General features: G+C 44.9%; 1 protein-coding gene across 1 annotated transcript; it reads right to left on the bottom strand.

Annotated features, from left to right (window-relative positions):
* Positions 1-2,646: 2,646 nt before the first annotated feature.
* On the bottom strand, positions 2,647-31,746 carry LOC104279715 (REST corepressor 1; the record flags this gene model as incomplete). The annotated part of the gene is made up of 5 exons (XM_009877091.1): positions 31,668-31,746; positions 13,062-13,114; positions 8,906-9,067; positions 6,207-6,325; positions 2,647-2,725 (listed from the first exon to the last, which is right to left on the bottom strand). Coding segments are annotated over exons 1-5 (456 nt in total), but the record flags the coding sequence as incomplete, so codon positions are not given.
* Positions 31,747-63,127: the final 31,381 nt, after the last annotated feature.

The raw sequence follows: 63,127 nt of genomic DNA, 5'->3' as shown, positions 1-63,127 counted from the left end.
CCCTTCCAACCCCTGAGATTCTGTGATTCTGTGAAGTAGAAGACATTTCCAGGAAGAGGGAAGATGTGGAGAAATCAGCTCTACTCATGACCTCAGTATTATGGAGTCACTATCTGAGGAAACCTGAACAGTTGCACTAACACTGAAAGTACTAAAAAATAAAAAAAAAATTACAAAAAAAAGGAAGATTGCCCCCTCAAGTGATCCCCAAAAGAGGAAACAAAAAAGAGATTTTGGATACTCTGAAAATCCCAGTATTAGACGGCAAGTCATACAGTTACCTGTGTGTCTCAGAGCTGGAAAAACCATCCCTGCAGTGTTATGCCAGGGAGGTTCTTTACAGTAAGAGTCCCAGGCTAGTGGTACATCACCACCCCTGCACTTCTGACCACATCATTAAAAGAAACATAATGGTCAAGAAAGAACATATTCCCGCCCTCTGGTTACCTGCTCTCTCTCAAGGCATTTTCAATAAGTCTCATGATCAGGTATCACAAAAACAAATCAAAATGGCTCTGTACAGGCTACGCAGGTTTGTCACCTTCATTTCACCCACCAATACAATCCCTGTGCAGGAGAGACCCCCCAAGGCTGCCCGTCATTGCACACACAGCCAGACTGGACATGCTTCGTGAGTTCTGGTGATCTCCCTCGGATTGGTTAGAGTGCCATGGCACTCTACAGGGACACTCGTGACAGGGAGGGCAGACAGCCTCCACCCATACAAGATGTTCTACAAAAACACCTTGACAGCAACTTATAGGCCATCTTCTCTGGTTTGGCCTTACAACAGAGGTAGCCAAAGTGGTGTAGAACTACCTTTCCCTCTTCTGCACCAGGTTCAGAACATGGCAGCACTGGTAGGGAAGGAAGCAATAATTAAGAAGACTGGTGGGAGATCTCTTACAGATGCAAGCTTTCAAGGAGTTTATGGAGAAATCTAAATATGAAAATGTATTAAAAATATGGGAAATGAGATGACAGCATTAACTATTTACAAGACTTACAAGATACACTGGAGAGTTGCAGTATGCCTCTGTAACTGAGCCGAGTCAGAACCCTTCCAACTGGGATGTTCCTGAACCTTTTGAGAACTCAGCTTCTTGTAGGGGTGAATACAAGTGGCTTCACATCCACTCTGCTCCTAGGAAGTCACCAGGGATGCCAGTTCCCTGGTGGAAGCAAAAGCTAGGCTTTTCTGGAAAGTCTAGAGAGCACCCTGGCACAGATGAAGAACAGACTAGAATATTTTGATTCTTCTGTTATTTCTATTCAAAATAATTTATCAGAGGAATTAATCTCACTGACAATGACTAACAAAACAACTGCTCTAGGACTTTGTTTTCATCTGTGTGCCATCATGCTCTAAAATATTTCTAGTGTGGTTTTTTTCCCTAAATATACTCTCTTAAGAGATAATTTAAGAAAAAGTAAGAGAATGACTGTGTGAGAAAAAATTGGCTACAAGAAAGGGAGCTACTTCAAGGAGAGAAGGCCTTAGGGTAAACATCTTCCTGTTGCACTCACTCACATGTAGAACTTACACTGCTGCTGAATGGCAAGGCTGCTTTATTTAGTAATGGACAATCAGCAGGTTATACATATAGAAATAAAGTATAAACTTTCTTGTTAAGCATCACAAACTAGGTTTCCAAAATGGTCTGTTATATCTGTGTGACTATTTTCATCCAGAACTCGATGCCTGCTTGGAAGTCACAGAATCATATAGAATTACTGAGGCTGGAAAAGACCTCTGAGATCACCAAGTTCAGCCTATGACTCAAAACCATCACATCGGCTAGACCATGGCACTAAGTGCCACATCCAGCCTCTCCTTAAACACTTCCTGGGTAGTGCATTCCAGTGCCTGATCACCCTCTCCGTGAGGAAGGGCTTCCTGAGATCCAACCTAAACCTTTCCTAACACAGTTTCAGGCCGTGCCCTCTTGTCCTGTCACTGGTTGCCCAGGAGAAGAGCCTGACCCCCACCTGACTACAACTTCCCTTCAGGTAGTTGTAGAGAGTGATAAGGTCCCCCCGAGTCTCCTCTTCTCCAGGCTAATAAAGTATTTCAAGTGAGGTGCAGAGTACAATGTTTTAAGTAGACAAAATATTCTGTGCCTAACAACAGATTAAGACCCCTCTGCCAGAGAGAAAGTGTTCACATTCTTTACTGTTCACCACTGCAGCTGCAATCCTGGTGCCACCAGAATTTACCTCAGAGTCAAAGGCCTAAACACGCTCTTACAAGCCTGCCTAGATCAGATTAAAGGACATATTTCCCCCTCACCAAGCAATCTCAGTGGGGACATAAGTGCTTCTACTCCATCTCCACATCATTAAGTGGACTTAAACCAATACTGAAGGTGGTTCAAGCTAACAAAAGCAAAGAGAGAATCAAAGAACCTAGAAACATTCCCAGAGAACATTATCACAGCATGATAAAGTCTTAAATTTTCCCATCTACATCCATAATAATGTATTTGTCTATACTTGTCTTGATCTAAGAATAATTCTGAAGACAATTCTTTTTTTGTATGACAACTACACAAAGCATGAAAAGAAAATTAGATACTGTCAGCTTCTATATGAAGTATCTAGTAAGTAAACACCTCCATATGTACAGTAGTAAGAAAAGAATTATACCTCCTTTTTGCTCTCTTTGTTTTGTTCAACTTCAATATCAATTGGGTTATTTCCATTTGCTTCCTCCATTTCATCCTCACTGGAAAACAAAAATCAAACAGTACTCTATTAGTTTGTGGGGCCCTCTTTTTAAATAGCATGCTAAAAGAAAGACAGGGATGCAATAACAAGTCCAGCAGCTCTCCTCAGTTTTATTCTCAGAGTGTGGGGTTGTTTTTTTAGGGGGTCAGTGTTCCTTTTTTTTTTGTTTTGGCTTTTTGGTTATTTGTTTTTTGTTTAAGTCAATAAATTCTTAATTGTAAAGATACTATGGACCATGCCCTGTAAAGCAAGACTTCTCAGTGGTGTATGTAGGCAAAAAGAGCCTCAGATGAAGGGAAGATACATGAAATTGATTACACAAGTTATCTTTGGAGAACATGGGACACTGAGCATTATAACTTTAGGAAAACCAAGACAGAAACAAAAACTTAGAATTACAGCAATTAGTTAAAACATGGATTTCATACAACTCCTTAACATTTAGCTAAGTAGACATGCACAAGATGAACTCCCTCAAGAACAAGCATAAAACATGTTTGAGTTTTATTTTTCAGTGACTGCATCACATTTCATTCTCCTCTGGAAAAGGAAAAGAGGTTACAGTTACAGAATAATAATAGGCATGAAACTGGGGCCATATCAAAAGTGACCTTGGCACACCTGGCCAGTTGGGCTTCATTGGAATTTTAACCAGACATTAAATCAAATATATTTTTGCCATTCAGAATTTTTGTACTATACACAACTAAAGTTAATTGCACCATTTGGGATGATGTCCAGAAGCAAAGAAACAAGCAGGTCTAATCAAAGCTTCTTTTTTTCTTAAAAGAATAAACCTGTTTCGTCATATCAAACTTTATAGCCTGGGACAAGGAACTTGGGCTGGCAGGGGTATGTCACAACACCGGCGCCCAGTAGGCCGGGGAGCTGGAGCCAGCCTGGGTGCGTGCCCGCAGGAAGGGGGCACGGCGCGTGCTGGTGAGGTGAGCGGGGCTGTGGTAACGGCACCAGCTCCGGGCTGTCTCCCTGCTGCAGCGATGTCCGCTGCAGATGTCGGCTGAGGAGGAACGTGCTGCCAGGTGGCTTGAGCTGGCATCCATCTCCACAACAGCAGTCGCTTGTACAAGGCCTTGCTACTCTCCTAAGTCACCTGGCTCCTGAGCTGATTCACAAGATATTGACTTCGTGCTATCACGATTCCAGGGAATAAACTCACAAGCACCCCTTCCCAGAGCCGCATACACAAAGCCCCTTGCAGACAACTAAGAACAGCTACTGAAAATCGGGTGCCAAATGCACTGGGAGCTATTTTAGTGACAATCTGAGAGGTTGGGGAATTTCCCTGCTTAGCCACAGAAGAGATACAGCAGTGTTTGAGTGATCTCTCAGACTGCCTCTTAACCCTATCTTCAAAAAAGCTTCCCTGTGTTCTCACCTAAGGTCAGATCTCAGCCTTCCTACAAAGGCCAAACCCCTACGGGCTTCGCCGTGCTCGTAGCTTGCCCTTCTATTCCAGCAAATACCCTAGACATGAGCTAAATCAAAACCCACCTACTCATTTCTGCAGGTTTAGACATTGATCACTTAACTGAAGAATATTTCTGAAGTTTTGCCAACGCCCAATGGCCCAGTACAGCCTCAAAATCTGGGCACCCAAACTCACCCAGCTTTGCTTCCACGCCCCGCATGGATGCAGTGACGAACCCTTTGGGGATGCAAGGGTTTGACTATTTTACATAACGGAGGTAAAGAAGGGAAATCTAACACGAAGCTAACGGCTTGGTGCTTAGCTTGCTGCAGATGTCTCTTCCAGTCCAGCTGCCTTCCTCACAGGTAACAAAATCACAGCACATGGCAGCCCGCACAGTTCTCTCCCAATCACCAGATGGTCTGAGGTGCTGCTTTTCCCCCAACAGGCATAGGTACCAGCGAAGCGTATTTCCAAACTGCAGTAATTTCATTCATGAGCACAGAACAAAAATAGAGAGGTAGTATTAAAAGACCCTAAACTACATAGAATGAGACAAACATATACTCCTTACAAGAGATTCCCCCCATCTCATAAATTAGGAGGAAAATTATAAGAAAGAAGCAGGACAGCGAGAAGAAAAATCAAGACAGCTTTTGCAGAGGAGGGAAAAGAACAGAACGGAAAAAGAGTCTCAGGTCAGAAAAAGCCAACCAAATGCTGGACAAGTTGGCTGGCAGTGTTCTCCCTGGTCCTGCCTGTTAAGCAACCACTGATGATCTAGTGGAGAGATGGGAGAGGCTGAGTGAGTCACTGGTGTAGTACAGATCAACCCTGGAAACACATTTCTTTCCCCTTCCCAAACAGGGCTCACTTATACATGCTGGAGCCAGCAAATAGCTCCCTGGGAAGTGCTAGAGCAGCAACTCCTTTGAAGGAAAATTTTTTCCAGAATTTTGGCCAGTTACATTAGGAGTCTTCCAAAGCCAGGCACCTCAAGTTTTGTCTGCAAAGATATCAACTGCATTTTAAAGCATGTTGAGAAGGCACCTGCTTCAAGCAGATGGAGTTGTTGCTGTTCAGAGGGGTTTTTCTTCCCCACAGACACCTGAGATCACCACATTTCTGAGGCCAGAAGCTCCAGAACCAGGCAAAGTCCCTGAGTGGCAGTTCTACACTGTAGAGATACTTGTAGCAATACGCGCAAGGCCACTGGCTGACTCACCTGCAAGGGACTGCAACAGGTACCCCGGGGGGTGAACTTTCAGACAAAGCTGCACAAGCAGGAGTCAAGCTTGGCTGCTGAAGCTCAGTGGCTGGCAACCAGCCCGAAAACACCACCTCCTCACCCAAATCCTAACGCACTCACTGCTCCTTGAGACACCTCTGCCCAAGAACTCGTCCCAAGTTCCCCTGTGCTACTCTTTTCTCAGTCACTCAGAACCACAGCCTTAATTTCATCCTTCTCAGGGTACAGAGCTTGGCCTGACAGCCTTTTACAGGCAACAGTCTTTGAAGTCGAGGGCAGGGGAAGGGTCTGTGTGTGCACACGCCCAGGCGGAGGAGTGCTGCACTGGATGCAGGTGCATGTTCTACTCTAGTGAGTATCACACCGAGAAAACAAAAGGCAGACTTCTAGCTCTTTCATTACTTCCTTGAAACTGTCCTGCTTATCAGCTTTTCCGGCTCTGCTGTCGGCAGTGTCCATCAGCTTGTCAACAGTTTTAATTTCATTTTCTCCACCCTGAAGCAGTATCAGAGAAAAAGCTTCTAGAGTGATGGGACAGTGACCACCGCACACCAGAGGGCAATCAGGAATCGCACAGTGTTGAAAAAGGGAGCACAGCCAGTTGCTGACAGGTTCCTTTTGGCTTTAAGCAAAGCAAAACATGCACAGCAGGGAACAGGGGTGGGGAAAGAAGGTGTGGCACCAGGTAACATTTTGGGAAAAATCCTACATCTGTTTTCTTACAAGCTAACAGGAATCTCTGAGATAGTCACTCAGAAATTAGTGTGCGTCAATACACAGCCTTTCTGCTTGCAAACCTACCTTTCCTCACGTTCCCTTTTTTGTTTACGAGCATGACGGTCCATCACGCTAGTTTTAGTCCTTGTCTTCTTCCAGGAGTAGTAAAATTTCACCAGGCTGGCTATTGATTTGTCAGGAAGCTGTAAATTAAACATGTATCCTTTTATATGTTTATATGTAAAGTATCCCCAGGAGTTCACATACATTTGGTCTGGTTTTGTCAAGGAACATCTGATCTCTCTACTTCTGATTCTCTCAAAGGCTCAAGCAAATCAGTTCTGCAGCTTTTCAAAAAAAAAAAATAAATAAAAATCTATGGGGGACAGTTTTAGGTTACTGACTACTGTTTAGGACATCAAAATCTCTAAAGAGCATCTCAGCAAGCCTCCACTCACCAGCCAGGTAGTTGGTTCCCGTCAGAATAGAGGAACATAGCAAGAGTGAATCCAAAATGGGGCCTTGAAACTGAGATAACAGTTTTGAAAGCCAACACAGGCATGTGTAAGCAGCCACAGGAACTGCTGAATTGCAGGCTACAACCCCAGTATATCTTTGATGTTTGGTTAAAGTGTCTTATTCACACCATTCACATGATGAAGTCTATTCAAAGGTCTCCACAAAAGATGTTTTCAAAAGGTGAAACATTATTGTACGGTGAACTGAGGATATAGGAAAACGCCAAGTCTCGGAATTATTTTTTTTTCGTCCTCTCACACCAGTGTCACTGCCCTGCAGCTGTGAATGAAAACTCTGCCTCCAAAAACTGTATAACTACACATTAGGACTAATTCTCTACTTCTGAGGTACACCGCATGAATGTTCTTAAACAGGACTTCCACAAGGTAAGAGTCTGAATGAAACATGTTTTAGGTAAAGGTCTGATTCAGCTTGGAGGGCAGGACAGGTGGAGAGGAAAACAAAACTGCGACCAAGAGCCAGATCTCTCTTATTCAGATACTGCAGTTGAAGTCTTGACTTGAGATAAGCCTGGTTCTCAGCCTGCAGGCTGCCTTTAGGTCCTAAAAATGGATCACACCAGAGCTACCACCCTGGCCCACAGCTGCACACAGGCATAAATCCACAGGTGCTATGTCGAGGTTGTGTTGCCAGTAGCCATGCTGCTGGTGTGCTGGAACAAGAGAGTTCCACAGAACAAACCCAGGGAACAAGGCTGCTCGTGACAAACATCCACCTGGCTACAAACACACACTAAGCGTGCCAAAATATCAGAACCAGCTCCGGTAAATAACCTAACTCACTTTTCATTCTCTGGCTTTGATTCTTCCCCTCAGTTCCAAGCCACACTGGTGTTAATGGGGCAGCATATATAAACTAACATGCTCCCGAGCCATTGATTCCTGTCCCCTGCTAAACGCAAAGCTTCTTGCCATTTAATTCCTTTCATGCAGGATAGCTTTTCTGGGAGCAACTGTAAAAAAATATCACTACCTAGGGAGCAGTGCGTGAGCTTGGCATCCCTGTGCCAGAATGCACTTCACTTGGGGACACAGTCATGCTTCTGCACATAAACTGAATTGAGAATTTCTTGCTTTGGCATTTAACTAAGCAACATAATAGGCTTTATGTTCTCTTATTTTCCCTTGGACTTTCACCTCCCCTTTTTCTTCCCCTTTGTAAGAACAGAGGAATAAAGAAAAGAACTTCACCCTTCAGGAGCCCACAACTCTCTCTATCAGCTGTCCATAGAATATGCAAGCCTCATCAACTGACCCAAGGGAGTGGGAGGCCCTAGGACTCCGAGGACATTTGAAAGCAAACACTACTGAAAGAACATTCAAGGAGGACACGAGGAAAGTGAGCCTCTTCCTTCCACCCTTTTTGAAAAGGGACCTGGCAGTTTTCCTCCATACTTGAGAGGCAAGTTGACTCTTGCTTTTCAGCAGGATCAGCAAGACAGACCTTCACATGTGCATTAAAGAGGCTGAACAGACTGCAACAGCCTCGGCTCACTTCAAAGGGTTGCAACCAACATAACTGAGTCCTGCTGGCATGCTCAAGAGGCACTTTACTGAAGGAGAGAGCAAAGAACAAAGTCTAGTTCCCACTCAGGTGATGAACCACTTGAAGAAACGCTCAAGATAAAATTAATAAAAAAAATTTTACATCCCATCCTCTCCCTTTTTTGAAAGAAAATTGCACACACCCCAGCAGTTACCTTTCAGGCAGAAACTTACCCTTAAAGTTTTTAATCGCAGTTGAAAAAAAACATCACTACCAACTGAAAGCAAGGGACTGAATGCTTGCAATAATGTATCAACCTCCACCACATCCACTGACAGTCCCAAATCACACTGAGCATAGACTTCACAGTCAAACAAAACAAATTCCTAAAAAGCAAGCTGTAAGAAAGGAAATCAGCTTTGCACTGAGATGATCTTTACTCTGAGTGTGGGTGGGCATGTGTGTACAGACCATGCCTGAACTCCAGCTGAGACAAACACTACCATAGCACACAGGGGACTGAAAACTGTAATTTCCAAGCAAAAAAACTGCACAAAGTTTATCCTGAACCAGTAAAGCACTTCAGGAAAACACTTCTACAGGGAGTCCGTAAACAATGTTGCTTCTTCCTTGGTAATACTCTTCCTCTAACGTCCCCTTTAATCTGTTCTCTCCCAAGAGCATTAGACAGGAGTTCAGCACTATCAGCACCAAAGACGACGGTCCAACGGCTTTTCTATTCTTGTGACACCACTTACCATTTGCTGGATCCTGTGAAAGGTTTTCCCATGGAAACTGAAGGCTTGTTCAAACAAGACCTTGTCTTCCACTGTCCACTCATCTGGGAACGGAGTAAAGTTTGGCAGATCTGCCAAAGACTTCTCAATGTTGTGCTTGTGCCAAAACAGCATCCCAAGGGCCTAGGAATAACAAGGACACCAAGGGGACAACTGTAATCACAAGAAACATTACTACATGCATCTAAAGGGCGACCTACAGTATTTTTTCTCAGGCAATATGTTACAAAATTTTAATTCTCAGCTACATTTGACACCACTCTGTGTACAAGAAACCTGGAATCTGACTCCCATTCTGCTATGTTGTGAAGACCAACTTGAAGTTTATCCAAACCACACAGGCAGTAACGTAATAAAAGTACAAAAACAGAAAGGTGGGAGAAGAAATTGAAGACTTCATTCCAACTTTACTGATCATGGTATGCACAGGCAAGCTAAGCAAAGACTTAAAAAGACTACGTAAAAAACCAGGTTGGACTAAAGGAAGCTTCTTGCCAGTGCTAAACTCCATTTTCTGTGCAATTAGGAAGGCGGTTTAGTTGACTGGAGGTTTTTATAGTTGTTTAGGGGGCTCTTTCTGAGGGAGAGGGGGAAAATGGGAAGAGAACGAAGGAAGAACTGGAAGAAGGAAAGGGAGAGAACATGCGCAATCTTGACTTGCTGCTAAGACATCCCTGATCCAAAGGAGGAGCAAATCTCACTCATTTTGGGGGCTGCTCATTTGTTCCCTTGAGAGATGCCTCGTTTCACTGTTGCAGTCTCTGGTTCTCAGTTCCAAAGAAGAAGTGCATGTGCTGAGCTTCACCACTTGCAAACCATCCTCCTCCCACCACCTTCAAGATGCTCACTCGCAGCCAGCTCTCTCCCAGGGGTGCACAGCCGCTGTGTGTTATGACACAGTGCTGCACCTCGCATGCCAGTGACCACCACAAGCCTGGGGGAGGCCTGACTCTGCAGAGCTAGAAACCAGCCTTTTGCAACAGCTCTAAAGTGAAAACAAACCCTAACATGCTGAGTAAAACATCAGGGTAACCTGCTCGTCATATGCAAACTTGGCTCGGGTTTCACAACCAGTTACCCCTCACATCTAGTAGTTTCCCCTTGGCTGCTCAGAGCTACAAAATCCCTTCAAATGTGGGGTTTCCCCATTATGCTTTGCTATGCAAAAAGCAGTTCCTTTATGGGATCTTGCTCCCCTGAGATTCTGTAGAGAGTATGTGTATAAATATGTGTTACACAAGATCTTGTCCTGACCCTATTGGCCTTTCGGTGCTGCCCAGGCACCCTCTCCTCCTTTTTGCCACCTTGCAGAACAAGAAGTAGTAGTCTTGGTTGCCGCACAGTCACCTGAGATGTCACAGGAGCTGCACAGCCACTCTAGCAAGAACGGGGCCAAAGAAACTATTTTGCAGTCACAAAGGACTGAGTTTCTCTTCCCTGCCATCCCTTTCAGCTTCAGATATGAGCTATACCAAACATCCTTGTGAGAAAGCAAAGGAAAAACAAGGATGGAGACATTCTGGGAGGGCAAAACAGTGCTAAATACCCCTACGGCACTAGCAAGAGTTGAGATAAATAACAAGGTTTTCCTTGTTTAGCAGGAGAGCAGTGGTCCTCCTCCACCCTGTGCTGTCCTAGGAGAGCTCCGTACTCCTACACAGGTAAGTACACGGCTTTTCCAGCCTACAATGTAGCAGGTTGTAGCTCATGGCCAGACTTGCTGTAGTGCTCCCAAAAGCCTGTGACTGCTCAGCACAACCACCTACGGCTGCTTGCAATACCAGCTCAAGAGGGTTTGCCCTGCCAGAGCCTGCCCTTTGCCTTCCCTCGAGCTGGCGAGGCTGCAGGGACTTCCACCAGCACAGCCCCGAGCCTCCAGCCATCATCTGACAGCAGCGGAGCCAACGGGGCACTCGGCCACAGGCAAGGGGAGAGAAAGGACAGAGCAGTGGAGCTGAGCATGGAGCAGATGCAGCCAGCTGGACAGAAAAGCTGCCGGGCAGGAGCTCCAGCACGAGCCCCAGCAGCCCCGCCAGGCGGCTCGCCACTCCCTTAAACAGATGCATCTTAATCTGCAAAGGTAGGTTTTGGGCAGGGGGCACGGATGGAAGAAGGGAAATCTCTGGGGGATGACTGCCAGCCGAGCCACCTGCGCAGGGCTCCACAGAGACCGACTGTCGGAGGGATGCACATGTGGGAAGGGGCTGCCTTGGCCAGCAAAGCCCAGAGATGGTGGCCAAATGGTAAAGCGAGCTCTGACTGGCTTCCAGGGAGCCTGTATCAGCTTGTCCACAGTTACCCAGCCAACAGCTACTCCAGTGATACCTGAAGAGTGTCCCTTGATGACACAACAAATCACCCTGATTTGAAAGCCTTGACACTTGTCCCTGTAATACAAAATGAGTATGTGCCTTCCAAAGCAATGTAAGATAGGTCCTCTCCAGTTATTTCCTGGAAGTGCCTAGGCTGAGCTGTCTACGAAATCCCACAGGACCTGGGAAACATATTTAACTCCAGAGTATTATGCAAGACTGCTAGGGAAGGAATGAGAAAATTTTTAGAAGTGGCATTTTTACAACTTCATCAGCCACTTTACATTGTGGTGTGGTGAGTCCCTTGTTCCACTTTATACACAGAGGAAAAAATAAAAACAGGGAGAAAGGCCTCAAGGAATGAGTTGGGAGGTCTGTACTTCCAACATTAAAATGAATGCAAATCTGTTAGTAAATCTAAGTTTTTCAAAATACAAGAATTAAGTGGGTTTGTTTAAATATCACAAGCTTCTTTTTGATAAGTCTTCCAAATCAGTCTATATTCTCCAAACAATACATCTCCATTAACAAAAAAATAATGAAAAGTTCCATTAATGAAAAAGATGAAATTCACTTTTACTACTCTCATATCATTTCTTTTGGCAAATAGTACCCACGATATCCAGTCTTAGGATATAGCCATCTCAGGTGAAATGAGCTACCCTTCTTATTTTCATTTAAGTTTGCAGCCTTTTGATACTTTCATCTTCCTTTTATTGTTGTCTTCTGTTCTTAGAAACTCTAATTATCAAGTCTGATCATTCCTGATTTTGCTAGAAATTTTGCTGGCTATCTCAACTACAACGTTCCTCTTCCACACAAAGTCTTTTTGAGCACGAGTATCAACCACTGAAAGTCTGACTCAAAGATGAGAGCAGAGTCATTTAAATAGAAATCTTGCCCATTCAAATCACTGGTTTCTATGCCTATGGCCTCTGCTTGAACAATTTCATGAACTTTCAAGTTGTCACAGAATCCCTTTGTAGAGACAGTACGTAATTTGCCAATTCAGTAAGTCATGAGATTCCCCACCTTCCATTTCCAGGCAAGTATTAGCGCATAAGGAAACTCCACAAAATTCAGAAAAGCTTCCCAGGCACAGGTCTACTCATCTCCCCAGCTGAATGTTGAAATTGATGTCAGTTACCACAGGGCACATTAGCACACAATCCTAAACCACGTGGAGCAAAGGAGAGGCCGCTCCTCAGACCAGGATTTCCATCATCGCTAGGCTAAAGGCACCGGCTAACCTCAGGGACAGCTGCTGAAGTTGTCCACTGCTACTGCACGGACATCTGAGGTGCTCATCTATGAAATGCAAAATGATTTACAGCAGAGTTTGAAGGTAAATAACCATAGATATCGGTTTGCCTCCAAAAAGCACATGATGGTTCAATAGTTCATTAATAACTGCCAATAAATCCATGAAGCAGAAGTGGAGCATTCAACTGGAGCACTCAACAGCTGCAATCAAGCAGCTGTCCAAAGACAAACCAATCTTTTTAACAATGTTTAGGGCTTCTGAAAGCATTTAAGAGGGAGTCACCATAGGAAGCCTAATACTCGTGGCCAAACTCCACTAGAAATTACAATTGTTCTGGTTTTCTTTGGAGTATTGATGTAAAACTAAGGATGAACTCCATATCCCCAGAGCACATGTTACTACTAGGAACAGGAGAAGGTAGGAGAGGAGAAAACACAGATGGTGTAGAATGGAAGCAGTTTTAGGCAGTCACTTTAAGTCATGTCTTAACACCTGCTGAAAAATAATTTTAAAATAAAATGAGTATTTAAAGAGTTGTTACCTGCTCCATATTGTATCCATGCTTCTCTTTAGCAATGGCAATATATTCATCCACTGAAAAACAAAAAGAAAGCATAAGAGCATTTCTTATAACGATCTCATCTCCTTTTCCCTTTCCAGCCTAAAATCCAGTCCTGCAACAGCGACTTAAGTCATGGTCACTGAACTCTTCACTGAGGACTCTTATAAATGGATGCTGTTTCCAACAATTCAGGAAAGAAAGGAAACAAAATTAGAACAGGTATCAGACAAACTGCACATATTTTCCTTAACTAGCCTAAAATATATGATATCCAATCCAGTTCCAGTACTTCTGAAACATGATATACAATATTTCAGAACTTGTTCACCAAAGATATAGACTGTCTCAGGTATTTATTTTTTTTTAAATCACCCAGAGCAGTTGTTTCCTAAAGAACAAAAAATTCCCAGACACAATCCACACCTTCCAATATTGCCAGACTCCTAGTGTTGCACGACTGCAGATATCTTGGCAAATTTTTCAGCCCTTATCCCTCAGCAATTTACATCTTGGACAAAAGCCCACCTCTGTGTATCATTATGCCCCCAAGAGCTTTTAACCTTTACAATGTGAAGATGCCCTGAGGAGTTATATTTTGTATAGATGGGACTAAAACTAAAATGTCTCTTTCTGTATGAGTGACTGAGCAACAGCACTCATGAGAGGGCTGGATCAGTCAGTACCAGTGGTGGCATTCTGAAGTCTGTGCCCTTCTGCTTGGTCACTATTAAATGCACTGTAAGGATAACATCCTTAAAAAACAAACAAACAAAAACCCCCACCAAACCAAACTAAAAGGTGAAATTCCCATTTCACCTAATAGAGTGAAAGATGATGGAAGCACAGGTTGCCTGTAGGAAACCCAACAGGCAAGTACCCTGAAAGACTTAGAACTAGTACATACAGCCAGGATTCTCATTCTTCTACAAATTTTGGACAAGTCATTCAAGCAATAAACTCAAAAAATCATTCCCCCTTCCTTCTTTGCAGACACCTGGGGAGGGATGCACCCAAATCCCCGTGCTGACCACCTGACTCATCCGAGAGCACGCGTAGCACCTCCGGAAGGAAATGGTTCTGTGCACGCTGCAGCTGACGAAGCCGCATTTCCCACAGTTTGAGTCTTGCGATTAACTTCAGCTCTCACATGTGCTTCTCTCTTTATAAAGACTCCCGCATGGAGTGTCTCATCTGATAGCACAGCATTTCTTAAAGCCTTTCCTTCAAGCTGGGACACTGTGATTCTTCCTTCAGCTGAGCAAACTGAATAAAGAACCCAAAATGTATTGGGAAAAACAGAGTGCAGAGGTCTAAAAACACACAGCAGGAAAGCATCAGCCTCATTTTCAGTTTATCATCAGTAAAAAGAAATTAAACTGAGGTACTTGAAGGAGATCTCCCATTTTACTAGACAATATGACATGCGATATCAATGCTAGCCCTTCATTTGGAAAGGAGATGCATCACTCAATTTTTACAAAAAGGTGTTGCAAATAAAGGCCTTGGCAAGTGCCATGGAAAAGCCCATGAGAATATTAATACAGCCACACATCGTGGTAGGAGAAGACCATGCAGTAAATACAGGCCCAGTTCCATGTTAGCAAGGACATTCCATGAGGTTCTTGCTCTTCCAAGCTCCCACTTACACATAACACAGACCTACCTGGGCCTGATGAACCCGTTTGTTGGACCATGTTCTAGACAGGTTCAGTAGAAGCTTTATTAGCCCTTTGGCACAGAAGTGGCGACAACCATTCATTTGCATCCCTGCAGCACAAATGCATCTGCCTCTCCAAGTCAACAAATTGTTTCTAAGGACCATGCTGAACTGGGATGAAAACCACCCCTTCTTGCAAATGACCTTTACTTGCACAAAGCAAACAAAACGGGGACAGTGATAGAAACTTCTCAGGCTGAAATCACTGCCATTGCCTAACAGAACATCCTGAGGATTAACCAAAGGGTAGGAGCCTCAGAAATCACCTTTGCCATGGGAAGAAACAAAAACAAAACAAAACACGAAACCACACAACTTGCAGAACCACATCCCAAGGCAGACCACACAGGGAAAACAGGGAGGAGGCTGTTCCCTTCTGTGTGCCCTCACACCAAACAGAGCAGGGAACATCAGCAGAATGTGGGCAGAAGCGTGACTTCAGATATTTCCAGACTTTATAACCACACCAAAACCAAAGGCTGCCAGGAAACCCTAAGCACAGCACTTCCTTCTACTTAAGCTAAATGTTCTTGGCTTCCTTAGGACAGGTACTGCACACGCAGCGTTAAGTATTTTGTCTCAAGAAGAGGTGAAGAAAGGGGGAAGGAATGGAGCTGAATACTCTGAAGTCCAAGGCTGAATTAAGCTCTTGAATGCTAAGTACTGCTGCATTAACTACCTTGCTTTCACTGTGGAAAGATCTACAGTTCCTGATTTGACTTCAGCATCCTACCATTTAATATATACAGAGAAGAGATGAGATCGTTCTTCCTAGCATATTACCTTTCTTATGAAAAATGCTGTAAGTAATCAAAACACATCTACCCCCCCTTGTTCCTCACCCCTCAAAAAAGCATTACAACATTTTCTCTCTTGAGTAAGGTCCCCACATATCCATAGGATTTCTCTTGATTCAAGTCAATACAACATAGAGCCAAATAGTAGACTATGAGTGACTGGATACCATGAAAGGAGGCAGGATGCTTTTCTTGTCATGCTGGTGTCCCTAACATCTCAGTGTTACATCTCGTCGTTACAGTGGAGAAAGAGAAAAGAAAAATAAGGAAAAGGAAGAAGGCAGTAAATCAACCATGGGCACACAGCAACGCTCCTTCAATGCACTAAAAGAGTGTTGTGGACAAAGGAAGGACAGGGAGTACATCATCGTACTCTACTCTTGGCTTGTTCTCTACTTCTTACTGACAATCTAAGTCCGTTCTGCCTGTCATTTCTTGGCTAATTGTAGGCTCACTTGCTTTGATGCTTGCACCATCTGAAAGGTATGACAGTCCCTTGAGCAATCCTTCCGATTGCTCTTTCTTTACCACCCCCCTCCATATGAAGTGAACAAGAAAGAGCATGGCACCAGCTGAGTCACAGGATCCCTTTAGTCTCCCGTACCAGCAGAGCCTGGAATTGCCACAAGCTTAATGCTTCACATGCCACACCAGATGAATAAGCGCCCTCTCACATCCCTGCCTTCCCCACGCACCTCTAGTAAGCCCAGGGCAGCGGGCACGTGAAATTCTGCTCCACTGCGTTTCAGTGGCATTCAGTCACACTCAGCGCGTAACTCAGCAATCTGTTTAGACATCAGAGTTCAGAGCCAGAAGAGCCTGAGGCAGAGCCCTGCTTACACCAGAAGAGACAGTTTGCCAGCGCAGCTCTTAGCTGCTTTCCAGAAGAGAATAAGCAAGAGCAGCAAAGCAATCCCATCCCATTTCCCCAGCATGAACCACACCACCGTGCCCTCCTTCTACCAGTATAACTTTTCCTCCAATAGGGCAGACAAGGGCATCCTCCCTTCCCATCCAACTCATTTCTCTCTGCTGAAAAGATATTTTGGCACAGATCAGGCCAAAAAGACATTACCTGAACAGACACGCTCGTGTGACACCAGAGATGTATTGCTCCTGTGAAGGCTCTTGTTGCTACTAGAAACCAGACGGGGGGAGGGATGGAAGCGAGAATCATAAACGGGTATTTCTTTACCTCTTTGGCTACGTATCTTCTTTACTATGCATTTTAGCCATGTGGGTGTGAGCAGGAACTCCTGTCCACCCCACACCCAAAATGGAATGAGCACTGGCTCAAAGAACCCCTTCCTACAGCCCAGGAAGGTAGAACTAGCACAAAAGGTAGGGACACAGAGGGAAGAGAGGCCCACATACACATTGTCACCAGCAAAGAGGAGCACAGTGTTCTCCTCTCCAAAAGAGAAGCAAGGTCTGCAGTGAGATGACAAAAGGACCCCAGGTGTGCAGCACTAACACATCCAAAGAGACAAAGCAAACCAGAGTAGGAAAGGAAACACAGGAAGATGCTTGCCCCTCCTGCCCCTTAGAGAGGAGAGTTTCTGACCAAAATGCTGCTGTCAGACCCCTCAATTTTGTGGTCGTTTCCATCTGTCCTTTTCATAAACCCTTTTCTTCTGCTAACAATCTTCCTCCAAGAATTCCTCACTAGAGGCAAAAGAAAGGGGACCCTCTTGGCTGACAAAGGGAAGGAGAGCCAAGAGCAAACAACTGCATTGCTGATTTTCAGTCCCGCATCCTAGAACAGTGAATTGAGAGATGTAAAACAGAGGCATTAATTTCAGGGGGGTGGGAGAACTCTGGAAAGAGAAATGCCTGAAAGAAATGACTCCATCACCACTTGATCAGATTAAATGATCTCTCCGAGTGGGTCTTTTGGGAGCATTTCTCCCTCCTGCCCAAATTGCTTCTTAATGATCTTGCAAGCATCGCATCACGGTTAGTGGACTCAGTGACCCCAAGGAGGGTTTGCAGCACAAGTGAGTGTGCTAAAGCCTATAGAAAGCAACAGGAATGCAGAGGTAGAGCTGTTGCTGCAACCTCAGTTCACCCCTATTACTGGGGTACTGCAGGAGCTCTGAACACTTTGCATATTACGTGATGCAATACCCTGACAGAACAGGGTGAAATGAGGACAAAACCAGCAGCCTTCATAGCCTCAGTAATGTGCTTCACAGGGTTTGATCAATGCTGGAACCTGTGAGGAATTCTGGATGTTGCTGTATATTTCCCCCTCCCCTTCATCTCCCTTGAGAACAAGGGGAGAGACGGGGGGAAAAAAAAAACAAAAAAACAACAACAACCACGTCAAGACCCAGAACAAATCAATGCTATATAAAGAAAATAAGGAGCAGAGATTAGACACATATACGTGAAATTCTTCCAAGTTTCAAAACACAATTATGATGGTATGCAAACAACTAAGCACAGTTTTTGCCGTGGCCATAAAAATGAGCAGCTGCATTGCTGTCCCGCCACCCTCGTCACACTCGTGGAACAATCCTGCCACCTCGTGGTCCCAGCACAGGAGAGGAAGCTGCAAAAACCACAAGAGTTTGGATAAGTGTCTCGCTAAAGCCACCTGCAACAGGAGGCAGCGCCAAACAGGCAGACATCGAAGTGAAGTGGGCTTGACCACTTTTTCTGGGTATAATCACTTAAAAGAAAATAAAACCCACCTACTTACAATGGGCTTCTGCCTTGGAAAAGCTATTTCCTCTTCCTGGTAATATCTAACGTGTCACAGGCAGGAGAGGAGCAGAGAGCCAGAGCACAGCCATGTTTTGTGCTGTGTGATGCACCCACCTGGGCAGGCACACAGCCTCGTTTAACACTGTGAAACAGAACTAGAGAACACTAGTTCCGCAGACACAAAGGCTACTCAAAAAATCACTTCGTGCAAATGAAGGCACAAGAGAATTTAGGCCTCAACTTCATTCCATCTGCAGCAGGGGAGGGGAAAGTCTGGATGCAACTGCAAGGCTATGGAAAACCAACCTTACCTGGAGAAGCTTACCTGAATGGGAGCGAGAGAAAATACCCTGCAGTGCCCCAGGGAGTGATGGGACTTCACAGTATCTCTCAACCTCCCACCCAACTCACCTCCCTGTAGCTCAGATTTTACACGTGTCATATTTTGTCCATGTACCAAGGACTGTAAGCGAGCCACTGCACTAGAAGTCTCCTTTGGCAGTAGGGTGAGGTTAAGCACCCCAAGCCTCCAGCCACCTCTTCCCACCTGGGAGCACAAGTATTTTCCTGGACTCTAAGGGAACCGGACTGGGAAACTGTTGCACCTGAAAAACAACCATCCCTCTCCTGCTGCATTAACTCCCTCTCCTACCTAAGTGGCTCAGAAGCCATGCAAACTCGAGTGGTGGCGGCTGGAAGTTCCAAGATGCTCTCACCTACCAGGAGAGGCAGTCCCAGAACCTCCTATGGCCAGTCCTGGCTATGCAGGCTGCCCCTTCTCTTGCACCAGCTCTGAAGCCACTCAAGGCACTGAAATGCTGACCACCAAGAAGCAGCATGATGTTCATAAAACTAACAGTTTTAAACTTCTTATATGGTTGTATACCATATAAAAATACTTCGCTAACAGGTTATGCAAGCCTGAAGAGACAAGCCCTCCTAGATCCAGCGAGGGACGAGACTGGCTCAGCCAAAAGTGAGACTCATTCCTTGCCCTGGCACTGCAGCAGCAGGGGTGAGCAGGCAGGCAGGAACAGGCAGGGCTATGTAAACAAGCACTGGTGAGGAAAAAGTTGCTCACGGAACCACACCTGGAGCCTGGAAATTGCAACCTCAGAAAGCGTAAAACATGGAATAAAACGGAGTGCCCTATTGCTGGGAGAGTCATCCCTTCAAAAGCCCCAATATCCATGAAAAGCTTTCTTTCTCACCCAAAGGCAACCAGTTCCCACACACCGGTGCACACTAATAAGCTAGAACAGTAACACCATATCACCTCCCACACACTTTTTTATTATTTTTAATACATTCATGACCTGCATCTAAGGGCAAGTCCAAAGTTGAAACTCCAGCAATGGTTAAAGGCCTGACTCATCTGCCTTTAGATTTTGCTTCACCAGGAAGAAGGTCTGTACTGCAGACACAGGTGTACTGAAGACCTAGCAGTTTTTGTAGCTTGCCAGATTCTTTTAAACGGTTTACCAGGAGAGGCCTTTTGCTAACAGACATGTTACTTTTAAAGCTTTTACCAACATATGGTCATTCCTCAAGTTGCAGCCTTCACCTGGCACTATCACATCAAGAAAAGGCTCAACACTCCATGTATATGTGCAGGGCGGTGTATTAATGAGGATTACGATACGGGCAGCCAGCTGGCTGATGCTGTCTTGCTCTGTGATGCTGCTGCTGTTCTCCCTCAGAAGGGCGATGTGACTGCCCACTGTAAGTGCATCCACGGAGGACCCTCTGGGAAGAAAAGACTGCTTCTTAAGCATCCATCACATTCAACCTTCAGCCAGAAATTTGCTCCACCACAGCACTGAACGCCACTGTACTGGAGGAATGGCACAGGTTTCAGGATCTACAGAGCCCTGGGTACCATGAGCCCATATGTCTCCATACGTACCGCAGAAGAGAAGAGGACAAGGAACATCTGACAGAGCAGTAGCAAAGAGGAAACACTACCTCTGGGGCCTTTCACAAGACAGGTAAAGCCACAGTAGATCACCCAGGGACCTAATCTGTGACCATATGGGATCTGAGCACAGCTATCATTCAGCAGCACAAACCTGATCCTAAACCAGACACAGACACTGAGCTGTATTAAATGTAATCAGTCAGAACACTTGATATTGGGTTTGAAGCCCATATAAGAAGATAAAACCAACACACATGAGCTTCTGGCAGGGAGGGAATACTCATTCCCACATATGACCTTCTAAGACATAGACAGGAAGTCACAGACAGGATGAATGAACACAGCACAGGCCTAAATAACAAAGTGAGTTTATAGCAGAACAGCTCTTTGCATTATTCAGCACAGTGCTCTCAACTCAGTCCAAGAAGCCCTAAAGTCAGATTTATTCTGCTGTCAAACCATGGCTTGAGTTAACTCTACGGAGAGGTTATAGCCTTGGATTACACACTTCAACTACATGCGGCAACATGCTCAAGCAACGCAAGCAGTAACATTATCAATACAGTTGTGACCAGTGGTAGAATATTAAAAAAATTATTTGATCAGATGGTTCAATGCAGGAGAAGGTAACTTAGACTAGAAGAAGCCTCCCTTATGCAGTCTTTCTTATAGAAATTAATGTTTTTTGCACTCTTTGAGAATATCTGATCCAGTGCATCTTTTCCACAAGCCAAACTCACTAATTCAGAAAAATAGTTTGACACACACTGACAACGGAAGTCAATATGGGAGACCACAGATTCAGACTACTACTGTATCAGCAGTCTGATACAAGGCTGCAGTACTGTATCTTAGCTCTTCATCCGAGCCAAAATTTTGGTCTGCAGAACAGTCAGTGCAGACTACCACAAAGTTTGGTCAAGTAACGTGCTGTCAATCAGCTTCAGCAGCCATCAAGGAATATCCAAACTCAAAGCTCTAAAGAAGGCGAAGTCTTCCACAAAGATCCATTTTCCACCCTCCAAAAGATTTTGGAAGTTCCTGTCTAATACCATAACTGTCATATTCCCTGTTGTAGTCATCATGCAAACTAATAAAAGTACCATTACCAGTGCCAGGCTTCCTGAACAGTACGGGTAACTCCACCTCCCCATGAAATAGGGTCTTTGTGCAGCATGAGGACACACACACACAAGGGATGTGTGGGAGCAGAAGAGCTATCAGGTTAAATTATTGCTCATTATTATTATTACCAGTTACACTGTGACATTGTGACAAGTCAAGTTGACCCTCTTAGAATGAATACAAAAGCAAAAGAAATGATCAATTTGTCCCCTAGCTGCCTCTTTGAAGGATGTCACTTGGGCAGAAAGGAAGCATCGGGCATGCCAGCAGGCAGCGAAAAGCAGGAGACGAGTCAGCCGCACAGAGGAGCTGCCCTCGGCAGATATGCTGAGAGCCAGGCGTTGCTCGCAGAGGCAAGAGAGCCTTCAGCTGTAATTGCCCACATCCATCTCCTCAGCAGCTAGAAGAGGAGAAATCTGTGATCCTGAATGGTGAGTGGTCAGGTCACAAAAGCACCACTTGACTATTTCAGTTATTTTTGGCAGCCAGCCTCCTCGCTTCCCAGCCCAGCTATACAGGTAACACAATAGCCTCAGCAACCCAGCAGGCCTCTGCACTCATGAACGAGTTGCAGGGAACTTGCTTTCAGCAAAACTAGATGAAAAACGATAGGGACTAAGTGCAGGCAGCTTGGTGTTGGAGGGTAACTAAACAGTCCTTCAGTTGCATTTCTGAAGTATTACTAAGATACTTCTGTCACCCATCTACAGTTAATATTTCAGGTGTTTGGGGCCAGCACCTTCAGAGAAGGCAAGGGCTCTCCCACAACCGCACTTGTTGCACTACTGTACCTGGGAGCCAAGAATGGAAAAATGTGGTCTCAGATTTGCTCTGGAAGATTCCATTTTCCTCACTTTAACATCAGCAGGATGTGAGCAAGTTAGCAGGAAGCAAAACAATTGAGACAAGCACTGAGTGCTGCACAACCTAAAGAGAACAGCTTACCTTGAGAGCAGCCATGGCTCTGCCCCACAGCAGTCTGCCCTACACCTCTCCTGAAAGTTCCTATTCCTGTAACAACAGTTCAGCTGCTTGATAAGCAACCACTTAATCAGGCCAGCCATGAACTAAGGCAACATAGACAAGCACCTTCTACAGCTTAAAGTGCAGGGGTTCAGGAAATTCATGGAAATACCCTACACATGAGAACCTGGGAAATAAACAGAATTTTAGGTGAAGAGCCCTTACTCTACTGGAGATCAGAAGGTAACTGCAGACAAACGCATACGGACTGCCCTACAGTAGACTACAGAGCCTTTGGGAAACACAGGTCATACAGGTCTGAAACCAAAAAGAAATGGTTTTGACCACTCCAAGAAGTCTGTGGAAAAGAAACAGTAAGCTTACACAGTCAGATCTAGGACAACATAATCTTTATAGTAGCTTCTAAATCTAAGTATTTATGTTATGTTGATAAATATTAAGGTCTTCAAAAATACATAAAATTAAGTCAATTTGGAACAAAAATGAAGTTACAGGTTGACAAAGCATATGCTGAAACACGGATTTGATACAAACCCTCAGCCTTCAAGGCTGATCCTAAAAGACTGAGTGGAAAAGCCTGCAATAAACCAGTATCACTAACTAGATCCTGGAGTAGGGCAGACACTGCTTTTAGCCAGGAGTTAGAAGCCCAGCCCTTTCTGAGAAGTTATGTATCACTACTGATCCTCGCAGTGCTGTAAAACTCACTACTACTCTACCATAACATGAATCTGCATGAGAAGCACATGATTGGGAAAATATGGAGTGCAAAAATAAGAGTACAAGAAAAATAACTAGTGGCAGTGGTTCCTAATTAGACTAAATAATGCCACAGCAAACACACTGTGGTGAGGGAAGCCCAGGCACGCGTCCTTGAGAAAGCCGAGCTGCTCTGCCTCCTGCACCAGCACCTCTGCAAAGGTCACACCCGGCAGCATGAGCTCATCCCAGCAAGCTGGTTTGGCCAAGACCTCTTCAAGCATTCCCTAGAGGAGGACAGCTCACAAGAGCCCTCCCTGCCTGCACACTGGTCCCATCACATCCCTGCAAGCACGCACTTGCTGGTGCATTTGCTAATTAACCTGGCTCTAAGGAAGAAATTAAAAAAAAATTAAAAATAAACATAGTTACCCTTCAATTCCCTGACCTTTCTCATTTTTCCCTTCACAGCTACAGTAAAAGACAACAGGTCAGGAGAAAACCAAACCTACTCCTCTGAAATGCTCCGAGCCTTCCATTCCCACCAAGACCAGCACGACTGGAGTGCATTCAGCCCGTCCCTGGGCTGGGTCGGAGCAGCTCGAAGTAGCTGCAGCCTGCTAGTTCTCGTCATACTGGTCCTACAACTCACATAGGGCCTATCAGCCTGAGTAAGACTGCTCCCAAGGGTATTTCAGAGCCCAAGGCTTGCTGCCAGGGTGACTCTTAACACAGCTATCATCACTCCATTACATCCACATCATCCTGTCTCTAAACTTCTCTTAGGAAAAAAAGCTTCTTCCCAGTGCCAGGACTAGTTCAGTCCCTGTAGCAGCAACAGTAGCAGCAGCCAGCATTTTCAAACTGGGTCATCTCGACAGGTTAGGAGGCCTGTTTCATGCTGCAGTAAAAAGGAGGAACAAACAGGTGGCAGAAGAGAACAAGGTACATGAAGGCACTGGTGACTGCCTCCCCCCGCCTCCCTTCCCCCCTACTCCCAGCACAGCAGCAAAAATTCCTCTAGGATAACAAGCTACCTTAGGTAAGACATCCTTTTCCTGGATGCTCTCCAACACATTCTCTCTTTTTTTTTTTTGTTTGTGGGTTGGTGGTTGTGTTTTTGTTTTTTTAAAAAATAAAAAACCCCACCCAAACAAAAACACAATCCATACACTGAGAGAAATTAATCTCAAACACACTCCCTAGTCCTTTCAAACTAAATTGCTGTCCTGGCTTCGATACAAACCACTGCTGTGAAAGGGTTAAAACTCTCATGTTAATTTAAATATGCATTCAGGATCCAGAAATATCAACCTGCAGCAATAATGATGAAAGAGCTGCTCTAATTTCCACACACCATTGCAACAGCAGCTAGCACAGCTGATGACAAAGGGGAAACTGCAGCTAAGTTTGAGGCAACTCAGCCATTTCTGGGATACATCCACAGCTTTTGAAGCCTAGTATCTTCTTTTTGCTGTTTGCAATATTGCTACTACAAGCATTGTGAGTTATCTCCACTAAAATGAAAAACTGCATCCCTTCACCTTCATCTTCTGAGCATTCTCTGAAGTGCAGCAACCACAGCTGCTGGGAGAAGTGGCCATGGCTGTATTATTTCTACAGCTAAACTCAAGCAGAATCTTAAATTAAACACGAGTTCCCTCATTTCTGAATTCATGGAGTTGTATTCTTCAGCTACTGTATATGCATCCAAGCTTCACAGCTGCCAGGTTCACTGCATAATATGAAACTTGGATTAGGGATAAACATAAACCCAATTCTGCTTTTCCACTAATCCTTTTTTGCTCTCACTGGGACAGCCAACAAACCAGTATTTCTAAGGAAGGAGCACATAGAAATAGCAAGATCACAAGTTTGGGGGTTTTTTGCTATTCTCACTTGAGTTGTTGCTATCTTCTCTTGAAGCACTTAGTTTCAGGCAACAATTATAACCCCTAAAGTCCACCCCTCAGAGACCTGGAAGTCTTGGCTCTACCTGGCAGCTATTTTTTTAAGGATAACATTTTTCCTACTACCAAAAAAAAAAAAGAATCCACTACCACCTCAATTAAAAAAAAAAAACCAAAACAACAAACCTCAGACACAAACAAGCAGAAAAACCCCAAACCAAGAAAAGCACAATACATAACACTACTTCTTTTAAAACCTCCCACAGCACTTAGCCACAAAATAAAAAAAAAAAAAAAAGCTCAGCTATGAGTTCAACAATACTTTTCTCTCCAGTGGCAAAGCCTAAGCAGCTCCCACTCTCCCATCTCTGAGCAAGGTGGCTGTACTCTCACCAAGCACCAACAGAACCTTCTGTGGGGTTGTGTTGTAAATCAGGTCACAGACATGATGGGGGTTGGAGGGTAGGGGAGACCAAAGCTAAACCCACAGTTCCAAGTGTTTCAAGGATCCTGTTTACAGCACAACGGAGAGGAGAGATTTAAAAATCAGCTTTGCTGCTGCTGAATATACACCAGACCACATCCTCACCTGCACTGCTGATGCCTGTGGGCTGGGGACAGGGTGACTCTCAGGTAGCTATGAAGCATTAATTCCTTCCATTTTACATACATCCTGTTAAATAGGGGCTTCATTTTCTAAAAAGGGAGTTTGCAAGATCAACACTTTCGCCAGCATACTCTCTCCAATTTGTGGTTTTCCATTCACATCTATTTATTGTGAGGGTACCCTACACCCCAAGGGAAGTAAGAAATGATGACAACAGTTCATGGAGTCATATGTCCGCAGAATTCACTGGCCAAAATAAGTGAGCTGAAAGGGGAAAGGCTATGCCCAAGCAAAAACCCTTCTCAAATCAGCTATGGCTCAGCTACACACAGAAAACAGACACTTGCCACCTGAGAAAATGAACACTTTCCTATCCTCTACTCTGGCAGTCATTTTAAGTCAGAAAATTCAGACAAAGGCGACTGCCAAACTTGTTTAATGCCCCCTTTAAAAGAAAAACTGAAGAATAATCATAGCCTGTTCTATGCAAAGACTACTCCTTGAACTACCACTGGACACAGACTCCGGTTACTTAAACCTGCAACCTACCCTCAGAACTTTTGGGATTCATCTCACCTTCACAACAGAGGACAGCTACCAAAACTTGCTCTCTACCCAAAGAACACTGATGACGGGGACACACGTACAGACTCGGTCGGGACATAAGCTTTTGTGATAGCAAATGCCAACTCATAGCTCCCTAGGGTGGAGCGCTGCTACTCCACACTCCCAAACCATTACCCAGCCTGTGGCACAGGTAACTAAACCTTGCCCACCCAGACATGAGAGGGTTAATATCCATGTAACTATAGCAACTAGCACATCTTCCTCCACCAGAGCCTCAGCTGGCATACTCCTGCCTTCCCAGCATCAGGTTTTGCATCCCATTTAGGGACTCCTCCCTCTCCCCGCAAGCCACAGGGTCTGGTCAAGCACATCATGAGGATGTCGGAGCACTCGATGCTTCACCTCATTCTGGTATTCCTCTGTCCCTATGCCGCCTGGACACTTCTACTTCCCCTCCCAAGGGGAAGGAGGCTGTCTAGATTCTCTCCAAGTGCACCAAGACAGGCTGCAGCCTCGAAGGGAGAGATTCCAGGAGGTAATGGAGAGGAGGACTGGTGAGCATCCCAAGGTGCCAATGCTGATCAGCTATCAGGTCAAATAGAACCAGTACTGCAACCATCATCCCACAGGTATTGGGGATAGTGCCTGCCTCCTCAGTGACACCCCATAAACTGCCAGTCCACTGGAGACACCCACCAACACACCAGTGAGAAATCGAAGCTCCCATCTAGCAGCACATGTATTCTGTCAGGAAGAGAGCAGAAAAATTACTTTCGAAACAGAGCTTATCACCAGCAAATAAATCTTTCTCCTCTCATAGTTCACCTTTGAACTGCAGATGCATAAAAGCAATCATCACGTCCTATCCTCTCGCCTGGTTTCCATTCCTCTGTCCTGGGCAGCTGCAGCATGCCAGCACTTGCGCATTTCTAAACCAACCCAATGTCACTTTTATGGTTCCACCCATTGGCGTACTTGGCACAGACACTGCTGTTTTATTAATAGCTTCATGCTGGCCCAGCTCTATCCTGTGCACGGTTTTTACAGCATCATTACAAGGCATTTTTTACTATTTCCCTCCTCCTTCTCCACATGCCACTCAAAGAAAGATGCCTGTCTTCCACCTAGCTGCTCCTGCTCCCCAATGTCATCTTGCTCAAGACCTCACTCTTCCCTCTTCTCTCCACGTCTCCTTCTCCACCCTCTGTGACAGAGTCCCAGCACAGCCAGAACAGTTGCCCTCCGTGCCACCAAGTCCTCATTTTGAGAGCAAGCTCTTTGTAAGAGGTGCGACACCAGCCACAGCACACAGGGTATTTGGAGCAGAGCTGGAAGGGGAGCACAGTTATTTTAAGTCCAAATGTTCAGCTACTGCACAATGACAATTCTTTCTTTCTTTCTTCTTCAAAAGCGACAGGACAAAACTCCAGCTTTGGGCTAACTTTGTGAGCTACTCAGTAAGGGTGGCAACTGCTATGCAAGTGACCCCTCAAAGGCAGAAGCCTGGCAGTAGATACAGAACATACTGGCAGTATTCAACTTGAGCATTATTCTGGGCACGGCAGTAAGTGGCTTGTACCCAGTGTTAATGGTTAACAAGGCACGGGGTGGGGAACACACCCACCTTGATCAATGTGCCAACACATACTTCTGCTTGTTCCGATCTTCTCTACCCTACTCATCATTTTATGGCATCCAGGCAAAAGGTTTCTCCAACTTGATTAAAACATTGCTCCAACATATAAGGTGCATGGGACCCAAACAAGCTTTAACTAATTGCATGAGCCTGGAGCACCAGGTATACAGATATCCACCCGGTCTTGGCTGATACGCTAGTCTTTCCAGGATTCATTTCAGCAGCTTACAGAGAACTCTCCCACAACCTCCACCAGTCTGGCCAGCCCTCGGCCAAACCCATCAGTGTGTATTGCTCTGAGCACTGTCACAGATTTGCTCACAGTGTTTTGTAGCACAGATTCACCTTTAACATAGGTGGCTCCCAAGAGTTTCACCAACTCCACAGAACTGTCCCGCTCAGGAGAGCTACCCCGTCAGTCTAAGCTGACAGCTAACACGTGCTGCATGAACTTCCATCTTCCCATTAAGCCCCAGCCACGGGAACAGAGAAAAGTCCTGATTAGAGTTTACCACAAGAACCAGCACAGGATGGATTAAAGGCTTTGGAGTACAAATGAACGTAACTATACACAGGTACCAACATGGCTACTGATTGGAAGGATTTGTTCACCCCAACACTTCAACCTGAACAGTAACATTAAGAATGGATGTGCTAGCGAGGATTCACAGTACTGAAAGTCCAAGGGGCTACAACAACCTCCCAGAGCCCACAGTTCCTTCCACTCTTCCAGTGATTCCTCCCACCAAGGATAATGCACATCACAAGAACCCCTGGTTTGAAAAAAGGCATCAAGAATTAGAGAATCCATCACTTCCCTGGGTAGCTTTCAGTAGTCAATCACAAAAAAAAAAAAAAAAACCAGCACACCAAAACCAGCACATACTCAGGCATTTCATTCCAGTCCATGTGGAGTTAACCTTGTAGGCATTTATTTCTATTATGCATGTCTCTTACCATGTCAAAATTTCCATTTTTGAAAATAATTGACAATAGTCCCCTTGCAATAAGCTAAACAGATGGGGTTTGCTTTGTCTTCAGTTTCCAAACTGTTTCGGTAGCTCCTGTCCCCATCCTTTTCTCCATCTTCCAACACCAAAGCCATTATTCTGAGGTTCATGTTCCTGAATGCTGCCGGCTGAAGAGGGAGCAAACTGTTCCAGTGACCACCTCGCTCTCTTCACACCCACATCATCCATTGGGTCAAGAAGGACACTGGGAAGCTTTATTGAATTACCTGCCCGTTGTGTCCCCAAAACTGCTCTCCAAGTCACTTCTTTCCAAACATCAGCTTTGATGCAGAAGATAAGGCCAGAGCTTTCAGCACAGAGACTCATAACCCTACAGCTGGGTCATTAAGAGCCCCTTGCGTTGGTATCAGTCCACATTAGGAAAAAACCCAAAGCACTCTACGAGAGTATTGGTAACATTCGTTTTATTTACCACTCTGGCAGTCTATGGCTCATCCTCAATTTCTCTCCATAGCAACTCCGTATCACTGATCAAAGTGCTGATCATCATCAGCAGCTCTCTTACACATCCCCACAGACCCCATTTATTTAGGATTCACTATGAACAATGTCAACACTTGCCAACGAACTCAAGGAGCTGAAGAGAGACCTCCTATCCCCTGATGTTCTTTCTTGATAAACCATAAAATAGATCAAAAAACTCTGCTTGTAATAGATTTACTAAGTGCTCTACAGCCAATGGCAGAGCACGGGTGTTTCGGAGGCGGCTCCCATCTTTTGAAAGGAAGGGCGATCAAATCAGACTCTTATGCAGTAGTAAATCAGTGCCTAACAGCTGGCTGAATATATTAGAGCTATGAAGTTTTTTCTACTGATCAATCCATTTCTAGTCTCAAAAAGAACAAAAGCAGCTACCTGCAGCAGGATTTGGTTTTCACAGTTCAGTTTTAAGTAATGCCAAGTAGAGACAGGAAATAACTGATACCTTTTGCAAGTGTCAGCTCAAACTGACACAAGACAAAACAATGACCAGCCAGCCCACTCTTGGCCTGCTCTCTCATTCCCTCCACAGCTGCCCTCTCCTCATCTGCTGGGGTTTTCCTGCCAGCCCAAGGTGCCCTCAGCCACCTCTCCCAATGCTCCCTTCTTTGTTTGTTACTGCTACTAGATGCTGAATTTCACTCCTCCATCCCTCTATATAAATTAGGTACCTGAGAGACACTTTATGTGTCATATACGGCACAAAAGAATCATGCTTTTCTCCCCTAAACACCACATGAAATATTTATTAGTCTTCTGTATCAGTTTTGGAAGGTGAAATCACTCATGAATCCACACTCTCACTAAAATTTTGAGCCTTCTGAAAAATTTCTTCTTGCCTTTTCTTATATTTATATTGTTTTCCCCAACTTTATTGTACCAGCAACAGTCAACTGCCACATAAGTTTTTACTCATCAATACCATACTACATTTTTAATTTCCTCCTAGGTTCATGGCCTCTTCTTAGCAGATATTCTATCCTTTTTATGCGCTATAATATCCTTGCATATATTTTTGTGCCAATTGCCACAAAATATTCAGTCTCAAATTATTTTACTGTATTTCATACAACTTGACTCCTTTACCTTCTTCATTCTCTTCCCTCTCCAAGAAGCCCATTCCCTACTAGGCAGGGGTTAAATGTTCTAAAGCCAAGCTGAGATTCAAAATATTCTCAGACTTGAAAGGCAGCTACAGGAATTCTGTGTCACAGACAACCCATGAACAGTTGCTCCATTTGGTGGAGGCAACAGTTTCTTGCTCTTACGTCTTTTTAAAGGTTTCTAGCTGTAGATAACTGTCAAATATATCCCTATCCTCATCAGTCTTATTTAGTTCAGTATCCAATAGCCAGCAGCGAAGAGACAAGACAACACTGGTAGGAAGGCAGGCAGTCCTGATCCCTGCAAAGCCTTTTTTATCTGTAGATCACAGTACCATCATCCTTCTGTAATTTAAGGGGCAACTTGCTTAGTGGAACAAGTGCCCCAGGGCAGAGTCCAGCCCTTTCTGACAGAGCCAGCTTGTGCACAGTCTTTCCTGTCTTAATTTGCAAATGCCACTGCAGCCTCACAAGTGTCTTGTGATGCATCTCGGGTCTAGGAGAAAACCAGATATCAACTCAACAGTGCTACCACAAACAACTGCCGAGGAACAGGAATGCAAGATTCTTATTCTGGGTCCCAGAATCGGAAAAGTAGAAGAAAGATATCACACAAAGTCAAAAATATATCTTTTCAACTCCCTCCCCCAAAAGCACTTAGGTTTAGCTCCTGCATTCAAAGAGCAGCCCTTTAATCAGAGTCCCACTTATTCACAAGAACTGTAGCTAGACCAACCTTTCAAATACTAGTTCTGCCATCTGGCAGCAGCACTGAGACTTGTTCCCAGACACACACAGAGCCCTCGTAATTGCCCTCACGTGGAATTCCGAGGCACTGCAATTGTTCTGGCATTTAAACCTCCATGGGCTCCAGATGAGGATTTTAATTTGTGTCTTTGTGGGGGAAAAAGGTACTACGAAGTACTATGCATACCCCACCCTTCCCCACCACCGCAAATACTTTTCCTTTTGCCCTCCATAGTTATTTCCGTCATCTTCTACAGCACCAAAAAAAAGAGATTGTGTAGGCCGATAAGGATCTTAATTCATACCAAGGAAGAAAGTGTGTCACATTTCTCCTGTGTTCCCTGCCTCTGTGGGTTTGACACTCTGAGCAGCTGCCCAGTGGGGAACAAAGCTCTTCTGAGGGATTGCTTTGTAGGCTTTTCTTTTTTCAAATTAATTTCACGTTGTAATGGAAAGGTCACAGACATCACCTCTGTACTGGAAGTGGCAACTTTGCATTCTTGAAGTGATACATATAAGGGAAGCAAGGGAATAAAAGTATGTGAAGAGACTTACATTTTGCTTCAGACAGATTCTGGTTAGGTGACCAGACCAGCATGCCGAGATTCTCTCTCTCCTGACTTCTCCTTGCGAGTTTGGCTTTAGAGAAAACAGATACAAACTAAGTTACAGAGAAAGTCATTTCAAATGCAAAATGGCTACAAAAGTGACTTATCACACATCTGCAGCTTTTAATCAAGATACAAAACCCATCTGCAGAGTTAAAACCCCATCTTCCCATTCAGACTTGAGGCTTTTTCTTATTCCTTCAATGCATCACCCCCTAAATAACATGACAGATATTGCACACTCGCTCTTTCATGCAGTACACTAAGAGCATACGTTAGATCTAAATTAAAAGTTAATTAATGTTTCTCTCCTAGCACATTTGGTTATTTTTCTTCCAGTCATCGTTAAATGAAAAAGGGAGGAGCCAGGCTCAGCAGCAGGCTCCAAGCCCTTGAATCATGAGACCGTACTGTGCAGCTAGATGAACACTTACTTCAGGGTAGACACACGCATGAACTTCCCCACAGGCTTCACTTCTGAGTGTCTCCTCCCCTGCCCAGAGGCCCTTCCATGCCTCTGTCCCCCATCCAGACAGGAACACCCACCTAGGGGACACTGGGTCCCTCAGTTCAGAATCAAGTCCTCTGCTCAACCACTCCAGAGAAACTCTTGTGCATTCACAGCCACGCTTGGAAAGGAAGTCCATTTTTAACCAACTTAACACGTGGCTGGCATGAGAGCTCTAAAAGTCTCAAATGAAAAACCACAGCCACAACCTCAAGCTAAGGTACGTTTTCCGCAGCAAGTTCTTGTGAATGTGCTGTCATTTGGTCACAAGCAGTCAGAAGAGGAGAAGAGAAAGAAACTTGCTCCGTTGAGTCAGCACACACACAGCCAGCTCAACTACTCGCCCTGGCAGAGGGAAACTTGCAGGTCTTGTTATGAATGAGTGCCTACAGTACTACTTCCACTGCAAAATATCACATAACGCTGAAGTTTTATGGAGTATTTCAACACAATGCTATTTTCTCTGCACTACGCAATTAGACATATAACCACCGCTTCATGATGCATTAAACGAACAGGTCAGAAAAGATCTAGTAACAAGAAATTACATTACAATGCTATGAACACTCATGGTTTGATTACTGTTTTTAACCTGAAATCTGTTCAGCTAAGAACAGTTGGGGTTTAGATGACAAAAATACTTTTATCGCTAGATTTAAAGCACAAATAACATGTATTAAAAATAACCAGTTGCCAGCCACATGTTTACATTGAAATAATTTTTTTTTCCATGACAAACACCATGATTATCTTTCACATGGCTGTGTGAGGGTTTTTTTAATAAAGTTAGCACATACAAGATACTTTGTGCACTGTGCATATTCATTACTTTCTATGCTAAGAAGAAAAACAAGAGTGAGAAGAGACAACAGCCTCTGGTGGCGACAGATGGGGGTGGAGACCAGGTCTATGTACAGAACATGAAGGGTGTCTAAAGTTAAAATTACAATACTAGATTTAAAACAAAATAAATTTGGGGAATGAATTTTACACCAGATTTTGCTCCTCACTCTCCCTTATCCATCAGTCCGGCCCAATGAAGACTAGCACAGAGTTCAAAACATGGAAAGAAGAAGTCTTTCATCTCACTTGGTATTACACCAAAAAGCAGGTTCTCATCTCATAAAAATACTCAAACACAGAAAACATCAGTCAGGTTCCCACAAAGTTAAACACTTCCCACCTAAATCCCAACATACTCCCAATAACCCACTGTAGTTCAGGAGCCTGATGCCCAAATTTTGCCAGCAAGGCTTAAAGACTAGTCAAACTGTGAGCCTGGCTTTACCGTCACGTCACCCGCCGAACTGGCAAAACCCACCCAACTTAGGAAAACAGAAAAGCTTTCTCCTGGTTTAGCAGGCTAAACCTCCTCCCTGACACCCCAGCCACATGTCCTAGCCTGGCTGCCGCTTTCAGGATCAGAATGCTGCTAGCTCAGCTCATCCGCAGCAAGGCAGGTGAGGTTTCACCTCCCACAGTTAAAACCCCAAGTTACACTTTGGGGCATTGCAGAGGGAATGCCACAGCCTTCCCAGCTGTGAACTGCTGCCAGCCCTAGGAGGTGACCACCAGTGCAGGGAGGTACTGTGGGACATCACAGCACTCAAGTGGGGCTGGTGAAATGCGTTGCTCGTCTTCCATCACAGGTCACCCCATGCACCCAAGACTTCCTTTTGCAAAGGGAGCACCAAGAGTTAGGAGCTACCTCCTTCTAGCCCCACATGCCCTCCCTATGAGGCAGTGTAAACCACTCTCTGGGCCTCACACCCAGAACAAGCACCCGCTGCAGACACCGAGCTTAATACAATCCTCAGGACTACCTTCTGCCGAGTTCCCACAGTCCAGCTTCTTCCCCTCCGCCTCCCTCCAGCCTCTCAGTAGCAACAACCAGCTGAGTTACACCGCACTTGTGAACCGGTGCGAAGCAGCACCTTGGGTATTCTCACAAGATCTCTCCCGCTTTGCCTCTCCACCCAAGTCCACGCCTGTCCACCTCAGCCCTCATTCCTCGACAGAGGTAGAGGCCAGTGCAAGACACACAGAAGGCTTAACTTAGAACTCACGCTTCTCAGCAAAGGACAGAAGCACCTGAAGGCCTACACACATAGAACGGGCAAGAGGGGCAAGTGGATGTGTTCCTCAAACATCCACAGAGACCAAGACACCCTCCCTAGTATCAGAGGTGACAGCCTACCACCCAGCTCCTTCACCCTCCAGCACATCATCCCCACTACCCCTCCTGAAGCCCACAGCCCCAACACAGGAGACAGACACAACAGGGATTCTTCCAAGTCCAGTGTTGATGCCATCATAAATACATGCAGCACAAGTACTCTTGCTACATGACATAGTAAGGAAGAGCTTGAGAGCTTGCTCAGAATTTGGAATCATGTTGAAATGGTAGTTCCAGAGCAACAGCCACAAAACAAAGAGAGGGGGCTTAGAGCTGAGTAGTTATCACATCCATTTCTTGCACCTTTTGAAGCACAGCTGCAAGGCTCACCAACACAGGAGAATTTCTTCTATGTTCCCTGCATCTAGACAAAGGATAACAGAGTGAATTTAAACACTCCGCACTTCAGTGACAAAGCTAAAAAACTAATTCAATTTAATCCATTATATATTTTATATAAGATAGCCACATAAGGAACGTAAGGTTACTCTTTTTTTAGGGGAATAGATCAATTTAGGATCAATGGGGTTTGCTTGTTTAAGCAACTGCAGTTAAACCAGTGCGACCTGTGTTTAAAGAAGCAGACTAGATCATCTGACATTTCAGTTAATCCTGCACTTTCACCTAGGTTACCCACTAGGTATTTGTAAAGTCTCTGCCATAGCCACTAGCTCATTTTCACAGCTGTTGTGGGAGCAAACACTCTGTAATCACTTTCCCATTGATGGCTTTCTCCTTTACCCGAAGTCTGGGAGGAATCATGGATACCTCCTCCATTCCTAAAAAAGGCAGATCTCCCACTACAAGCAGCATTCCCTAAATTTTGCTGCACTGTCAGAATTTGCAGGGGATGCAATCTGCAGTTGATTTCACCTGAGTAGGATGCAAGGCCTCAACCATGCACAGTATCATGTTGTTTTTACCCTCACCACCAAAACATACCTCTACCCCATGGACTATACAGTGAAACATAGGAGGGAACCGATCCAGGCTAAAACTCATTTTGTGAAGAAAATATTTGTAAAGGTGGTCCCATTTAGAGATGTGGATTACTGCACAAGCCCAAACAGTTCAACTGTGTAAGAGAGGAGATGAGGCCAGGCAGAACAACCATATATCAACAATACCCTAAAAAAGTTGTGGAGGCTCTCCCCGTCTCCCTTCCCAGAGTTGTGAGGACACAGCATGCAGCTGACCACAGAACAAAGGAATTGCACAGCAGAGAGACACCACCACCGTGGAGGAGTTTCTCTCGCTTCTGCCCACAGGCCAAGGCTGTCTCTGGGCTGCCCGTGTTAAGGCAGAGGCCTGGCACATGCAAGAGCATCACGATGCAAGATGTGAAACCCTGACGCACAGCAGCTACGGCTCTTCCCTAACTTTTGGAAAGCTGTTGCAAGACTGTCCCACGGAAAAACAAGACAGAGGTTTCAACCACAGTAGCAGCAGTCACTTCAGACTCCAAGAGGCATTCGGCTGTTTAGTTTTTTTTTTAAATATCTTGACTAAGTCTTTAAAGTATGCCTTTTCCCTGCTGTGAAGGTTACCACACAGGACAGCCTCACTCCCAAGCATCCGTCTGCCCAATTTTCACTTGCATAGAGAAAGATGTCAGTCCTGCTCTCCCACTACCACCCACAAAGTTTAAAGCCTCAGGGGCAAATCCACCTTAGACCCCATACTTGAGTGATCCCAGCACACACAGGAGAAGAACAAAGAGTAAAGTGAGAGCAAAGAGATGTTTCTATCAATACAAAAACCAAACAAAACACAACCACCCCCCCCAGATAACTCTTAAACCCCACTCCCTTTCTCCCAGAGCCACACTCCTCCACTGCATGCACTTCAAGTCAGAGAGCAGAGGGTCAATGCTGCCAGGACTCTCTTTGAAAACAGAAGGGAAAGATAGAACTTGAAAGTTCCTTGCATAGAACTTCTTAAAGGACACCAAGCCCTAAATACCTTCGCAAGTCCTCTGATGTGTCTACTACATTAAACCCTGGATCTGGATCCCCTTCTTAAGACCAAGCAACACGCATGTAACTTTTCACATCTGAAGGGTTCTTCAGATACTGAAACTTTCTATTTTCTCTTAGGCAAACCAAAGTTTTACCAGTGCTGGAACCAGGACTGTATGAATAAGCTCAGTCAAACATGCTGCAGAGTTTGTCATCATGAATACATTTGTGTTGACATGAAACCACAGATCTTTGTTCAGGCGCTCTCCAGAACATTGTGAGAGTGCCAAGACATGCTGCCGGCTCCTCAGCCGCCACGCTTGGCAGAGTTGCTGCAAATCAACAACAAAGCAGGGCTGAAAGCAACAAGCATGCTTGTCACCTCCACCAGGGTGCTGTGAAGTCAGGACACCTGACAGCGAAAGGGAAACGGGCACGTTTCCAAACAGAAACTACCAAAGGCCACCATACGGTACAATGAAGCCCCCGCTACAGGTTAGAGAATATCTTCCCCATCCTTTTGACCTCTCCTCAATTTCAAGTTAGTCACAGAGCAGCTGGCATCAGTACAGAAGGAAAACTGTATCTGGCAGTGACACCAGTCCCTTCCTCCCACCTGAATCTCCTTTTGGTGACATGTACTAAGAGCCTCTGAATAGTTGCGTCAAATGGCCAAAGGCTGAAGCTTACAATTCACAACTTGAATCCATCCAACACCTCACCGCTTCCAAAGGGAGAGGAGGTCCTGCTCAGTCAGCATTTCTCTGCTCTCCTGACACAGGCTCCCAGCCTCTCCCCCTCATCCTTCGTTGACTCTGGCATTTATTCCTCCAAGTCAAGTACATTCACTAAAAGTAACTTGGCAAAATAGAAAGCAAACAGCATTTTCCCCAGTTATTAAATAAAATCAGCTGGCTGCAAGGTGGCACGGGGAGTGGCAGGCCCATGTGGATGGGGGGGCCTTTTCCTTCAACCCACAGAGCTTCACTCCAAGGCAACGGTTCAGTAGCACCTCTGCAAAAGAGAAGGAGGGAGGATGCTTCCCCTCCCACCAGCATCAACAAACTAGTACACAGACCAAAGCAGGGGATCTACCTGAGCTTAAAAAATAATAAGCAAAAGGAGGTAATCCAACAAAAAAAGCTGTTAGCTTTAACTCACACCAATTCCTAGTTTCCTACCGCATATCTTGAGACAAGGAATGGGTACGAGGAATGAGGGACGAGCAGGACCACCTCCCTCAATCACAGCACCAGTTCAGGCTGTCTTAAGGACTGCTGGTGGAATGACAGCATACATTAAGAGCAAGCAGGAAGGCAATAGAGCCCACTCACCACTGAGCCCAGCGCTGCACAGCTCCAGTCTGACACATCCCATTTTATTCTTCCTTCTCCAAACTAGAGAAGTGCCAGAATAAACTCAGCGGGAGCCGAGGCCTCTCAAAGAGCCACCAATCACTCTGTCGCCTATTATTTAGCTTCCGTGCAAGGCAGTGGTGCCAGCTCCCACTTGAGTTCCTGCACTTGAGGGAGCTGCTCCATCTCCCAGCTCTCCCCAAGGATGCTGCATGTTCCATCTGTGGCTGTGAGCTGTTCAAGGGCACTTTACACTTGCTTTTGGCACCTATACTGACCTCTCAGAGAGGCAACCCTTGCTTCCTGCAGATGCCAAGACACACTTTGCTCCCCGTTCCATCTTGCCCAAGTTGCGGTGAAGCTCTGCCAGGAGGCTGCCAGCACTTTTCCTTCTCCATAACGCTTTTCAATAGCCTCTGATGTGAGTTTTTGCTGTTGCTGTTTGCATAAGGCATTTCAGAGCTATCGAAGCTCTCTGAATTTCAAAGCAAAACGCACAGCACATGACTGTGCGAGAGCACTGCAACATGCCATGAAGACTGGGAATCTGCTGCTAGTCAGTTCCTCTGTTATTTAGAAATGGCAAAAGTTACTCAGTATCAAGCAGTTATCTGCTTGATACAAATGCACACTTCTGTACTTTCTCTGGAAAGCAAATGTGAGCAAATCAAAGTTTAAAAAGCACTTGCCATAGAAGTACAGGGAATTCTTTAGGCACTGACCTGTTGCAAGGAAACGGGCAAGACAAGACTTCCAGATTTAAACAATAAATTTCATCAAGTTAAAGTTTATACAACAATAGCTGAAATCTCCAAGGCACAGGACGGCAAGAAGCCCATCTACAAAGGCTTAACAACACCTACCAATACCCCCTATAACCAGTATTAACTAATTTTTAAATCACATATTGCAGATTTAAGAAGACAGACATAGAAACATCTCTTCCTTTTAAGATGTAACCCTCAGCATTATATATAAAACATGCATCATAAAATACCCAATGGTGAATAGATGTTTATTGTTTGGGGAAGAGCTGGAGCTGACATATAACAACTTAACTGTTGAATGCTGCTTAACACAGTTTTGGACCAAGTCTAAATGCATTTAGTTCTAATGAAGTGAGATTAAACAAGTGCTTCCATTCCCAATCCTGCATCTTTGTTATATTTACTGCATAGGGTAAAATATCCTGTTTACAGTACCCATGATGACTGTTACACAAAATAAGACAAGGGAGGCGCTAGCTCCCATATTCTAAAAAACTCACTCTCAGTGGCTCATTGATATGACTCAGGCTCACAGAGTAATTGTAAACACACAGCTGCAATACAACAACACAATACCTATGTGGCACAAGAGAATTCAAACAAAATTGAGAGTCAGAAGAAAAGCTTTTTCCACCTTCCTTCCCCACTGCTGGCACTGGTGTCCCAAGCAGCTACTCAAAGATATTTGAAGAACTTTGCTGCCCATCCCCGCTTCCTTCTGCACGTGACCTCCCGGAGTCGGCAGATAATGCTTGTGATCTCCTTTCATTCCCATTTTCTGAGGGCTGCCTAGAGGCAGGAGCAGGTACCACATATAGTGTGTACAAAGACGGTATTTCTAACAGCACTAAATGCAGCAGAACATTTAGAACCGGAATGCTGCAAGTTGAGGAATGATTTTTTTTTTTTAATTAAAAGTTATAAATTAAGCAGTGGTTAGTTCTTCCTATACATGACTACACCCGGCTGGCACTATAATCTATATGCAAATAGAGTTCTGAGGGCATTTTTGTATCTGCCTAGGGAAACAAAGGCAACTTTGGGTTTCTGTGTAGAGCAGCAGCACTGGAAAGGCAGGCTGAAGGGCCTTGCTGCCTCCGAGGAACGGTAGATGCTGTGCTACAAAAACCCACAGTATCACACATTACAACGGTATGAAAAAATATTGCTTTAAAAATTACCCAGTTAAAAATTAATCACCCAGCAATGATTACAAAGGTCTCTTTGCAGTGATAAAAATTATTACCATTAGAACCGGAAGAGAAAATAAGAAAAAAGCATAGACAGCAACACTGATTTTCTTTAAAGTAATCAAGTTCAATCTATACTAGGTATGAACTTCACATCTTCATATTTTATTTGATTTCAAACTTTTTAGGAACACATCTGATCCAAGATGCCTTTCCAGCTTAAGAGCTAGCAGGGAAGCAAAAGCTGTGGCCTACATTTTGCCCACAGCCCAGGCCAGACCGAACAATAAAGCCACAACAGATGTCGAGGCCTTGCCTGGATTTATTTTTTTCCTGAATAATAGAAGTCCACTCATTCTTTCCTGCAAGCAGGTGGCACCAATGTGCAGCCATAGATGAGGTTCTGAATAACTATACAAGCAAGCAGCTTTTCAATATACGCTCTAAGTGTGTAAAATTATTTTTTCTACATGCATGCAATTCCAATCCGAGCTCTGCAGCAAGTTCTGCATACAAAAGCCCTGCAACCCATACAGGAGCAGAAAACACATTAACATATCGGAGGCAGGAATATACCCAACACATATTCAGTATTGAGAAGCACACCTCTGCTAATCACAACAGGCTTTTGTCTAGACACAGCCAGGGCTTTGTACTGAAACGTGAGAAGGTTAAGTTTGTTTAAAGAGAGCATTAAGAATAAAATTAGGAGGAGAAAACGTACATTTGATTAAGCCTTTACCATAGGTGTCTTGCAAGCCTTTTGAAAATGTAAAATTTGCACCATCCACTTTTTTTTTTTAAAGCAGGAAGGCTCATAACTATACTACAGCGATCCTGCATGCACAACCCAGAAGCAGGCAATCAGAACAAAGCAAAAGCCTGCAGCACACATGTTGGGTTGGGCCTGTGAGGCTCACCTGCCCTCCCAAGCACACTTGTCCACCCTCGGCAACATCGCAGCGAGCATCCCCAGCCTTCTCAGGCACAGACCTGCAGCAGCTCCAAAGCTCCATCAGGAGGACTGGGATGGGACTGAACCCAGGCTGCCCCACCAGCCGGTAGCAACAAAAGCAAGTGCCACACGTGGGATCTCATGGGCCCACATACCCAGTGCTGACCACCCCACAGCTGCCACATTTGGCCCCACATCCCACCCCAAATTTGGGAACCCCTGCACACTCACAACCCTATCAAAAAAAAAAAAAAAAAAGTCAATGCAAGACCTCCACAGAGGATGAATCATTTTCAAGTTTGTTAAAAATAGGTAAATGCATTCACACAATTAGTTCCAAGAGCCAAGCTACACGCTGAGCCAAGCTGCAACGAGCCAACTACTACTGGTTTCTGTTCAGTCTCCCTGAACAAGGGACTTCGATCCTTCCCTCCACACTATTTCCATTCCACTTAAATTCAGGTTACTGAGAAGTCACACAGGCATGTGAGTAAGATCCATGCATAGAATTTAATATACAGAAAACGAACAATAACATAGCACAGTTCCCTCTAGTGCCAGGTCTCGTGCTGCCGTCAAATACATAGGCACTGCCAAATCTATTTGAAGCCAAACAATCTATTGATGATGAAGCAAATATAAGGCAAACGTATTTTCTTCTGTTTCCATCATAGATCTTGATTCTGCTGCCTCCTCTAATCCTTGACAATCAGAAAATCCCCCTCACACACACACACAACTCCAAGTTCATACAGTCCCTCATTTCTTTACTAAGCCAGTCCTCAGCTATTCCCACCCATTGAAGAGGGTCCTCTTTTGTGTTCCCTTGCCCCCAGCAAGAAGAGCTGTTTGGGCCCAGTCCTGCCCATTATTTACAGGCAGCACTCAGGAATAAGACCAGGACCAGCAGAGAGACTTCCTGAGCCTGGCAATGTATCTGCATCCTTGGATTTAATGGCCCTTCATGAGGCAGGTTGGGGGAGAGGAGAAAAAAAAAAAGTCCATCAAATCTTCTAATCCTTTTTGAACACATTTGTAATTTTGGCATCTACAGCATCCTGTGGCAGAGTGCTTCAATTTAATTATATGTTTGTTGTCTGAAGGAGAACAAAGAAAGCCCATGCACACACGCCCTTCTCGGCCCTGAAGCTGCTACTCCTTCATTTCATTTGGTGGCCCCATTTCCTGCCTTACGAGAAGCAGAGAATAACTGTTGCCCTGTTCACCTCCTCTGTGTCTTTCCCTGTTTTACAGGCACTCTACCAACACCCCTCTCAGTTGTCTGTTTTCCAAGCTAGATGGTCTGGGCTTTTCTCCTTCTCCCTTGTACAGAGATGGAAAACAAGAACAAATTCTGTACTTTATCTAGTTATCTTACAGCTCTGAGAAGCATGTATGCATGGGGGAGGGATGGAAACGGGGCACAGCCAGAACTGTACACAGCGTTCAAGAAGAGGGTACACCACAGGATTTATAAAACATGCCATAACGAGGTTCTGTTTTGTTCTCAGATGCTTTCATAACAGCTTTTAACAATACACTTGTCTTTTCACTAGTACCATTGAGTTGATGAAAAAACCACTACGACTCCCAAGATTTTTATCTAGGAAGGCAACAGCTCACTACCGTGGCCATACAGTTAAAGGCTGTTCCATCTTACCCTCCCCCCCTCCCCCAATATTAGTTATCATATAACAGTAAGTGTCACCTGTCATTTTTATAGCCATGCTCTCATAAGGCTGAACAGGTTGTCCACTCCCCCATTCAGCCGATACCCACACTCCCCCTGCCGCCCCCTCCTCCCATTCACATTCTGTCTTTCACGCACTGGCAAAAGGACAATCCAGCAGCAAGTAGCAAAAATAAAAAGTGAGAAACAAAAATAAAAGTTATGCAATTTGAAATTAAGAATATACAAACGTTGCTTTATTCAGAGAGTGAGAAATACACAGGGTATCTCCTCTGCAACCCCCAGCTCCAGGATGCTTCTGGCTTCCCAGCGCTTCTTCCTCCAGGAGACATGACACAAAGTGCAAGAAGCCAACAGAGAAGGTTTTCTCAGACCTCACAGCTCTCCTCATTCCTTTTCCCACTGAAGAGCAATGCTGTTTAGACCACTGATCCAAGTAGTCCCAATTCCCCGGCTCCAGCAACCCTTTCCAATTCCCCAGTACCCCTTGGGGAATGAGAAGAGGAACAGAAAATAAGGGACAGGGACCAGTGCTTTTGACTCTGCCCAGAAGAGACACTCTCACCACTCCAGCCTCAGAGAGCACTGAACCTCCTTACTCACAGAGCAGACTTGGTTTCCCCTGCAAAGTTTCAAACTTGGCCTTCATAGGCCTGTACAAGCATTGGTAGCCCAAACAAGCAGCATTTTACTCATCTTTCCCACACACTACGGACCAGCTGGCCTGTTTCTATTGCTCAATGCAAGAAAGAAAAGGAAAAAAGAAAAAAAGTCAGTCTCAAGTGTTCACAGAGAGATTACTTTTTGATATTTTTAGCAACACCTCCTTCCTTCCCACCCATCCAAAGTTCACATGACAGCATCCTTTTGAGATAGCTCACACTCAGTGATCAGTGTAAGTAATGAATGCCTAGAAAGTGCCAGCGATACAAAATGTAGATTCTGTTCACATGAAGTGACTGGTTTATTTTTATTACCACACTTAAAAAACCCTTGCCAAGACATAGTGAGGAACAGATCTGACTAACTAGAGCCTAGTCTCCAAAGAGTATAGGATGTGGGCACTCTTTCTCCTTACCCTACATCTCAGAAGAGAAAAAAAATAAAAAAGTTTTTTTAAAAAAAATCACAACTAGCTATGCTTGATAGCTTGTGAACTAAGGCTGCTGGGCAAACGTGTTACTGCTTGGCAAGACGGTACTGTAAAGGGAATGCAGCTAAGACACAGTGGTGTCTCCATCAGACAAGAGTCCACTCAAAAGGTCAAAAGAGAGAGAAATTCCATGTTACTGTACTCTCGCAGTACCAAATTATTTTACACAGTTGAATGAATCACGCAGCAACAGCTAAGCGCAGTCAGCTCTCAAAGATAGTAAAGATTTTTCACATTACTATTATTCTTTAAAACCTGGATCAGATACCAACACTTTAAGATCATAAGACGACAATCTCATCCCGTACGGTGGCGGACACACATCTTCCAAACCCCAGCGGGTGCTGCTGTGGAGAGGCTGGACATCCAGGAAGGTACCACCACAGCACCTCTCTGCTGGAGGTCAGGCCCTCCAAGAGCAGCAGAATCAGGCTCATGGAGAAGCTTGATCTCTGTGCTGAAGTCACCTAAACTAACCCAGCCACTTCCACCTGAAGCTGGTTTTACAGAGGCTACACGAGTTGCCTGGCTGGCAGAGCAGCAGAGGTAAGAACCTCTGAAAAGGGGGCACAGCTTCCACTCCTGACACAGCCATCTTCAGAAGCAGACATCTGTCCTCAGGCCAGTGTAAGCGTAACGAGAAGCTTATATCAAATCCCACCCAGCACTGACTCATGCACCGATGTGGTGTGCAACTGCAATCAACAGGCTGCGAGCATGCCCAGTTTAACCCACACAAATCCGACTTTCAAACGTCTGCGACAGTTGCATATCCTCCTCCTATCCTCCTCTCACCTCCATCCATGACAGTCTTCCAGGTCCTTATCCTCACAGTACCCCTACCAGCAGATGAGAGCTTTTATCAACACACACACACATACAAAGCACCAAATGCCAGGCTCGCAGGAGTTGAGCCAGGTTTCCTGAGCCCTGTGTTAGAGCCCCAAACTGTGGGTCATCCTTCCTCATCACCCCAGTCCTGGAAATGCTGAAATCAAACAGGAGCCCCTAAATAACATGTTTGTAATATTTCAAATCAGATCTTGAAAACTCAGTCTGCTTCCAGCTCTCCTTGGAGATGTCTGGTGTGTTCATTAACTCACAAGCTCTTCAAGGCACAGACCGTCCCTCTCCTTCCGTCTGCATGGAGCCTGGCTCAACAGGATGCTGTTAAGGATAAGATTCGTACCCAAAACCACAAGTCAGGTTTAACATGCCCTTGAAACGCAGGCAGCTCCTGGATCACATTTTTCTAAAAGACTTTACAAGCCAGTTTGTTTTTCCCCATTTTTGCCAAATTTAGAGGCACAGTAAGGATTATTTAAAATGTAATAATCCTGGCAAATATTAAAATTCTGGGTTTAACATTCAAATTTTAATAAAATACTATCCTAAGCAAGTTATCTGGTTCCTCTTCTTCTGCTGCCTTCAAAAGAGTCTCAGAACTAGTTTGTCTTGCATCTACTTTAATAATTTCAGAGCAAGAATGCAGTTCAATAACTATGAGAGGCTAAACAATTCATCATTGCTCCACACCAAGTGCTGCCTTGCACTCATTCTGCACTGCTGTTCTGCCCATACTCCCACCTTGAGCCTTAAGTATGGAATCTTTTCCTATAAGAAGCCAAGTAACAGCAAACCAAACCTTGGAGAGACAGGTTTTCGACAAAAAGCAGCAGCAAGTACACTCACAACCCAGAAGAACAGGAACACAGCTCTGCAAAGATGTTGGATTTTTGTGAGCTGTTTCTGCTTTGGGATTACTTAATGCTCCTTCTGCAGTGCCAGCATTTGCATACCACAGCATATTTACAAAGAAATCAATGGGGACACAAGTACGAAGGTGAATGTGGAGAAGAGGCCCGTAGTGGTTGGGGCACCTCTCAGAAAACCACGCCGCTTTCTGCTCTGCTTTGATGCTTCAGGGAAAAGCAAACCGGTTAGGACCTATGCACGTGTAAACCACAACCCCCTTTCCCCACCCCATTTAACAAAGAGGACAGAAGTTTGCAGGCGCAAGGCCTCACAAGCTCTCTAAAATGCAACCACCACGTGGCGAGCGTCAGGAGCAGAGCTCACACAAAGAGCTGAGAGGCAGCAGCAGAAGGAGGGGAGAGGGCTGGGAAACTCTTGGCAGCCAGGAGACAGGGAAGGGGAGACCGAGCCTTGTTCTCCAGTCAGCGGCACACGGAAGCAAGTGCTAAGAGGACGGTGAGGCGAGGCAGATAAGAAGCCAGCCGAATGCCAGCCTGGCAGCATAGATAACCGGAGCAGCCATGACCCTGCTGGGAGGAGGAGTGTGGTTTGGAAGAGAGCTGAGGGAGGAACCGTTTGGTGCCGCCCTGGGAGGGGAAGGAGGAGACGCTTCCCGGCAAGGCAGAGGAAGGCGGTTCGCGCAGCAGTTACCTGCCCCGTAGCACGTCGCTCACACCATGCATGCTGCAGCATGGTCCTCCTTACACATACAGATACACAGCTATGAAATTAACTTAATTTTACTGTGTTCATGGCCGTTATTCTTTCCAATCTGAGGACTGAGATCCTATTCAGCACATAAATGCCTCTTGCTTGAGGGTGAAAATTCTTCCACTGTCTTCAGTTTAAAAAGAAGGAGGGGAAAAAAACCCTTTTAGACAAAATACATGCTTAGCATAAAACATCCCCTCTTTACCTTCTTTCCAAAAACCACCATCATAGCAAATGCAGCCAGAACATCCCCTGCCTGCGTTAAAAGCCCAGAGGTCTCGTTTTCCCTTCCCACAAATTACATAATGGAAAAATTGCAGTGGCCAGCCCCCAGCAGCTGGCTGATAGGAATACAGCTGTGCCTCCTCACACATCAATTATCCTGCCCCGCACAAGTTCAAAATATGGCTGCCAAGCTCGTTTCCTTTACCCAGCAACCACTGGATAACTACATAAAAGCAACCAGCAGCTCTCCACAGGGCATCATATTAAGCTCCAGCCATATAAGGAGGTGTTAAGCAATCATCCCTGTTCTCCTAATCCCAGTGCTACGACCCTGGTCACTCTGGTGTCCTGTCTCCACACTGTCACCTTCTGAGCATCAGTGACCCAATGCAGTCTCTTGTTCTGCCACCAGGTCACTTCAGATCCAAACCTCAGCTCCCTACCTTGTCGGAAAGTCCTTAATGATGGGGCTTACACACATCCATACAGAAGTAAAAAAAAAAAAAAAAAAAAAAAAGGAGCAGCAACAAGGACATGGCAGCAAGGGAAACAAAACACACTGGGACATAAGGAGGACAGAGAGCCTCAGGGAGGTATTTAGAAGAGCAGTGTTATTAGGGACCAAGAAGTTAAACCATGCTAAGGTTGCTGGGGCTTCAGAGGGAGAAAAAACACTTTGTGCAGAGCATCTTGAAGAAGACAATAGCCTTACAGGTGTATATGTGGGCTGGAGCAAAGAAAAGCTGAGACACACTAGCACCAGAGAGGAAAGGAGTGTCAAAGTAAACTACAAGGCAAGGCAGGTCAGGGAATCCACACCATTTACCCGTAGCAAGGGGCTCTGCCAAGCATCTTGAGACACTTGCACCTTCCTCAGTAGAAAAGCTGCGTATCATCTTCATTTCTACCCTGGCCTACACTTTCTCTGCAACTTTCCCAATACAACTTACTGCATTTACCGAGAAAGAACCATTTGCTCTGGATTTTCATAGGCTCGTATTTGAAGAAAGTTTGCTACCTTACAGGATAGGCTACAAGACAGGAACTGTGAAAGAGACTAACAACCACTGTTGTTAGTGCAACTGAGCTCGGACCTGCAACTGGGAGCTGTAGGTAATGCTCCAACACATTTGTCTTGCGCATTTTGAAGTCTGGAGTATTCTGCTCTGTGGCACCACCCAAATACAAATTGCTACAAGTCCAGCTGTATCTATGTTGAAGGGAAAGAACAAATGTCGTAATAATTCAGGGTAAGTTGTATCCATTGACTTCTCTCTTGTACTCCTCCTCCTATGCCAGAAAACCCCTCAGCTTCACCTCCCCCTCCTTGCATGCACACAGCCCCTCGGCAAAAGCTTTGCACACATTAAACTAATACTTGTTAGCATGGCAAGGGACACTGCCAGGAGCTTCAGCTCCCTTTAAGGCACGCTCCGATTGGCCCAACTTCTAATGATGCAACTATCTGTAGTCAGATATTCATGATGCTAGCAGTGGTTCTTTGTATAATTCTGTTCATTAATACCTAGCCTGAATGTACAACAGCAAAGCCTACCAGAGAAGCTAAACACAAATTCAAGAGTGAACCAGTCTCACCAAACTGGACAACTGAAGCTCTTTTCCGACAGCGGATTTCTGCAGCATTCATTTGCTGAGCCAAGTAACAGTTCATTCTACCTATTCCTAGAACTCCACCTACATGATGCCCACAAAAGGTGCTGGCTATCTGAACTGGGCCCAAATGCAATCAAGACTCTAGGTTTGCTCTTGTCAACGCTTCCTACACCTCCACTTGCAGAACCTGTGTGAGGGCATCTAGCTGCAGCACTGCGACTGCTCACCCTCGCACACCTCCACAGACAGCTCTCCACTAGCCTGCAACAGCTGTGGGAGCCTTCTGCAAGAGCAGTCACTAGATGCGCCACTGGGAAAGTGGACTCCCTGACACCCCAGACAAACTCCCAACTTCAGCACCTGTCATTGAGCAGGAATATGGCCCACACTTTCTCAAGAGCTGGTTGCTAAGTCTTTGCACCTGGTACATTCAGCATAAACTACAAACAGCAGCTCTTCTGCTGCAGCAAGGCCTGAACACCAGCAATGTTTGTGAGGCCTTGGTACAAGGCAGGGAGACAGAAACATCCCTGACAAGCCTCAAGAAGGTTGAGATGTTATTCTCAAGGCCATGATTACCACAAGTACCAGCACTGTGTCCAGGCTAGTATTCTAACATCAGTTTTAGACCTGTAGCCACCTTTCGCATGGTACTTCAGACTGCCAAGCTCCTGACTGCATGACTTGCTTCCATGCCCCCACAGAGAAAGGGAAAAGGAAGCTGCTTACAAAACTCCTTAAAGGATCACTTTCTTATAGCAACGTTCCAATCCATTGACAGCAGTTCCAGGCTCACAGAACAAGACTATCCCACTGCATCTGGTGCCATCCTGAAGCAGAGGCATCAACTTAACGTGCAGAATTTAAATGTCTGTTGCTGCAGAGTTCAGTATAAACTTGCAAACAGAGTACCCTCCAAATGCCTACATTCTTCCCCTCTCGCAGCATTCAGTTGAGCCCCGAGTATGACCAAGTTCATCAAAATACATTATCAGCCCAAGAGCAGTTCAACAACAAGTCCCAAAGCTCTGGCATGTCCCCCCACAACCTCAGCTTCTCCTTATACAACTGCCCAGTCAGTATGTGGAATAGTCACATGAGACCAGCACAGATGCCAGGAGAGCAGGTTTTAAGTTATTCCTGCACAAGAAAAAGGAGTAATAATTATCTAACACCTAAGAAGGTGTCCAAGCTCTATTTAAGAATCCTTGACTATAGCAATACACCATGAGGACAGCACTCCCTTTATGCAGTTGAAGTATCTGTACTATCTCCAGTAGAGAACTCTGCAGCAATTTCTGGGAAAGATGACACAAAAGCACCACAGTTTCCACATCTCTGGCTTACTGGCCTTGTACAGTTCATTTTGTGCAGAGCTGGTACGGCTGGAAAACTTGTTTCTATCTGTCACCTCCCTCTCTCACACCCTAATCAAGAGCAAAGCCCTTCTGAAAATCCCACCCAGTGGTATACAGGAAAAGAGTAACTACACCTTTTTCTTCCAAGCCCCACTTTGCCAGGGTGGTATTACTAGAAAGCTAAAGCTTTCGCAACGAACTTCTAGGTTACTTCTCAATTCCTAAAACTGAAGGCCACATGGCAGAAGGCTCCGCTAGTGCCCTGCAGTAACACTTGGTGTAAAGCAAGGACACCATGCCTTTGATTTACTTCACCACCTGCAAGAAAGATTTTCCCCTGTTGGAGCAGGAGAGAGACAAAAGGGAGAGGGTACACACCAAGCTATGGTACGTAGAAACAAGATGTAAGCATTTGTCTCTTACGGCCATCTCCTGATAGAAGAATACTGCAGAGTAAATCCTCCCACAAGCTGTACACACACACTAGGTAGACAGTTGTTGCCTCCTCATCAAGTTTAGGATGGGTCATATGCAACTTTACCTTGGCACCTTCCTGAGCAAAGGTGTGAATTCAAGTGTACAGGCTAAGGACATGCTACCAACACTGCTAGGAAAGCAAATTTTTCTGCTTTCAGAGCTTTTCCTCTGCTGTTCCTACAGAACCGCCAATTTTAGCCACCAGAAACCTTGCCACATAGGGGGGAAAAAAAAATTAAAAAATTATAGAAGCAGCAATTATCATCCCTGGGTTTGCCATTTAACTATACTAACAATTTCTTCTCTAGCTCCCTTGGCTCTTCTGTAAAACTCATGTGAAATCATCACATAACCCTTCCACTTCGGCCTTTGTTCCAAAAACATACTGAGTTTCCCTTGTTCCTTCTCTGAGTGATTTCAAGACCATTGTTCTCAGCACTGCCACCAAAAATAACACTTGTGAAAGGCAACTTCCTCAGCCACCTAAATCCTGACCAGAACAAGGTACACACACAGGGGACAGAGGGGAAGGTCCATGCCATACCTCATGTTCTCACAGTTTAGACACCATCCTGTCTCATTACATCCTAACATACAGGTACCAGTCTCATTCACCTCATGCATCATCCAGAGATATGCATCTGTGAAATTCTGAAACACAGAGTGAAAACTATTTTTTTGCTACCTGCCCTTTCCCAGAAGCTTTTTAAGGAGTCAGCTGTAGGAACTCAGAACTTCATTCACTCATCTAGAAATGAGAAACATGTCATGCCTAATTGAGTTAGCCCACAAATCTCCATCAGGTATGCTTTCAAAGCTCTTTAATACATTTATTACCATTCAGAAGTGAGGCTAGACTGTCACAGAACACTACAGTAGTAAGTATATTTGCTTCCAGTTGGTGTATCTCTAAAATGAGACAAACAGAAGGTTACATATCCTGAGGGGTCTGAACTGGTACGTAAATAAAGACGTAGTGTCACAATGCAAAGGTAAAGTACAGCATCCCAGTCTACATAACAGTGTCCTTCGTTGTGACATGGAAACAGCATGAACAAAGTACATTATCACTAATTGAATTCATATATACTGATTTTCTTCTTTTTAAGTGAAGCAAACATATCTGAATTCATCAGTGATAGAAAAAAAATTCTGAAGTGCAGCAGTCATCTCCATTTAAAGGTTTTCACTTTAAATCTTTAATGTAACTCAATGATATCACTTCCGATTTCTCCATGCTGGACTTGAGAGGGGGGAAAAGGGGATTTGGAGAACTAATGACTTATTCTTTTTCCCTACTGAGTCCTCACATCCAGTACTTCGCATCCATGACCTTTCTATAGAGATTAAGTGTTGTTTCATGTATTGAATCTTGCCCTAGAGAATAATATGGTCTTCATGAAACACATCGTCATCCATGAACCAGCCCCAGGTGTCATTCACTTCTGGTTATGAGGATCTGTGTCAGTCTGACCTTCTGACTTTGAGCCCAGAGTTCACAAGATGCCCATGAAACCACTTTATTCATTTATTAAAACAAACAAAAAACCTGAAGGAATTATTTTCTTTTCATAGACCTAAAAGATCTGATCCTTGGAATGGGACTCCCTGCATTTCATTACTGATTCATGAAGACTTACCCTGCTAAGTTGCTTTGCAGTCAGAAGCCCCATGTTTTCTCCTCTTCAGGCATGGTTACAACAAAAGCTTAGATTGTCTGCTAGAATGCTTATGCACTGCAGTTCTGAAGAAAAAGCTGTACCAAAATGGATTTACTTCTGATTACCACAGAAAGAGAGACTAAAGGTGTAACAGGGATGCCACCAGCAAACCTTATTTTGTTCCCTGGAGCAAAAGCAAGTCATTTTACTTCAGTGGCTTGATTTCCTCCTGCCTTCATCTCACAGTGCAGACACACATGCAGAAGGCTAGAAAGTCTAAAGGCCATTATCAAGACAGCTTTCCAGGTTTCATTATAGAAAGAATTGCTGCACACATGCGAGTCAAGCAAAGATAGACCTTGGAGGAATTTTTACCACAGTGCACTTCAAAGTGAGAAGACCACAGAAAGTCAATTCAAGTTACTGGAGTAACAGTGGCCATAGGAGGCTTCCATCCATCACATCCAAAGAATGAATCTCTCAGTACTGACAGCTCACCAACACAGGCAGATCACCATGCCTGCTGAAGAAAAACTCCCACAGCAGATTGAACTATAAAAAACCTCTTCGGCAGGGCGGGGAGAAGTGGAGTTCTGCAGGAGAGCTACTGTGCTTTCCAGTCACACCCTCAATTATTTCGTAACTTTTCCAGTGTAGATACCAACACTTGCACATCCAGTTTGAGTGCTAATGGGAGCAGACACCAGCATTAGGCTAGTTACCTGCCAAGTCTCTTGGTAGCTCTGTCTCTTTTGCTTGAGACAGGCCTTTCTGTGGACTTAGAGATGTCCTAAAAAAAAAAAAAAAAAAAAAGTTCCTGGCCTGAGGGGACAAGGCAAGAGCAGAAACTATTCACTCCAGCAGGACAACAGGAAGGTGTCCTTGGGCTTAAAGCCTCAAAGCAGTGTGTAGGAGGACATGAGATGCTTTGACTGCCTAGAAAAGCCTGCAGCTTCCCAAACACCATTTAAGGTTTCACAAAAACCTCTTCTAAATAGGAGACCACACTGGGAAGGAGAAGAAAGGAAGGGGAAAGCAAGCTATTCACAACTGACTGGAGTTTCTCCATAAGCATTATACAGCCTTAACTACAGCAGATTAAATTCACGCCCCTGCTCGGCACATTCAGGAAAAGCTTTTTAGTACAGACAAAGAATAAGTCAGAACCCTACATCTCTGCAGACCTGTAGCCAGAGTTGTGCTACACAGCTTAAGCTTTCCTTCAGGTACTAAAAGAACATCACAGGAGGCCGATACCCATGTACCTGAGCTATTAAAAACAGTTCCTGAAGTTCTTATACGCAGGAATCTCACTGCAGAATACAGTTAGCCTTCTTAGAGCTGCTACACCAAGCAGGGACAGTCATGACATAACGTAAATGTCCATACAGATATGGAAGATCAGTGCAAGTTCAACTGAGCAGTTATTATCAGCAAAAAAAGTATTCACACCACACTATGCCCACTCCTGGAGGCTGCTCTGTGGTTATACTGGTATAACTGAGTCAATTCAGAAGCAGAACTTCACCAGGAAACTGAAATCCTCTGCGTCCATCTGGTGTGCTCCTCCTCAGAGGCTGCTGAACTAAGTCTTCTTTTCCTACAGTCACGTTGAGACCCTCAGGCTGAGTCCAAGGATGCTCTGACATTCTGCACTGTTTCCACATACAGTACCTTTGTAGAGAATATTGCCAAAATAGAACAGAAGGGCAAGGCAGGACCAACCCCACTCTCCCTCAAATCCCACGTTTCTCCATAACGAAACTTGATAGGTCATTACGTGCAGAGAGAAAGTCTAGCCCTAGCTCAGGACAACTGATGCCAATAAAAATTTTAACTCTGGCTGGTAAAATGTTGGATGGAAAAAAATCAGACAGAACCACCCAGTTATTTACAGCACTGCAGACTTCCTGTTTGATGCAAGTCAGCAAGATCTTCTGGAAAACCCAGGAACAAAAAGCAGTAGTTAAGGAGGGTAAGTTAGTTACAGAGAAGCTAATGATCTATCTCTGTTAGACTTCAGAAGAAACTGCATCTATGCCTATCCTTTTTTAGCAGTATTTCAAAGACTAATGCACAGGAAAATGAAGGAATAAATTAGCAAACTAGAAAGAAAATCAAGCTATGAGTCCTAAGAAAGGAGGCTATTTTCAGATACAAGTCTTCTCCCATATTTCACTAGTCCATCCTTCCTCATGTGCCACATCAGTTTATTCTACCCAGACACTGCAAGGGCAGGTACTGAGAGCAAAGCCTTTAGGAGGCAGGTGGGCAGAAGTGATTCAGAGACGTTCAGAACAGCAAGCCTTACCTCTGCACCAGGTGAACTGCCTGAAAAAGATCACTGGAGACAGCTATTAAAAATAAAAGCTAAACAAACGAGGACAAGACATTTAGGTTCTAGAAAGATGGTTCTTATACAAGCTCATAGAAAACTAAAAAAAAATTCAACATATTGCCTACACTTGTAATCATGTTTCTTGCCAATTTACAATTTTGGAGAAGCACAGGTGATAGTGAGAGACAATGCTGTGGATTAAAACCAGCTCCATAAAAACAAAATGGAGAGGAAAAAACTCCACTATTCTTTCACATCATAAATTTGGAAAGAGAGAAAAAAATGGCAATATAGGCCCAGCTTACATCCCTCTGACCCAAAGGCTCCACTGACCCCAGCCAGGCTCTGGTTCATCACGTTTATGCTCTGAAGTTCACGGATTCACTCCACAGCAGTTAAGTACAAAAGCATCTCCAGATCAGTCCCACTATGTATCCTGCTATATCGGCAGAGCTGTGCTTTGTACAGTTATACTGAACTGCCTCCCAGCAAGTTCTGCTGGTAGAAGGGTAAGGTTTGCTGGCCACCTACATTAGGGATTTCTCCCAGCAGCTGACCCACACCTCTATCTCAAAGACGAACTAACAGCAAATCCCACCACAGCAAGCCTGCACACAGCCAATAATTCCAAGTTTATTTTTAAAGCTGTAATTCATAAAGCCACAAAGAAGGAGCTCTGCCAATTAGCAACAGAGCCACCCTGCAAGCCTTCAACCAGGGCCAGTCACGGTGTACTTAATACTGGACTCAAACCACTAGCAACATCACACTCTGCTCCCCTAGAAGCAGCTCTACAGCAGAACGTGGTGCTGCACTCTTCTTTCTTCCAAGCCCTTGGACCAGTTATTGAGAAAGATCATTCACTTAAAAGCATAAAACTTCACAGAGCTCAGAAAACACAAGCAGCAGGTGGCCGGGCTTCCAGCAACTGCTCCTAAACCTGGTGGCTCCATCCGGGCTCCCCTGCACATACTGCACCAAGCAGGGACCAAGCCAGCACAATGTACTTCAGACTTACTCCTTAGCCCATCACAGTGTTCACGCTATCACAGTTTAAAAGTATCCAGGAACAAGTAGCAAGGATTTTTCCCCCCCCCCACACACTATGGATGGGGTTTTTTTCCCCCTGCTATGGATGATTTATATTGGTCTGATAGACACACCCTGCAAAAAGTCTTGTGATAACCAAGGCACAGCTACAGATCAATTTTTCTGAGACACAAAATGTTCTGCACACCTTGTAACACACTTAAAAAAAAAACCAAACAAACATTTTCAAGACACTTGGTCACACACAAGCAAGCGTGTTGCTGAGCCGGGTTTGTTTCATTCTTCTCTCCTCAAGCCATTCCCACAACTGGCTGATTAAGACAACAGCTGTTTGGTTGCCAGATCCAAGAGAAGCTCTTCTAGCTACTCTGACCTTTTACCCTCTTCCCAGCTCACCTGCAGACTCATCTGCCATAATGCACATGTCAAACTACAGCCAGGCGTACTTGGTCATAGCCTGGGACCAGCTTTTGCTTGTCCATGTCCATGATAGCATCTCTTCACGGTAAAGCAGGTCACCAGGAAGCCTGGAACCTTAAGAGGGGCCTCCTTAAATCATGCCTGCGCATCAGAGTAATAAGCGCCTATTCCCCTCAGGGTGCCCTAAAGCTCCGTTATAACTGAACCTAGGAAGATAGTTTCACCATCCAATGGATCGTGGTTTTCACAGACCACAGCAGACACATTTAGGACCTGCTTTTAATCTCTCCCTTCCAAGAACAGAATGAACACAAGTTCTGTTACGATTTCCAAACAAGGCGCACTCACATCTTGCACAGACACGCCTTGCACAGAGCAGGCTGGAACTAATGTGAGCCCCACTACAAAGGACTTCTGATGGAGGCAGCGGGTACTCAGCACCCTCCAGCTACCTTGTACATGGCCATGTGAGAAATACTGTGGTGTCTCCATAGACCAGGTGTCACCTCATCACTTAGCAGGAAATAGCGCTGCAATTGTCATTTAATAAAGATTTGAAATTTGTTTCCAGATTTACACCATTGTGAGGAAAATGAGCTTAGCTCAGAGACCCAAGACAATGGTGTGACTGCTGCAGAGGGTGTTTATTTAGGCAGGCAGGTAGAGAGGAGTCCAGGAGAACTGAACATACTTCTATTAGCATCACTTGGCATTCACTTCTCCAGCTTTTGCAGTAGATGAAGCCTCCGAGTGTGGGAAATTCTGGGTTTCAGGCACTTGCTTGAATCCAGCATGCCAGAACACATTGCCTCAAGAGTTTCCCTAACCTTCTCCAATATCTTGTATTGCCCTCCCAGATTTTCAGTCAACAGGTCTCCAGATTCTCAGAAATTCTTCTGTAAAATAGTCACAGGAAAAAGCCAAGAAACACACTCCAAACCCTTTGTTTAAGGTTGAAGAGCATTTCTCCTGAGCCATTAAAATCCCCCTGCTCCACCATGCCAGGCTTCACCCACAGAAATTACGCTCCAGAAACAGGAACAACACCACAGCTGTCAGAACAGAGGATTCCCAAACTCCAGTAGTCCCTGGGGGCAGTTTTCTTCTTGCATGAGGAGCAAGCAAAGGAAGCAGCATCACGAAGTATAAGTTAAGGTAACCCAGAGAAATATGTCCTTGCATAAGCAGCACTGGACAGTCCAGGAAACCTAGTCCCTCATCACATCCATTATAGGCAGAGGGAAGGAATTAAACTTTGACACACATCAGTGCTGCTCATAAGGCACAGCACTGGCCTGGCAGAACAGAGTCAAACCCCAGCACAATTTGCTATATACTTCTCTTCCTTCCAAACAGCCTGAAAGGGAAATGTGTAAATTTAGCTTCTGCATTCCTTGCTAGAGCCATCTCTCCCTCCCCCCCTAGTGCAGAAACTCAGACTCCTCCCTGAGATGGCCAGGCAAGCCGAGCACTGGCTGCACCTGCTTTACTTTGCAGTAAAGCTAGAGCAAGCACACTGTCTCTACAAGGAATTCACAGTGGAATAGTTAATGCACCTTAGTTACCCTGCAGCCAGAAACACTTTTGACTTTTGGAAGGCAGATTACAAAGGAAAATTTCTTGGTTTACCTTCAGAACATGAATTAGTCTGTTGTGGTCAGACCAGACTTCAAATGTATCAATTCTGTTAACAAGACAGACCACAAACACTGAGACCTACTCTCCCATCTTACTTGTCACCAAATCAGACAGAGGGGATTCCAGCCCTGCCTCATAAAACACTAACTCTGCTCAGGCTGCTGGTTTCTCCTCTAATGTCTCTAGATACACACATGCTTGTCCACTCCACTCTCACCCCCATACTGAACAACACAGGCAGCTTTAACATAAAACAGAGAAAGCTAAAAGGTGCAGCTTTTCGGCCCAAGGTCACACTGGAAGTCAAGCAATGAGCATCCTACAGTGAAACACCTGTCACAGTCTCTGCCAAGTGAAAATGATTCTCACATGTCAAGATTTTAGGTGACTTTGTTTAATGAAATCAAGCCTCTTTTTAGAGTCTTTTCCCCACCACTGTCTCTTACCTTCAGATGTTAGTGTTCTTCACTGCAGGGCACAGTAACCTAAACCAAGTTGACCTTCCTGAATAGAAGCAGCCTTGCCTGTTTCCCCATTTAAGAAATCAACAGGAGAATGCTTTTCAGAACAAAGTTTTAAGCCACTGGACCAAAATGAGGAGGAAGGGGAAGAAATATCACCACATTATCTGTATAGCAAGCTGGCTTACGTCCCAACTGGTTTCTCATCCATTCAAGTCCAGCCTCCATTGTGTAAAGAGAGGTGACCCAGCTGGAGGCTAACAGAATAAGAAACACAAGAACTTGATGAAGGCTTAGCTATGGAGAATACACATGCAGAGTAGCAGACATGCTAATTACTCATTTCAGTACCTGGATTAACTGTGCACTGAATGTCCTGCCCCAAACAGGATCAGTGGCTTCCATCCATGTGGCACACAAATGTCCCAAACTCCTCTGTACAGAGGGATGTAAGCACCAAGAGTCATGAATGCCGCAGGTGAAGGTGCTTATTCTCCCCAGTTCCAGCACAAGTTTGTACTTTTACAGCCCAAATGACTGAAGAAGGGGAACAAGTTATTTTCCTTCCCCTGCCACTGCCCACCTTTTCTTGTTACTACACACCTAAACCCTGGAAGAAACCTATCAGCCAGCTTCACAAGCCACCCCCAGCAGTTGGCTATGCCCGAGAGCCCTTCAGAGGCCAGTGTCAAACCCCAGCATCCTACGTGCTCCTTCCCCCATCGTTGCCCATTACTCAGATATCTACACAGAAGGGTCATTTCTGGTGTGCTGACAGCTTCCCTCATCCAATTCATTCCAGGGTCTGAACAAGACCATTACTTCATTCCCCTGCTCGCTCACTGACCCTAGCTGTGCTTAGCCATAAATAAATAGTCTTTGGTTGTGGCCAACTAGAGGCAGCGTTCCCACCACCTCTCTCAATGCCAGCCTGTAATTCTACTCCACTCAACTGCAGTTGCATGGAGATAGTTCACTACAATGCAAGTTAAATAGCCACTTAAACATGTGCTTTGACAAGAAGATCTTTGTCACCCTACAGCTGTGTGACAGACACGTGTGGATCAACAGGGTGCAACTGTACTGTGATCCAAGCACATGGGGGAACTTACACCTAATAGCACCAGCACGAAGTGCCTGTTCTTACTGGACAGTGTGCTGGGCACACCTGGTCAAATTCAGCGCCAGAATAACCACATGCTGCAATAAGGACACCCCAACTGCAGGAGAGTGTCCTGCTCTGAATGCACAGCACAGAACAGCACATGAGTGATAACTGCAATATTGCTTGTTTCTCAGAGGGAGGAGGTTGAGCTGTTGCATGGCACAAGGAACAGGTATTGGCATGACCTGGGAAGGCAAGGCCCGAGAGGTCTAGGAATGCAGACAGCTAACAGTATTTCTACCTCTGAAAGAGACACACTGCTTTGTGCAGCTCAGGTATGAAACAAGGAGTCTGGAAAAAAAGGAGGTTAGAGGTAGAGAAAAACCATAAGGGCCGCTTAACCCAAACAAATATTTAGCTAAGAACTTATATGGACTAAAACAGAGATAGAAAAATAAGACCTGTACTGTAAAACGAGCCTGAACAGAAGTACCAGCACTTAAAAAAAATTTACTCAGAGGTGAATTCAGACTCTAGACCCTGCAAAGTGTGTCTTCCAATTTTACTCAGCTGAATATTGTGCCAAGAGCTAGCCTGCGTGGTGACTTGCGGTGTTTGGCTCTTCCTGCACCTGGCTCGGGCACAGACCCCAGAGCCAGCAGTTCATTTGGCTCACTGGCACTTCCAGCAGCCTGCCACAGTCCAGCAGAAGGTCATCACACACACAAGGTCCTCATGCCCCAACCAGCAGTACAAAGGGACGCTGCCTCGCTTCGAAGGACAAGCATGACAACCAACAAGAGAGTAAAGCATACTAACAGGGTGGCTGAAATGCTCACTTGCCATCCCCCTTGCACCTTTATTGCAGATTATGGCAAGCAGGTTGTTAGGTCCATGGTGACCAACCTTCACCAAGGCCAGCACAGCTGCATCAAGTGAACGGCACACTGTGGGGACAACACACTGCGCTGATGGTCACAGGAAATCACAAGCAACAGAGCAACAACAGCAGGTGCCAAACACAACCTGCATCCCCACTATGCAAGTCCTCTATTTCTAAGCAAACTGCTTTTGGATAAGGTAGCCCAAAAATTAAAGGAAAGTAGAGTTTCAGCTGAACAGCCTGAGCAGCTGCAAGGCTGGCAGAGGGCATGTGAAGAGGGAAAGCCACAGCTCTCCCTCCATGGGAGAAGAGAAAGGAAGGACAGGCCTGCTCTGGCTTTCTCATCACCAGGGAAGCTGCACATCTGCCCAGGGTGCCAGGGCAGTACTCAGCCATGTGTGCAAACCAGAATAGCTGCTGTAGGCAGAAGCAGCAGCCCAGCTCAGTGTGGATGTCAGGCCTTCAGACGCTGCCAACAGCTGCTGTAAGATATTGTCATGAATGTAGCTTCCTTTTCACCACCACCCCACCAGCCTGGTTGTCTCCTGATCTCAGGAATTCAATTCAAGACCATATTCTCCAAAGCACAGGAAGGGCAGATTGGCACTCACCTGAACTAGCACCTACGCGTTTAATCTATCAGTTAAGAAAACAACAGCAACAGAAAAAATAGCCAAATATCTTTAGAAAAGGACAATAATAGCATGAGATTTATTTTTTAAAAAATTAAGATTTTTCACCACCACCACTTTTCAGTCCTTGTTGGTTGGTTCTCTTCCTATTCCATCCTCCCACTTAACTTTCAGCTCTGCTGACCTCCCAAATCCTTCTCACAGCATTCTTGCATCTTCACTGATTTCCTTCTCCTTGCAGTTGCCCTGCAAGGCTACAGCCTTGCCAAAATGGAGAAGATAAAACACATTCTTGTTGTCAAGTTGGCTTGTCCTTTTAACATATGGCACACAGAGTTTTGTTTCATCTTAAACTCAAAGCAACAAAGTTTAGCAGCCAGCTCTCATTATAGTGTTACAGAAGTAGAAATTTTAGGCTGTATTTAAAATTCTGTATAGATTCAAGAACACTGGAAGCTACTTAAAAAAAAAATAAATCAAAGGCAACAGAAAGACACAAGTTTCACACAGCCTGGAAGTGATTCTGCCATTTGTTTAAAGCTTTCTAGTAACATAACACGGCCTTTCAGTCAACATTTAATTTCAAACCACTTTAAAAAAAAAAAGAAAATATATGATTGCTGTGATTGTTCTGTTCCCATGGACATTTTTGTTGGAAAAAAGTGAAGTCAGGATACATATGTTCTCTAGTCAGTGCTCACATTCTCTAAAACAAAGGCCAAAAAACCCAAGGGCATCAGAAGATGTTTCTAATTACTTTTATACTATTGATGAGAAGCAGATACTTACTCCCTGCTGCAAAATCCCCATGTGCCAGGTACTGTAAAACTCACCAGGACACTTCTAAACTTGCTTAAAATGAGCTTTTGTATTTTGACCATACTATCTACAAAGCCTGTATGATAGTTAAGCAAATTGAGAGAAAATGACACATAGTGAAATGGTTCCGTTGAAATTCAGTACAGCTGTCATTCCTAAAACTTCCAGGTACTTTCTGAAAACATCCCCTCTCCATTCCCATCAGATGCAAAGAGACTGATGAGATACACCACTAAGGAAACTCCACAGGTAAGCCTTACCCAGGTCTTGACTTTTACTTCACTTAGTCAGGAAAGATAATTTTAGTTAGCATGATTATGCCCAGAAAGATATGGAAAGACAGATTTCTTTTGAAGGCACTATCCCGTATCAAATCCATTTCCACCTAGAGAACAGCTACTTAGAACATTTTGTTCAAACTGAAAAATTTCCAGCCCTTTGATTACAAAGGCAACCTGCCAAGTGAAAGTATAAAATTAGCACATTAGTGCAGTAGTGTCTTCCTTAGTCTGAAGACAGTTTCAGTGCCTCAACTGCATTCCATACTTTTACAGGGGTAGAATTGAGCTAAGACTAACTAGCTTCATTCTTTCCTATTCCAGAGGCTCAGAATCACTTGAGCAGCAGTGAAATACAGGTATCAAGCCAAATTATGTCTACTGATGAAAGAGCAAGAACAGGGCAGCAATAGGAGTGTGAAGGCAACTCCAGCACATAAGGAGAACCCTGCTGCAATAGCCAGCAAACATCACAGCAAGCCAGCAGCACCCAACCATTTTATTCCTTCCTGCTGCAGGGCATATTGCAGCACAGGTGTTTCCCACTGTGGCTTGCAATGGCCAAGTCAGTTTTTCAAACCCTGGTTGTAACTGCTGCTCACTTTAGAAACATAAGTTATTTTAAAAATGCATCATAAAAATATTTTTTAAAAAAAATGTTAAATACAACCCTTTTCCTTTTATTCTCCTGTTTGATAAACATTTCAGTAGGCGTCCATCCAACTTAAGCTCTGAGTGTGCACCTGCTCCAAGCTTTGTCCCAGCTCTAGCATCATGAATTAAATCCACTGCCTTTATTTATATAGGCACTATAAAGTCTCTGAAAAGGCTTCTCCTACCCATCTCTTTCAGATCCCATTGCATCTCCTCCCACTCTCTCCCTCAGCAGGCACTGAAATCATTTTGCAAGCAGTGCCACTGCACCCAGTAGTTTCCTTCCCTTGAGCTGAAACAAAAGGACGCAATGCTGCTCCGGAGGTATTGCTCTGGGCAATGCAGCAGCCACCGCAGAGCCAGCGATAACCAGACAGGGCAGCATTCCACCGAAGTGAGCTGGAGAAGGTTGGTTTCAAGAAGAGACCAGTGTCTGCTCCCAGAGCCTCTTTGCAAGGGCTCAGGTAAGAGGACATGAGAACAGTTCCCTTCCCAGCAAGTTTCAGAGCCCTGAGGACTGCTTCCAAGCCTAATTCCCCCGATACCTCATTTGTTTTAATGGCTTCTAAAGAGGGTTTAAGTTCTGTCTTTACTTCTCCCCCATTCTCCAAAATAACTCCACCAATATGGGTACAGTAAAAGACATCAATTTGCCTAGCGTAACCACTCTCACACAAGCTTTGAATGGCTTAAACATTTATACTCTCCAAATACATTCATGCTTTCAAACCAGCAGCAGCCAGTCTTGGATTGTCAGGCAAGATGGGTGATGACCATTTCTGCTTCTGGACCAGTATATGGATGTTACTCAGTCACCAGCTGCACCAGAGCAAACCACAACACCTTGCTGCTCCACTACCTTTGCTTCTGCTCCAAGGGAAAAAGTCATTTTTCACATAAATCCACAAATACACCCCTAGATCCTTGCCAATTTCCAGACCCCTGGCGGGATGGCTGGATTTGTGTCGCCTTGGTTGCACCACAAGGACAGCATCTGACCGGCACATGGAGGACAGCCTGATGATTCACCTGAAACTGCCCAGCAAAAGAAACGAAGGAAACTGATCCCATGCACTCACATTCCCAAGCAAAGTGGGGGGAGAGGGGGCAGAAACCATCTTAAGAATCAAATCAGAAAGAGTGAAAACCCACCCAAGAATACAGAAGGAGCTGGAGCACAATGCAGCAGTTTCCCAGAGAGCAGACCAACTTCTTGGAGCCAGTATGCACAGGAGGAAACAATTTGCCAAGCAACTCAGATCTTGGGCAAAAAGCCAGAGTACAGCTCTGAAAAATCTTCCCTCTGCCACCAAGTTCCCACCAGCAAGCCTCTCCCTGAAGTTATTCAATACTTGCACAAAAACCTAACAGGAGAGGCAATGAGAACTTCAGACGAGATCCAGCTGTACCCTCCCAGCTCCTCTGAGGACATCCAAAGATGAGCCTGAGGCTGAGTCTACAGCGAGAAGAGGAAAAGCTCTTCAGAGCACTTGCCCATCCTCACTGCATCCCAACTCTGCCTGCAGATTTGAGTCAATCTCAAGGTTTGCTTTATTCATATAATGGGAGAGGAGAC

The sequence above is a fragment of the Apaloderma vittatum genome, unplaced genomic scaffold, assembly GCF_000703405.1.
Source record: "Apaloderma vittatum isolate BGI_N311 unplaced genomic scaffold, ASM70340v1 scaffold2009, whole genome shotgun sequence".
In the NCBI taxonomy this organism is placed as follows: Eukaryota; Metazoa; Chordata; class Aves; order Trogoniformes; family Trogonidae; genus Apaloderma; species Apaloderma vittatum.
Note: the sequence above shows the minus strand (reverse complement) of the source record. Positions and strands in the feature narration are given on the sequence as shown.